The 72089-nt window shown below is 33.9% G+C and overlaps 1 protein-coding gene, 2 long non-coding RNA genes and 3 pseudogenes across 8 annotated transcripts; 4 read left to right on the top strand and 2 right to left on the bottom strand.

Annotated features, from left to right (window-relative positions):
- The first annotated feature begins 3759 nt into the window (after positions 1 to 3759).
- On the top strand, positions 3760 to 8560 carry LOC115989880 (zinc finger BED domain-containing protein RICESLEEPER 2-like). Its single transcript, XM_031113755.1, has 6 exons — positions 3760 to 3787; positions 5105 to 5197; positions 5411 to 5483; positions 6449 to 6455; positions 6558 to 8482; positions 8554 to 8560. The coding sequence occupies exons 1-6, from the start codon at positions 3760 to 3762 to the stop codon at positions 8558 to 8560; spliced, it is 2133 nt and encodes a 710-aa protein (XP_030969615.1).
- Positions 8561 to 13656: 5096 nt separating this feature from the next.
- On the bottom strand, positions 13657 to 20166 carry LOC115989615. Of its 6 annotated transcripts, none has more exons than XR_004092018.1 (4): positions 19910 to 20166; positions 17720 to 18430; positions 15108 to 17250; positions 13657 to 14046 (listed from the first exon to the last, which is right to left on the bottom strand). It is a non-coding gene; the product is annotated as an uncharacterized LOC115989615 (long non-coding RNA). The 6 variants fall into 6 exon arrangements; XR_004092017.1 differs by lacking the exon at positions 19910 to 20166 and having other exon boundaries at positions 15108 to 15520; positions 15610 to 17250; positions 17720 to 19091; XR_004092020.1 differs by lacking the exon at positions 19910 to 20166 and having other exon boundaries at positions 15108 to 15185; positions 15610 to 17250; positions 17720 to 19091.
- A 10377-nt stretch (positions 20167 to 30543) lies between these two features.
- Positions 30544 to 32080, top strand: LOC115989617. Its single transcript, XR_004092021.1, has 3 exons — positions 30544 to 30747; positions 31254 to 31722; positions 32007 to 32080. It is a non-coding gene; the product is annotated as an uncharacterized LOC115989617 (long non-coding RNA).
- Positions 32081 to 33348: 1268 nt separating this feature from the next.
- Positions 33349 to 34616, top strand: LOC115989878 (annotated as a pseudogene).
- Positions 34617 to 45002: 10386 nt separating this feature from the next.
- LOC115989614 lies at positions 45003 to 46366 on the top strand (annotated as a pseudogene).
- Positions 46367 to 54950: 8584 nt separating this feature from the next.
- On the bottom strand, positions 54951 to 59938 carry LOC115989877 (annotated as a pseudogene).
- Positions 59939 to 72089: the final 12151 nt, after the last annotated feature.

Raw genomic sequence — 72089 nt, 5'->3', positions numbered from 1 at the left:
TGTTGAAGAATTAATACACAAAAAAAAAAAAAAAAAAAAAATCAAGTGTTGTTATATCTTACTAATATAATTTTATCATGAATTTTAGCTAATCCTATGACTTAAGGAGTTTTACATATTTTGACAAAAATAATAAATTAAAATAAAATATAAAAATAACCATAGCACCACTGCAATTGACAAATTCGGTCACATACTAGTGTATTGGTCTGACTCAACTAAATTGATAATTAAGTTCAGGATAATGATGCTAGGTAGCAACCTGTTCATGGTTTGGCTTCTTCATATGTAACTCCGTAAATAAATAACACAAGTTACTGAGCATGCAATGTATGTAGTTTACTATTCTTAACATAATTACATTCACAATATAGTTTTGGAAGCAAAGTGAAGACTAGCATTTCTTGAGAGCTAATTGTTTGACTAGGTCTTGTAGAGATTGCTCTCGCCTAATGTTGTCAACCCACCTCACTTTGAGTTGGATTTGCTCGATACTTTGCTTCAAACTCATGGTAAAAGAATTACTTAATGAGAAAAGGAGAACAAGAATGAGAGTGATCAGCCAAAGAGAGAAAAGATAAGTGAAAATGAGTGGTGGGAATGGGTGGGGTAGGTGGGGTAGTTGGGAGGCACGTGTGGTCCCAAAAAATCTGACTTCCCTTCTTTTTTTCTTTTTTTTTTTTCCAAAAAGCTGGGACGTTACATGTAAGCAGTACGAGTTGTGCTCATAGCAACTCCTTCCTGGACTAATTCAAGAAAATACGGAGCAATTGATGAATAAGTAGCTGCATCAAAAGATTCTTTCCCTAGCCAAAACTTTGTCACCTTCATTTGATTCAAGGTGAGGCTGCCTGCTATGTCAGTATAAATGGTGGTGGCAAAGCCCATTGTCTCAAAAGCAGAAAGCTTCCGCACCTTTGCTTGATCAACCATCATTTTTTTCATGGAATAAATGTGTGTGCGCTTCACAGCCAAAGAAAACCCTTTTGGAATCACAAGTTCAACTATAGTAGTTGCAGTAGCTAAAATTCGCCTAGCTTTCACCATGACAAAAAACTTTTTCTTGTTGCCACGAAACTCTTCAATTACACATTCATCTTCTGTATTCCCTGTGAAGTATCGAACCAACAAGACTACAAGAGCTACGAAAGCAATTGCCAAACCAACCCTACGAATTGATGAAGTTAGCTTGTTGAGCCGAACTTGTAAAGGTGTTTGTTCATTGGTATCATGACTGATTGAGCTCCTCATCTCGCCCCATGCTGTGCTCTTCCCAACCGAAGTGACAAGCATTTTAGCATAGCCATCAACCACCTTAGCACCAGAAAACAAAAATAGATGATGGCAATTTACTTCTGCATGATCATTTTCGTCCTGTGTGATACTGGATTCCTCCACTTTTAAAGAGTGCCCTTCTAAGAATAGACCATCTACTAGAACTTGATCTCCAATCTTTAAGCAAACGACATCTCCAACAACGAGTTCAAAGATTGAGACCTTTTGATGCAGCCTAGCTCTCATAACTTTAATTTGGGTATTGTTGCTGAGTTTCGATAACTTATGGAATTGTCTGCTTTGCCAAAAGTTACTTATGGCAGAAATCACAACAACAAGAAATAAAGCAGCAAGTATGCAGGGGCGGAGCCACATAGTGGCGGGGGGGGGGGGGGGGGGTGCAAATTTTTTTTTTTTTTTTTTCCATTAGAGTAGTTAGAAAAAAAAATCGGCCCCCAATATTGGACAACCGGCCCCCCCATGGCCCACTCTCAACTATTCTCCTAAGCCCAGCTCAAATATTCTCCCAAGCTCGGTTTTATTTTTAGGCCTTATCACCTTATATACTCCAAATAAAACAAGCTGGCCCGCTCAAGTCCAAACACAAAAAACAAAACTTCACTTTCTCTTCATCTCAAAAAATTCACCCACTAAAAATCCACCCATTGACCCACAGAATCTCTTTCTTTACTTCTTATTCTTTTGTTTTGTCTTCTTTGATACACTTTCATTTCCACTGGTACCGTTGCCTACCTACCAGCCTCCAAAACTCCAGTCCTCTTTACTCACAGTTCGAAAAAAAAAAAAAAAAAAAAAATCATGACCAATTTTTTCTTTCTTCGTCAGCTTTAGTTTTGGAACTTGGTGACTGATGAGTTTTCTTCTCTTTCTTAAGCATTAGACATTTATCTCTTTTTAGTGTCTTTTTTTTTATTTTCTCAACTATCTACACCTAAGTATTCACATGCTCTTTATATTTTCATAGATTTTTAGAGAAATACATGATTGAAGGCATGGGGAGATTGTTTGTGATGAGTCTTGAAGGGAAGATCTAAAGTTGGAGGTAGTCAGGCAGAGGCAGTAGGCATTACCACACAGGTGACCTATCTTTGCACTTTGTGAAGACAAAGTTTCTAAGGTAAAATTATTTTGATTTATTACCTATTTTTGATTAGTTAGATATCATATGGCTGTGGATGTGGCTATGAGTGTTGTTAAATTGTTTGGTTTATGTTGTGTACCAATACTTGTGTGTTTAATTTTTGTTTTTGTTTAAGGGCTTATTATTAATTAAAGTCGTATTAAAAATGGATTGTATGTTTAAATTATAGTGAAAATTTTGTTTTTTCTTGAGTATGAATAACATCCATATAACTAAGTAAAAATTTCTAATTAAAATTTTATTTTGTAAACTTCTTTTCAGGTTAATTTTTGAGTCATATTCTTAAAGCTAAAAGAATTATGAGCAAACGAAAGACAATTGATGCATTCTTTAAGAAAAAAGATGTTAGCAATTCAAAAATTAGGACACCTGTGACTGTAGAAACAAATGTTGATACTTCAATGCCTGATGAACACCCTGACCCCTCCAAATGTTCAAGAATTCAATTTGAAGAGATAGATCGTGATCCAAGATCACATAAACAAATATATGAATTCCCTATCAACAAACAAGATGAAATCCAACGAGCTTATCTCAAAAAAGGTTCATATCAACCTAAAAATATAGACTATCCATACAACGATGATACTCATCGTCGTCGATTTCAACCTTCATGGTTTGAATCGGCCCCTCCATGTAAAAATTCCTGGCTACGCCCCTGCAAGTATGCTTTCATCTTGATACCATCTTGCTCGTGTTTCATCGTGCATCATGTCACACGCAAGACATAATACAACACCAAGTAAGCTGATGATAATGGTAAGATCCTTGAACTCTTTTACTACAAAGTGGAAGAAGCTCTTTCTTTGTGGTCTTTTATACGTGTTTGAGCCAAAAGACTCACATCGGCGAGTGATGTCTTCAACATTGCCATGAATCCCAAATTCAACATTGGTTTCAAGTGTGGATGCTACTCCATCAACCCCTCCAAAATTTTGGAGCTTGTCAACATTTTTCTTTTTCACAAGCTCGGTGAGACTTGTTTGATCAATTTTGAACCCATTGTCTGCTGGTTTTATATCCAAAATGATGGAAGATAAATTCTGTGAAACCTTAGCTGTTTTCTTATCGAGTGAAGAATCTTTGAAAAATGATAGGAGGGCTCTAGAACAATAGATGGAAACAAAAGCCGAGCGCCATCTCTTGTTAGCTGCACTAGGGGTGTTGGGTACATGACATAAAGACTTGTTGCACTCTATGTTTTCTTGGATAATGGTAGACATAGTTTGGAAAGTACAAGAGGATCGAAAGTAATAGAAGTAGAAATTAGATAATCTTTAATAAAGCATGGAAGAAAGTGTAGGAAAAAAAGGCTTTTAGAAATGAGAAATGAAGCGAAGGAGAATGAAGGTTTGGTGTACTTTTAATGCTAAATGGATAAATTACTCATAAGAATTGGACTCGTGACTTGGAATAAATTGGAGCCTCACCACTTATATATATATATATATATATGAAGTGTCTGACCGTCTCTTTTTAGTTTTTATTGATAAATTATAATAAGAGTTTGTTTGACATTAGCTTATAAGATCAGCTTTTAGTAGGGGTGTCCAAGGACCCGCATAAACCGACCCGCCCGCCTGAAACCGCCCGAACCGAAGGTCCACGGGCGGCTCCGAATCCAGCTACGGTCGGTCACGGATTGGGAAGAAAACAACCCGAATAGGTCGGTTCGGATCCGGGTTTCAAAATATTTCACCCGGAAAACCCGAACCGACCGAATTATTTATAATAATAATAAAAAAAAAAAAAGTAGATTTGACATTTGCTCAGTCTTCCAGTCTCCAGAACAGCCCACTTGCCCAGCCCGAGACTCAAAGCTCACACCTTCCCAACATAAACATCAGCCGTTCATCACAAAATAAAATTTAAAATGAATGGTCCTGATGAGAGTAAGACAGACCATGATATGACCGGTTCAGTGGCACAATAATCTATTTTAAACCAACGGCTATAATCTAAGATGAAAAGGAAATCCAACGGTGAGAATTAAATGGGAAGATCTGATATCTCTCAAGTCTCAACTAGTCTCAATAGTCTCTTCAGCCTCCACTCTTCTCTTCAGTTTTCGCTTCATAGACAGACACCCCTAAGGCCGCCCCTAATGGACATGGCTTCCCATTCACGCCTCCCCCATCCCTTTTCACTCTTCCTCATCTCTTCAGTCTTCATTTCTTCAGTCTCAGACTCTCTGGTCTTTACTTTCTCTCTCAAACTCTCTCAAACTCTCACAATCTCACACTCTATAAAATCTAAACCCTTTCCCCAAATCCGAAGTTCCAAACTACTGTTTCTCCAAAATCCTAATCCAGATTCTAAAGAACAAACCCTAGCCGCCTCGGCCTCCAATGCCGTTACCCAGTCCCCTCTCCGCCTCCAACGCCTAGCGCCACCGCCGCTGTCCACTCCTCTCTCCATAGCTACCGCCGGAGTCATCCCGTGTACTCTTCACTGAGTCAGTAAGGTAATTTTTTTTGTTTCTCGTCTTTCTTTTATGTTAATCTCGTTGGTTTCATTTGTGATGGAAGTCAAATGTTCAAATCAAATAAACCCAAAGATTCATACTATGAAACCCTAACTAAAAAAAACTTAGAAACCCTAACTACTTAACTTTTGTTCTGTGTTCTTTTCTTTAATCAATTTTGATCCTGTTTTAATTTTATACAGGATTGAAAGCTGACTCCCAAGTATCATTATCTGCCCTCAAGTATGAGCTTGCCATACACCCACGGTTTCCTCATCCCGTGTACTCTTCACTGAGTCAGTAAGGTAATTTTTCTTTGTTTCTCATCTTTCTTTTATGTTAATCTCGTTGGTTTCATTTGTGATGGAAATCAAATGTTCAAATCAAATAAACCCAAAGATTCATACTATGAAACCCTAACTAAAAAAAACTTAGAAACCCTAACTATTTAACTTTTGTTCTGTGTTCTTTTCTTTAATCAATTTTGATCCTGTTTTAATTTTATACAGGATTGAAAGCTGATTCCAAGTATCATTATCTGCCCTCAAGTTTGAAACCCATACACCCACGGTTTTCTTCAAGGTATGGTTTTTGCATTCCTTTGTATTTGGTTAAAAAAAAAAATGTAGTGACTGACTGACTGGTGATTGTTCATTTGTTTGATATTTCTTTTTACAAAAGGGGCAGAGTAATTTAAATGATAAATAGAATGTTGAAAGGGAAACTATTGAATGTAACTCATTAGAGTTGTTTTTAAAGTTTTAGAACATTTACCTTGCTTTGTATGAGAAGATTGTTATGATGTGATTAGTAGAATGTTGAAAGGGAAATTATTGAATTTAATTCATGAGAGTTGCACTAATGTGGCTTGCAGATGCTTTTGATTTTGCTTTTCTATTAGTTTGTAGCTTTGTATGTTCTGTATTGCCCAATTTAGACAATGTTTATTTAACATTTTGGTTATAGCATCTTATGTTAGTTTTAGTTTACCTTGCTTTGTATGAGAAGATTGTTATGATGTGATTAGTAGAATGTTGAAAGGGAAACTACTGAATTTAGTTCATGAGAGTTGCATTAATGTGGCTTGCAGATGCTTTTGTTTTTGCTTTTCTATTAGTTTGTAGCTTTGTATGTTCTGTATTGCCCAAATTAGACAAGGTTTATTTAACATTTTGGTCATAGCATCTTATGGAAGTTTTAGTCTACCTTGCTTTGTTTTTAACACATTTAACACCTAGAAGTTGATTATATGAGAAGATTGTTATGATGTGAACAAAGTTTATTTAACATTTTGGTTATAGCATCTTATAGAAGTTTTAGTTTGCTTTGTTTTGTTTTTAACACATTTAACACAAGTTTTAGAACATTTACCTTGCTTTGTATGAGAAGATTGTTATGATGTGATTAGTATGATCATGCAATTTGTCACTGCTAAGAAGAGATCTGTGATCTTGCATGTCCCTAATTAATTTACTTCATTGAGTTATCTGTGATCTTTCTTTCTAATAATCTCTTTTGATTATGTTTATTAAAATGTTTGCTTCCAGGATACTGGTTTTCCTTTTTGGTGTGTGTGCTTATTATTTATTAATATTATTAAAGCTATTAATTATACTTGTTACTCTAGTTTGCTAATATGTATTTTTGTTTTTTTAGGTCATGGAAACCAACACTGATGAACCCTTCGTCCAAACACCAGCTGCTACAGAAGATGATATTCCCACCCAAGTTGAGGATTCTGCTGCTACCCAAGCTGCTTCCCAAGCTGAAGCAGCTGCTGCTTCTGAGTTGCCCCCAGTTCTACCATGCCAAGTGAGTATGACAGCTCCTGTTAGTGGTAGTTGTAGTGGTAGGAAAAAGTCTGTTGTTTGGGGTCACTTTGAAAAAGTAAAGATAGGTGAGGGTGATACTAGTAAGACTAAGGCTATCTGTAATTATTGTCAAAAATCTTATAATGCTGATAGTAAGAGTTGTGGTACCAGTAATTTGTTAGCTCATGTGCCAATATGTCCCAAGAACCCTAATAGAGAAGATGTAGTTAAAGGGCAGAAAACATTAGCTTTTGTACCCAAAAAGGATGGAGAAGACGGATTCCACCTTGTGTCAACATCCTTTTCTGTTGAGGCTTGTAGAAAGGCATTGGCCGAAATGGTTATAATTGATGAGTTGCCTTTTAGGTATGTCGAGGGGTATGGGTTTAAGAAATTTGTTAGTACCTTGCAACCTAAGCTTAGATTAAAGGATATCCCATCTCGTCAAACTGTAGCTAGGGATGTGATTGGCATTTATAATAGTGAGAGAGAGAAGCTAAGGAAATCCTTGAAGGGTTGTAGGTTGTGTCTCACTACGGACACATGGACTTCTATTCAAAATTTAAATTATATGTGTCTAACTTGTCACTTTATTGATGATGCTTGGAAACTGCATAAGAGAATTCTAAATTTTTGTCAAGTTGAAGACCACAAGGGAGAGACTATAGGTAGAAAGATTGAGATGTCGTTGCGTGAGTGGGGTATTGATGGGATATTTACCTTGACAGTAGATAATGCTAGCTCAAATTTAACAACAATTAAATTTTTGCAAAGGGTGACTAAAGATTGGAATGGGGCAGTTTTAGGAAATGAGTACATGCACATGAGGTGTTGTGCCCATATCCTAAATCTCATTGTGGGGGAGGGTTTAAAAGAGATAGATGCATCTGTTGCTAAGGTGCGTGAAGCTGTGAGGTATGTGAAGTCCTCACCCAATAGAAGTCAAACTTTTAAGAGTTTTATGGAGAGGTTAGGTATGGAGTCCAAGAGTCTTCTCAGTTTAGATGTACCTACTAGGTGGAACTCGACCTATATCATGTTAGAAACTGCTGAAAAATTTGAGAAAGTGTTTCTCCGAATGGATTTTGAAGATGATGGTTATTCGTCGTACTTTAGGACCAAGGAAGATAGTGGTGGTTTGGGGTCTCCATGTATGATTGATTTCCAAAATTGTAGGGTGTTTGTGACTTTCTTAAGGCTGTTTTATAATGCAACAAAGAAATTTTCTGGTTCATTGTATGTTACTTCAAATGCCTTCTATGATGAGATCTTTGTTTTTCAGGAGAGTATTTCCAATTTAGTTAAATCCCAAAACACTCTCTTGAAAAGCACAGCCACAAACATGCAAACTAAGTTTGAGAAGTATTGGGGGGAAGGGGAGAAAATTAATCCTCTTTTGTATGTGGCTGTGGTTTTTGATCCACGAAAAAAATTGAGGTTTTTGAAGTTTTCATTTTCTGAAATTTATGGGAATGCAGTTGCAGAAGTGATGGTTGATAAGGTGAAAGACCTTTTGTTTAAGTTGTATAATTTTTACACTTGTATTCATTCACCAAATGTGCAAGATCAAAGTGGGAGTGAGAGGACAGAATTGGAAACTGATGCTAGTGATCCATATGTTATGGTTCACTCGCGATATGAGCGTTTTTTGCAAGTTGAGCAATCTGTAGGTTGTAGTAATGAGCTTGAGAGGTATTTGGCTGAAAACTATGATGGTAGAAAGGATGCAAATTTTGAGATATTGGAGTGGTGGAGGGACAATTGTAATAGGTACCAAGTGTTGTCTAAAGTAGTTAAGGATGTGCTGGCTGTGCCAGTTTCCACTGTTGCATCTGAGTCAGCATTTAGCACTGGAGGTAGAATTGTTGATCCATTTCGAAGTGCATTATCTCCTCTCATGGTTCAAAGCCTTGTATGTTCACAAAATTGGCTTCAAGCCACAGTTCCAATTTCTCATCGCCAGTCAAGGGATGATGTTGAGGCATTGGAGGAGGAGTTACTTGACTTAGGTAATATGCTTAAATTCTGAAACTTAGTGTATTAATTTTATTGAATGTCTCATGTATTCAAGCAAAATTTAATCTATTGTGTTTATTTCCTATTATTTTCTAGTTTTAAATCAACAACCAGCAAATACCAGCTCAAGCAAGGGTTCCACTTCAGGCAAACGACCCTTGATTAGCATTGATGATTAATCAGTGACTTGGTATGATTCTGCCTTTATAGCCCCTTACTATTATATACTTGTTTTCTTTACTAGTTGGTCTTGTACTTGGCACTAATGTATTATTTGTTGAATATTTTTTTGTCTATTGTAGGAGGATGGTAATTTATTTTGTAAAGAAGGCAGCATTTTGGAAATATTTTGGAAGCTTTTTGGACATATTGCTTTTCTAACTTGTAACAATACTCAACTGTCAATACTTATAGAAAAGAAATCTTAGTTCATAGGTTTTCTTTTCTATTAGTTATAGACTTATAAACTATAGAGTAGTCATTCAATGCTTTGGAAAAGCTATTTTTTGGAAATACCTATGGTATTTGATTGTTGTAATTAATTATATAGCTTGGAACTTTGTATAACTAGCAAGCTTTCTGCCTTATGGGTTACTGCCCAAAAAACTTGCAGTGACTGCCTTTATGTTACTAAGTATATATATCTGTTGGAATATTGCATTATAGGATTATTTGTTGTGATTTATTTTATTGCTGGAAAATTGGAAATATTATTTGTTGTGGACCTTGTGGTTTGCAGGATATATGGGTGTTGAGCAGTTTACTGCCTAGGAGTTTATTGTGTTGTTTAGCAGATTATATATTATTTTGTGTGTTTATTTTTTGTTCTTAATGTGGGAAAGATTATGTATTGGGATTGATAGGTGCTTCTTGTTCCAGATCATAAGTGACTAAAAAATAAGAGACTTTTAGGTGTGTTGTGTTGATCACAGGTGATAAAAAGAATAAAGCTTTATTTGGGCCTTTTGATTTGTCCTGATTGATGGCCCAATAGGTCTAGTTTTGTTAAGCTGGAAGCTCTATTTAAAAATAAATTAAGTAAAAAGGCCCTAAAAAATGTATTTTCTGTAATTTTAACTCTGTCAAAAAGTCCGGCCCAATCTGAGGCCCAAACTCGTGAAACCAATGACTCCGACCCGAACAACCCGATTACCCGATATGTCGGATCCGACCCGATATTCGGTCGAATACGGATCCCAAATTCTGGAAACCGAATCAACCGGGTCGAGTTCGGTTTGGGCCCAAAACCAACCCGGCCCGACCCGTGGACACCCCTAGCTTTTAGTTTTTTACTTTTTCTACTTTTATGTACAGTTTTTTAAAACTTCACTTTTTTCTGTATTTTATCTTTTTTTAAAAAAATTTTAAGATACAAGTATACTTTAGCATATTCTCAGCAAAAAAATTTCGGAAAAAAGTTAAATAATCTAATTCCAAATGAACCCAAGCGGATCAGCCTAAGGTGAACTCGTTCCTTTTAGAAACATTTTGGGTAGGTTTATGAAAATATAAAGCTTAAAGTCTCACATTTAAATAATGTGTTCGATCCAATGATAAAACTATGGGTGTGAAGTTCCTGGCGGCTGAAGCTGTAAAGGGAAAGGAAAAAAAAAAAAAAAAAAAAAAAAAGTGGCATTCGTGTAAGTTGTTGTGGTAGTTGTGTATGACTATATAAAACTACAAAGAAACTACATCAGGTGAGAAATGAAGGCAACAGTGTAGTGTGGAAGGAAGAACAGCCGCAAAGAGATTCATCCATTACGCGCATATGCATGTTTCATGCAACCTCTTTTGAAACTTTATAAAAAAATTTTGACCTACTTTGCCATTTATAGAAAAAAGAAAAGATTCTTTTTTTCATCTGGTATTACTATTTATATTATAATACATTGTATATGTCAACTATCAAGGCATATTATTATTTAATTTATCTAAAATTTATTAATTTGTATTCTTTTATGTTTTCTAAAACTCCTATTATATTTTAATCGGTAATATTTAACTTATTTAATTAAAATATTGATTTAAAATGTTTTAAAATGTGGGTTTTTGTTAACTTGGTAGATTAGGTTTTTTATCATCAAATAAGAGGTTTCAATAAAGTCTCTTATCATTGAATAAAAGGTCTAGATACATCTAATCTACACACACACACAAATGTATTTTGGAGTACTAATAAAAAACACTTATTATGGAGTGATCACTATAAATTTCAAATCCTATTATATCTATAAAAAAATTTTTTTTGAAGGATATTGATTGTGATTAATACAATTTAAAAGATAATTACACATGACTGGATAAAATAATTTATATCTTGGATTATATAAAATATATATTCAAGAAAATAATATATATATATAAAACTAAACCTCTTTTTTTTTTTTTTGTAAAAGTTAATAATTTACACCTAATATAATTTACAAATTATTTATTTATTTTTCAAACAAATAAAAAGGATAAACTTTAGAGATAAGCAGTAAATATAATTGCTTTTTTGAACGTATAGGGAAAAAAAATCCTAAATTTTTGTAATTCTTTTTTTGATTCAAAATAAAATTTGTTATTTGACATTTATGACCTTATTTTTAAATGAAGTTACCCTTTATTAATGAGCGTATTTTTGAACCATATAAAAGAAAACAATAGTTTGATGAGATCGATGAAAAGGTCAAACTAGTTAAGAAGGTCATGATTAAAGGAGATGAAATATTAAACAAAATGAAATTTGATAAATAAATAAATAAAAGATCTGAAATAATGTTGATGAAATGGTGCAATAAAAGTATTGTAAAATTTATAACAATGTTTCTATTATTATATCTAGTATAAATATTATGATAAAGAAGATTCAAGATCAAAATTTATACATTTTTGTATGTAGGCATTTGAGTGAATAGCATTTTGTTGGTTGTCTACGTGTGGATGAAGTTGAGGATTAGGTTAGGAAAGATCAGTGCAAAGTAATGAAGAATGTGGCATGTCCGACGGACTTCTATGATATCATTGTTGGGAATGTTCTTCAAAAAGGGTAAAAAATGTAAGAACGGCCCAAATCTCCCCTTAATTCTTTACAAGTGATTATTTGTTAAAAGTCAAGTCCAAAATTCTAGATGTATGATGAACAAAGTCTAATTGGTATCACCAATATAGCATAAATTTTGTCGAGTGGTATAACTACCTTTGTGGGTATCATTATCCCACTATTAAAGACTTATTGGAAAAAAAAAAATTTAATTTAAAAGAATTCTAATACAGACGCAATTATTTATTTATTTATTTTAAAATCTAATTGCTTCTATAATGGCCAAAATGGCCACATACCATTATTTGACAAAATATGTAGTGTTTACCCGCTTTGGAACTCGGGTACAAACTCGAGTTTGGCACGTTACTCAAGTTTCTAGAACTTGAGTTCTATAAAAAAAAAAAATGGCACTTGGTACTCGAGTTAATTTCATAAACTTGAGTTCCTTGTACAAAAAGCTCCACAAACTTAAAATTTCATGTTTACACAGTTTTATTAGCATGCAAACCAACATTGACTGACTTTGTGATGCTATCTCTCTATCCCATGTCCAGCACCATTGCCAGCTTTATTTAATAATTTCCCTTTCCAATACCTTAGACAAAAGAGTGCAAAACAACATTGACTAACTTTGTGATGTCATCCCTCTGCTCCATGTCTAGCACCACTGCCAGCTTTATTTGAATAAGAATTTTATTAATATGTGCCCTAAAAGCATATAATAGAACTATTTTTAGAAAAAATTTTATCGAGAATTGAAAAAGTTTTGACAGCTTTTTCAATTTTCGATAAAATTTTTCTAAAAACGGATTTGTTAATGTAGGCTCTAAGGGCATACATTAACCGGACTCTTTGAATAATTTTCCTTTCCAATACAAAAGAGTTAGAAAGGCATGCAAAGTACACTGATGTAATGTGTGATAAGAGATTTTTTTTTTTTTTTTTTTTTTTTTTTAAGGTAAATAATGTGTGGCCGTATGAGTGCTGTGGGGAATCGTGTTTTTCTTATATGTACTCGAGTTTTTGAAACTTGAGTTCCATTTTAGACTTGAGTTTCACAAAATTGAATTCTAAAAAAAGGGTAAATTACTAAATATTTCTCAAACAATAGTAAAACAGTACATATTTTTTCAAATAGTAGTATTTGACCATTTTGACTCTCCCAAAATAATAGAGGAAAAATGAAGAAAGTTGTTGCAAATGTGCAAGTGATGCGACAATAGTTTTTTTTTTTTTAGGCCAAGTGCTGCCACAATTCTTGAAAGAAAAAAAGTTGAATAAAAAAAATATATATAATATCTAATTTTGCACTGTCCCACAAATTTGAAGTCCTATAATTAAAAGACTTGTTTTTATTCTACTAGGGCCGATCTCAAATTTTCAATAAATTTTAAAAGCTTAAATTGTCTCACATAATAACAAGTGAAATAGCTAATTTAGTATACGTTCAGGATTTGGCATAGCCAATTTTGTAAAAATCATTGCCATATCACTAAAATACTTTTTTTTTTTTTTAATTTACTTCTCTAGAAGGAATTTCATTATCTAATAATTAAAACACTTCTTAAAAAATTTTACTTCTCTAAAAAAAATGCAAACAAGTTCAGGCACCACTACAATTCTTACAAAAAAATAATGTTGAAGAATTAACACACACACACACACAATCAAGTTTTGTTTATCTTACTAATATAATTTTATCATGAACATATTTTGACAAAAATAATAAATTAAAATAAAATATAAAATTAACGATAGCACCACTACAATTGACATTTTCGGTTACATACTAGTGTATTTGTTATAGAAAGATACATGGATGTATGATATTACAATTGTCAGACTGTTTACTCTCATGCTGTGGTCTTTGGCATTTTTTTTTTTTAAGAAAATGTACAGGACCACGTATTTCTGTTTGGACTTCAGCAGTATTTTTGTGTGTTAGGTTTGGCATAATAGAGAAAGCAGTAATGGAATTGGTCATAGTTAGCATGTGAGATACGTCACAACGGAGAAGTAATGATGCTAGGTAGCAACCTGTTCATGGTTTATTATTCTTAACATAATTACATTCACAATATAGTTTTGGAAGCAAAGGGAACACTAGCATTTCTTGAGAGCTAATTGTTTGACTAGGTCGTATAGAGATTGCTCTTGCCTTTTGTTGTCAACCCACCTCGCTTTGAGTCGGATTTGCTCGGTACTTTGCTTCAAACTCATGGTAAATGAAGGATGCATACGGCTGGCAAAAAAATGCTTCTATCTCATCGGCCTTTTCATTACTGCAGAACTGCCAGATGACAAAATTCAAGGAGTGAGCAATCTGTTTTTAGTATCACTAATGGATATAGCTTTAGCCCATATCATAATCTGGCATGGCTTTATATTAAGTAAATCAGGTGCATGATCTTCTATAAATGAGTACATATATTCACATGAATATTGTTTTGGCGATAATTAATCAATTTCATCATTCAATTGGGCACTAATGTCAAAATGCAACACTTGTGATTATTGCAAAATCACTTTCAAGAGATGACTGACTTTTTTCACATAATTGAGAAATTTGAGGGAGATTCTGTTGTCTATGCTGAATTTATTAATAATAATACAACCGAACTTGTAAAGTTAGTTTCTTAAGTAAGGAAATTACCCTTGAGTAGTGAACTAGTTTAAAAATAATAATTTTAATTTTTCTTGCTACATTGAAATCACATTGTAAAGTTATCACTACACAATTTATTCAAAACACTGATGGTGAATTTGGTTTGTGCCTTGCTGATTAAATCAGGGTAAGAGAGGAAAACAAGCAACAAGGTGGCTGACCAATAACGCTTGAAATTTCCAACTTTAACGTATCCAAAGTACTATTTGATGAGGCCAAACTACATTTATTGATAAAGATTTGTTGGACATAATAAGCTCAAATTGCATGGAATATCTTTGAACTAGCCAACCAATGCATCATAGCAAACTGCATATATGGTAAATAAAGATTCAAGATACACACATGTACCATTGCTATTTAAAAAGGCTGAATTAGTTACCAGAGTGAGAATCTTAGTAATGCAATAGTGGGTTAACATTGCTCCATATTTGGCAAAGATCAAGTCCCAATTGTCTTGCATTTATCACCAAATAAATAAGTCTCCACAAATTTTAATTCAAGAGGAAACTTCAAGATCAGTAGATGACATTCAAAGTAAATAGTTGCCTCTTAACTCCCAATCATAATACTTTCCAGACTATATACACAATTGGACATACTCCCAATTATTTTCTGAATCCCAAAATATTGGTAATAGTCAAAAGTAAAACTCATCACGAAGATGTTGACCAGGAAGTGCATACCTTCAAGCATCTCCATGCTACCTCACGGCCTTCTCAACTTGTCAAGAAAAGCACGTAAATAATATATTGATCTTGAACCTGAAAGGATATTTATATGAATAACAATTAGATCCGCAAGAAAGATGAGGCCATTAAAAACCGTGATTTAATTGGCACAACCAATACCTCATCAAACAACATAAAATTTAAAACCATGAGCAATATATTTGGGTTTGGACAAGATGCAAAAAAACCTTTACAAGGATGAAAGAATGACATTAAATTTAAGTAGCTTTCACCCAAAAAGTGACAGGATACTATTTCCAATGTTACTAAATCTTAACAATATCTGCTTCTCTATTGAGCTTCAGTAAGGACTCAAATCCATTCCTATTTGTCGTACTAGCATTTAACATTACAACAATGAAAGCAGCCTGCAGAGCATACACCACTGTTGAATATAGAACTCGAAAATGCCCCTACTGATAAGGAAGTGATTTAAAAGTACAGGCAAAACTTTTACCTTTCTAGTGTCCATGGACTGGAGATAAGTATTTCTATCATTCTCAACAGTGCATTTAAATGAGTCTCTCCAGCTATTGGTTCCCAACCCAATTTTCCGCACAAAGGAAAAAAAAAAAAAAAAAAAGATATTCAAGTTTATGAAGAAGCCTACTTCACTATATAACTAAACCTAGTACATATATGACAGTAATTTGAACATAATGCCGAGAAGGCCGCAAAACATTATAAATATGAAGATATTAATTTGGAGAGATAGGTATTCATATATTTTCCAACCATATATACAATTATAAATTTAAAGTAAATAGTTGCTTCTCAACTCCCAATCATAATATTTTCCAGATTATATACACAATTAGACATGCTACCAATTAGATGTTGAGCAGGAGCTGCATACCTTCAACCATCTCCATGCTACCTCACGACCTTCTGAACTTATCATGAATAGCACGATAATACTATCTTGATAAAGATAAACAACTTGACCTCTAAACCTTTAAGAAATGCATGTTTGCTTATTACTTAATAATAATACCTGTTCAAATTCCAAAATATTATCTTTGGATTTTACAGAGATAACTGGAAATCCCTTTTTTTTTTTTTTTTTTTTTACCAAGCATCCATCATTGAATTGAGTTCACCAGAGTTCTCTGAAAGGACGCCCCATAAATCATCTGTCCTTGAATTCTTTCCAGCATATCTTTTTATGTGCTAACTTAAGGATTTCTGGTTCAAATAAGAAGTCACAGAGTTATATATGTAATTTAGTCAAAGTTAATTTTCTATCCACTTGTTACACAGCGAAATTTTGATCACGTTCAAGAAGTGCAAATTACTACAGGAATATAATTCAGACCTTTCCCTTCAGTCAGTTTCATAAATTTGTGTGCAGAACATGTTGACAAAAGAAAAATGTTCATGGTAGCATTTTTGTTACCAAGAATATTTTCCATGAAAAAGTGATATTAAGGTCTACTGCATTGAGAAATTATACATTGTACACATTAGTGACCACGATTATTAGTGGAATAAGTGATCAAAGAAAGCTTCCAATTTGACAAATATAAGTGACACGGCACATAGATATGGATTCTAAAAGAAGAACAGACACTGGAGCAAGAGTCTCTGCCCAAGAAAATACCTAGAAGGTGTTACATGGCAAAAGCATCCTACACACTGAGTCAAACCCCAATCCACTCTAAATTTTTGAGCCCATGTGGTATCAATATATATTCTTAGTCCATTGAATAATTGAAGACTATAATGGCATTGTTAACATATATGATAAGAAATAAACATAAATTACATAATAGCCTTGACAATTATAAAGTGCCAAACCTGCTTAATGGATAAGAGAGCCATTAAAGCTTTATAAAACAAATGACATTAACTAAGAAATGCCAAGCATTAATTTGGTATATATTTTCCAAGAAATGAGAAGGTTTTACCATAAAAAAACAGAATCAATATTTGGTGCTCCATATAAAAATAACCCAACTATAAGTCAAGAACATGAACCATCCCTCCTGAAATGTGCCATACCAAGATAACCCTGCAACATTCGAGTGACAGAAGATCCCTTTTTGTAGCTGATAGAATCAAATAATTCCCCTATTGAACAAGCCCGGGGTTCCTCGACCTGCAAATATGCCAAATATCATGTGATGGACAGAGTTGAATTACACGTCAAAGTTATGTTTTATATAGAAATTTCCTCACAATTTTTTCTCAATTGAATTCATAATTGAGACGGGCTTATAATATAGTAAAATTAGTGCTTCAATATTTGGAGTTGGATTATTGGATATTTCCCTGCACTGTCACCTCCCTCCTACTAGGTAGTGGTCCATACACTCTGACAACAGATGCATATGCATGTGAACACACAAACACGCACACACTAAGTTGACTGTGTCAATACATTTACTTTGATGATGTTCATTGCAGTTCTTGAAAATCCAGTAAAACATGCCATTTTAGGAAGTAGTTTGCAAATTAAAAAGATTGTTGATTTTATCACTACATTCACTTCCTTACCTCAATAAAATAAAAACATGCTTAAATGATGTAGTATTTGCAACTTTTAACACAACCATTCACTTCCTTACCTCAATAGGATGCAATTGTTCCAGTGCATCCATACGCAGGCCATCATTTGTTTTTAGAAGAAATAGAGTCCATATATTCCACTAAGGAAACATGCTGTTGCCTGTCAGTGGCCATATAACTTACCTGGAAATTTAAGATCAAATACAGATTCAAACAAGAAAATGAATGTATTGCAATAGCCAGCAAGTGGAAGCAGTTATGTGAGATGACTCAATTTTACCCATGTTGCAAATCCCTCATTAAGCCATAAATGACTCCACCATTCCATTGCTACCAGATTGCCAAGCCATAGATGGGCTAATTCATGTGATACAGCAATTGTGAGCTGACAAAACCAGAATATGATTTAAAGAATTATTCAACTATTTAAGAAGCCAACAAGGGAGCCATCCCTACTACACCAAAATAGCAAGCCATTATAAGGAACAGTGGGGAAGGCAAAAGAAGCCAATTCAAATCCTTCAGGGGCCGGGCACGACACCAGAGACTCACTCCATTTACTTGTGTCGGATGAGAATATGTACACCTTGAATTCCGTTGGCATGCCCTCAAATTCAGGAATGAGCATCACTCTAAAACTAAGTTGAAGCTGCTGATGATGATGATGAAGAAGAATGTCACAGGAGTTACATAAGAACCCAATCCGAGGCCGACGCCTTACTACTGATGCGGTGTATTGATCTGGAAGTGGAGGAAGGGCAGTCCATTGCCTAGTAATTGGATTAATGACATAGTAAAAAAAGGGAGTATTATGATCACTAACAACTGCAGATTCAGAGCATAAGAACAAGTCATGACACGAAGCTTGAATATTGAACTCATTGTGGCGTTGTTCTTGATACATTGGTGGAATGTAAGGCAGAGATTTAAAATAAGGTTCCTCCTCCAATGGCAAGAGGAGATGTCCATTCCTTGTTTGCCAATTAGTGCACTGGAGTAGCAAGGTAAAGGGCCAAAAAAAGTTATACTGATAGTTGGTGGGGGTAATAGTCGGTGGTTTAGTCGGTGGCTTTGGCTATATTTACTGATGACAATCTCTTAAAAGAAATTGTAATCTTTAGAATTCTTTTATTTTAGTAAAGCAGTCGCAGGCAGAAGAGAGAGAAATCCTATCCTATCCTCCGATTGATTTAATGATGGAGATGAGAAAAGTAAAAAAACATCATAGAAGGAGTAGTAGTAGTGTAATCTCATACTACGAGAATTCGGATGTCCACAAGCGAAGAAAGAGGATGAGGACGAGGACAAGGACGGCCACGGCTATTGATGATCTCCCAATAGATCTAGTGTTAGAAATATTGCATCCGCTGGATCTGAAATCCGCAACGCGATGCAAGTCTGTGTCAAAGGAATGGTGCTCTGTTATGATCACTAACAACTGCAGATTCAGAGCATAAGAACAAGTCATGACACGAAGCTTGAATATTGAACTCATTGTGGCGTTGTTCTTGATACATTGGTGGAATGTAAGGCAGAGATTTAAAATAAGGTTCCTCCTCCAATGGCAAGAGGAGATGTCCATTCTTTGTTCGCCAATTAGTGCACTGGAGTAGCAAGGTAAAGGGCCAATGATCCACTATTGGCCGACTGTTGTTGTAGTTAACAAAGCATCTAGCGAAAAAAGGATCAGTGATAACAGAGCACCATTCCTTTGACATAGACTTGCATCGTGTCGCGGATTTCAGATCCAGCCGATGCAATATTTCTAACACTAGATCTATTGGGATATCATCAATAGCCGTGGCCATCCTCGTCCTCGTCCTCATCCTCTTTCTTCGCTTGTGGGCATCCGAATTCTCGTAGTATGAGATTACACTACTACTACTCCTTCTATGATGTTTTTTTACTTTTCTCATCTCCATCATTAAATCAATCGGAGGATAGGATAGGATTTCTCTCTCTTCTGCCTGCGCCTGCTTTACTAAAATAAAAGAATTCTAAAGATTACAATTTCTTTTAAGAGATTGTCATCAGTATATATAGCCAAAGCCTTCGACTAAACCACCGACTATTACCCCACCGACTATCAGTATAATTTTTTTTGGGAGTTCTAGCTTCGTTCTAATTAACAAAAAAAAAAAAGTTCATTCAATTCAGGTTACAAGCAAATGAGAATATTTGAAATGAAATTAAACAACAACAAACTATAAATATATATATATATATATATATATATATACTAATATTACCTGGTGGATGACGAGGAAACCTTCACCGCCTCAATGAGTGACCAGAGAGAACTCGTTATATATCGCTCAATTGACGAGTAAAATTCGCCCACTGCGGGGAGGATCAAGAGTGGAAGAATGACAGACTAAGAATAAACAGAGGGATTTCAAACCCTAATAGCTTCTCACGAGGGCGGATCTTCAACGGAAATTGGATAAAACGCGGGCGTACCAAAATGCCCCCTTCCATTTTCCTTAAACCGCTGCGGGGAGTTTTTTTTTTTTTAATTCAAAACTAACGTTCTATGTTTTATTAGAATTAACTCTCTATTCTTTTCTTTCTTTCTTTTTTTCTTTTTTTTTTTTTGGTCCATTTCTTATGGACTTCATTTCAGTTTTTACAGTATATTTTAAGTTTATTCATCAACTTTTATTAAATATTGTAGTTAATTATCCAACTTTTTTTTCAAAACTTTAAATTTTAAATTTTAATTAATAATTGAAAAACATTTTCCAATTTATTTTTAAAAAATTTAACAGTAGAAGCTAACACATTGGCAATATCAAAAGCTCAATTCCCATTGGGAACATCAAAACCTAATTCTCATTGGCAATATCAAAAACTCAACTTATGTTGGCACTATTAAAAGCCGAAGCTAACTACTTGACACTAATTATCGAAAGCCCAAGGTTATCAATACTTGACAAAATACTATACCATAATTATTTCACTTGAAAGTCCAATAATGAACAGTACTTTAGATTCTTAAACCTATAATATTACAAGCTCATGGAATTTATGAATTATCTACTCTCAAAACCCATGGCGATCATCTTATAAAAGCCCATGGAAAGATATGATTATTAGACCCATGACATTTATTTATTTTATATTATAAACTCATGTTCACTATCTATCTTACATCACAACATTCATAATATTTATTACCAAAACTTATGGTAATTATTCATCCTACATGTCCATTTTGATTATCTATAGAGAAACTCATGAGAACATCACATTATTCCATTATAGTGATTGTTATCATATTTAAAACCCATGATTAATATTATTCTCAAGAAAAATATTGGAGGTCATTATTTAAAAAGTCTCAAAGAAAATATCATTTACAAAGTAATCCATAGCAAAAACTATGAGAAACTATACAAGTTGTTATTTAAAGCCCATGGGAATTAATACCCAAAATCTATCATAAATATTTATTAAAGCTTATGGATTCATTTTATTTCTACTAACAACTAAAGCCCATGAGAAGTAAAAAACCCATGGCAAAGCATGCCCATTTTGTAGGCCCAAGAATCTCATGGAGTAGGGAACAAGCCCAAGCAAAGAAAGGGCCATGTGGCCTAACTAAAGGTACTAAAATGGAGCAATTCCAGCCCAAAAAGGTCCCCACAAGGGGCTTGAAAGTGGGCAACCAGCCCTTATTCATCCCTACCCAAAAAACAACTAGAGACTCCTACAAGAGAACCAAGCCTTTGAGGATGAACTAGGGGCTGTCCTATCAGTTTTCTATTACCCTTTGCCTGACGTGAACAGTGCCCAAGGGTTGTCACATCAGCTGCAATCTAAAAAATGATGGAACTCCATCATCTTCCCCAAGACTGCACCTCCAGCGAAAGGGGAGCTAAAACCAAATTATTCAAACTCCAACAAATTGATACTAAAAATGTTAAAAACGTTCAAGACGTGATTTATGTGTCAAGCCCATGAATTCTAAAGGGGAAAAATTGGGAACATATGATTTAGAGGGCATAAAGGGATCTCTAGCAGAACCCCCTGAAGTGGACTAAGAATTTGACACCTAGCTTGTGTGTTGAATCTTACTTCTTGGGGACCAAATCTCAGTTGCAGCATTAGGATTCGCTCTTGATACACGCCTTAATCACATTCATTAAGCTCAGCCCCAAAAAATGTGGCATTTAATGCAAAGCACTCTAAAATCCCATCATTACCCAAAGAAGCAAGGCAGCCAAAGTAAATCTTCTTCTTCTGACCAAAAATCTTAGGAAGCTTAGCCTTGATTCATCACCTCTGATTAGTCATACGTTTTTTGATTCTTGTCAATTAATGCTTCTCTAAAGCCCCATTATAAAAACATACACACCTTAGCTCACAAGAGGGGGGAACCACTCCCTCTGAAACTCTTGATCTATTTGCCATTTTACTAGTGGTTTAACTCTCTTCAAGCTCACTACTCATCCCCTTTAGCCCACACTCATCTAACCTCAGATATTCTTTTCTCCCCTTCAGGCCACACTCTCCTTTAAAACTCTTGGTTTGTTTACTACTTTGTTGGTGGTTTAGCTTTCCTCAAGCTCACCACTCATCATCTTTAGCCCACACTCATCTAATCTCAGATACTCTTTTCCTCTTTTCACACAATCACAGCCCATAAATGTCTTTCAACTAGTCATAAACAGCCCACCACTCACAAAAAAGTCTTAATCTTAGTATTAATCCCATCTCACTCTCTCAAAATAACCCACATTCACCTCATTCATGCCTTATAAATACACCCTCATCAAAAATCTTAGTTTAATACTTGTTGCACTGAGCTGGGATCTCTCTCTCCCTTCATTCCATCCTATTTTTTCTCTTTTATTTGTAACTATGAAGCCTTTAATCCTTGTTTAGTATTATTATAATAAAGGTCATAATGTTTTGGAAACTATGGAAGTTTTCCCTTATGTTGACTTAATAATAATAAGGAAAAAATATGATTTTTTACCATGTAAACACACTTACTAACTTGAAATTACCCTACCGCTGGAGATAATACCATACAACTAGAGGACTGATTTGAACTATCGGACTAGGACCATTAATGTACTAATTAAGTATTGTAACGTGTTTTTCAATGGGCTTTTGTTGCTGTTTTGTCATGTGCAGCCTTTGTTTCTTGCTTGGATAGGCTTTGTCATCACACCGAAAGCCTTTGGGTACCATCTCAAGAGCCCATAATCGAGTTTCGGCTTGGCTTCCCAACATCTTAGATAGAGGCATCAATTTCCCCCTCGATAAGTTTCAAAAGTGTTTCAATTTAGGCCTTCCACTAACTTTTGTTAATACTCTACCGTTAAGTGCATTTTTTTTCTTCTTTAGTTTTTTATATTAAAAAATGCAAAAAACTAATTTAAATTAAAAAAAAAAATTAAGAAATCCCATAACACACCACAAACCTAGCGCACAAACAACAAAAAATTTCTTTACATTGATCACGAGATTCACAACACACAAACAACAAAAAATTTCTTTGCTTGTTTTATATGGAGACCATTGCTTTCCTTTATTATGCAGTCTTCATTTTTTTTTTTTTTTTGTTCATAAAATGTTTAACAATGGAATAACCATTCAAGTCTGTAGGAGGCACTTGTTTCTTTTATATTTGGTTGCATCTGATAGAGTAGTATCTACACAACCAAAAATGGCGGACCTAAAATTTTAATATACAAATTCAGAACAAAGCACAGCAAACAACTATCTAACATCAACCATCAGTAACATATACAATTTACAAATTCCCTACCCACAAACACTGATTATTTATTCAACAATGAAACAATGTTTCTTGGTTTTTCTTTTTTTGTGGTTCATTTGGTTTTTACAAACAAAATCAGAAATAAGAAAAGATTTGACTAAAAACTAAACTTGAAAACCCAAATCAGATCAGAGAAAGAAAGAATCCAAGGACACCTATATTGGATTGGAGAGAAAGAATCCAACGACACAGACCAAATCGGAGAGGGAGCTTAACCGGGTTGTTCACCAAATCCAAAAGACTTTGAAACCAACCAAACACCATAGCCCAGCCGTGGGTTGGAACTCCAATGAAGGTTCGATGAGAAAACATAGAGAGAGGAAGACTGGTTTATTCGAATCGAGTTAAGAGAAAAACAACCCCCGCCAATCAAGGATAGTCTTCAGTGACCGATGAGGAGCAGAGACCGGTTGACCTTGGTGGTTGGCCATGAATGAATCTTGGAGAGGAGCTCCTTGGGTCCAACCTAGAGAGAGTGGCTAGGGGAACAAAGTTGTTTACTGAGCCCAGTCTATTCTTCTTCTTTTTTTTTTTTCTTTTTTTTTTTTAATTCAAATTAGTTTTCTGCAATTTTTTAATATAAAAAACTAAAGAAGAAGAAAAAAAAAAAAAACACTTAACGATAGAGCATTAACAGAAGTTAGTGGAAGGCCTAAATTGAAACACTTTTGAAACTTAAAAGATTGAATTGACCGAAACTAAAGTTAGAGGACTGAAATGATAAAAGGTGAAACTTAGAAGGTCAGTTTTGCTCTTTTTGTTTCTTATTTATGGATCCAAATTATGTACCTCCTATTTTAAACATGGATTGTATTGCTGTAGTGACTCCTCGACTTATTCATAGTAGTACTATTATCAATGATTAATATGCTCCTTATTTACCAAAATAAATAATAAAAAAATTGGGTGCCTCCACCCAAGATCTCACATTTAAACACATTTATGAGAACTCATACAAATTCTAGGGACACAAATCTTATCCACATTGCAGATGCCAGCCACCTCTTACTTGCCAATGCTTATTTATTTAACAACTTTTTTGTAAGAACCTATAAGTATTTTTGAAATATGTAAAAAAGATTGAAAACAAAAGAAGAGAAAACCATACATTACCTTCTTTTATGAATTCTCCACACTAAATGTGCCATAATTGCATGAAAAAACATCTTGCAATATCATTTTTATATCATAGGATGCTAAAAACAACATTCAAAGACATGATGATTTATTTAGAAAATGATTTCTTCCCATTCAAATTCTCTAATTTCTTTCAATTTTTATTCATACGTGACTGACTTGAGATATGGATAAAAAGTAAAACCTAAAATAAATTAAACACACAAAATCAACTAATGCTACACTCACAATTGACTAGAACTTGGAGGGGATTTCACCTTGATCCATGACATATGAAAGCTGGAGTGGAAAAAAAAAAAAGAAGGTGATGTAACCTGCTAGACTTTTTTACATGCATTGGGATTTAAGAACTACTTGAAATAAAAAATTTAGCACTAACCCTTATGTTTTTCTTTGAATCATCACTCTTAACGATACTTACTAGTTATGCCGTTCATGTGCACAGTAAACTCACTTGTATTCCCTTTGCCTTTTGCAATCCATTTAGGGGAACATTACCAGCAACAAAAAAATTCAAAATAAATGATTGGCACATCTTTGTGCATGGTTTGGGTGTCATTATCGATGTTGTAGCTCAGCTCAACACTAATAATTTCACCGATATTTTCAATGTTCAAGTGCTTCACAAAATTTTGCAAAAATAAAATAAAACTTTGAATATTATCAACTTTGAATATTATTCAATCCCATGGATGAGAAAAAATAAAGAAAGGTAAAATATTCCAACATTTTCAAGTTTAGATAAGGATATTACGGTTTCTTATATGGATGTTTCTTTCATCTATATATATATATATAAAACCGAAGTCTCTGCTGGCACCACAAATTTCCACGTCAGCATAATATTTAAAAAATAAAAAATAAAAATAAAAACATTATAACACCTCAAAACCCTAGCAACCTTACCCCTCTCTCAAGTTAAGAAATATAAAGCCACAGTTTCTGCAAACTCTCTCTCTCCAAATGTAAATATCAAATTCAACCCCTTTAATTTCTCTTTATATTTTTGAGGCTTCTATAGAGTTATAGTGAGTTATGCTGATTTTGTTTTTTTTTTTTTGTGTGTGTATAGATGGTCATAATACTCCGGTATTCTAAGAAAAGTTTGTGTTTTCGTTAATTGAAAGCCTTAGAGAGATAAGTGTTGCAGTTTGGAACAGCAATACAAAAGACGATTTCATTGGCAGCGGAAAGTAATTACTTTGTCTCATATTTTTGTTTTTTGAATTGATTTTGTGTGCTTTTTAGACCCTTTTGGATCAATTTTGTTAATTGGGTGTTTTTTTTTTTTTTTTGATAGGGTCCAATTGGGGAAGGTTCTTTCAAAGGGTTACGACGACCGCACTTGGTATCTGTATACTACTAGTGGGGGGTAAGTGCTATAAATTACTAACCCTTTTAAGTGTATAATCTGTTTCTAAAATTATCTATAATATTTTGTCCTCCGAAAATTTTATCTCTTTAATTTTATTATATTGTGTTTCTTAAGCTATAGACAGATTTTCTTTGTTTCTTATTTTCAATAATAAATCATTTTATTGCAATACCGGTAATTGTTTGAGAAATTCAATATGTTCATATTTCTATAGAATAGAGAATAGTAGAAGCCAATTTTATTACAACTACTTAAATTGAGTTAACTTAATTCCGTACAATTACAAAATATAGCATGAAAGATAATGGAATTAATTGTTGTAATTTTTATTTTCTTTCCATGTTTTGAATTTCCATGTTTTTATTGTTGATGAGAAATTAAGGCTCAGTTGCACAATATGTGTAAATTCTTCAGAAGACTACTTTAAATAGTAAGTCAATGTATCTCTTACATTTGGGTATTAGTTAGAATTATTTTCAAATGATTGTACCAATAAAAGTGAATGTGTATAAATTTTGTTTAACTATCCCGTGCATCGCACGGGTTAGCGACTAGTATTTTATATAACCAAAGAATGAATTGAATTAAAGATATCCCAAAGGAGAAAGGGTGGCAATCCAATCCCATCCAATCATATGGAAAATCATAAAAATATATAAATAATAATAATAATAATAATAATAATATATGGTAGCATTAGTTGTAGCATGAAATGAGGAAAATGAGGATGAGCAAGCAATTTTTGTGGGGCCCAAAAATATGAACTGGCAGAATTGAGAATCCAACGGTAAAGTAGTGGCTTCTGAGTTCGCAAACAGGTATTAGCCATTAGATTAATGTTTTAGAGCGCGCTTTTCTTCTTTTTTTTTTTTTCCTCTCTCTCTCTCTCTCTCTCTCATATTTGGTTTGTGCTTTGATTAAAAAACGGAGAGAGTTAGTTAAAACAAGGAACGTGGGAAAGTCAACACACAAAAAAAAAGAAAAAAAAAAAAGAAGAAGCAAGCCAAAAAACGAGATTATTATACAAACACTCTCTCTCTCTCTCTCTCTCTCTCTCTCTCTCTCACCTTCTACTCTCTTAAACCCTAGCACCAGAGATTCCGATATTGAGAGATCAGAAGTATTTCACTTCTTCTCCACGGACAAGAACTCGTTCAGTACTTGTTGCCCACTGCTTCTCTCTCCTCTGCTCTGCCTGTAAGTTCACTTCAACTTTTTTTTTTTTTTTTTTTGCTATTCCAATTTTCTTATTTCGAATTTGTTTGTATTAGGAAATTTTTATTCTTTGTTTGGTTTCTGGGAAAATAGAGGACAAAAGAGAGGAACGAAATATTGAAATTAGGTTTTTGGTGGTCAGAATTTTTGTCTGATTTCCTTTAGGAAGCCCGACCTTGTAGAATTTTTTTTTTTTTTTTTAAATGGTATTAACATTATTGAATTTGGTTGTCCGAAGATATAGATACTGAATGTAGCTACTTATTGTTGTCTGAATTATTTGTGTTTAGTTCTGATGATTATTTCTTGAGTCATTTAAGTTGGGAAAAGTGGAATGGTGAGTGATGTGGGTACGCGAGCGGGCCTATTTTTTGTTTTTTGGTTAGTAAGAATAAGCTTATTGAATAGAGACTGCTTCATGAGGAAAAAAAAAAAAAAAAAAACACGAAGCAGCCTAAAAAATTACAACTTGAAAAATATCTACGAATGAGTTGACTCTGTGAAAGATTGAACATAATTTCCATATATGAAACCCGAAGCAAAAGACCACTCATAAAGAGAACTAATGAAGGAAGCTAGCAATGGAGTTGCGTGTGCCTTTTGATGTAAATAGGTAATGGTAAGTGGTGTATGTGCGCATTATGGCAAAATCGAGAATGTTGGGACAACCCTTAGGAGGGATGATCTGGTGAAAGTGAATTTCTAGAAAAAAGAGGGGGGAGAGGGAGGGGGAGGGGGGGTTAGATTGATATCAGGTAGGATTTACATATTTTCCTTTTTTTTTTTTTTTTGAAATGTGGATTTATCTTTTACTGGAACCCGTTATTCATTAGAAAGGTGCAGGATTGGGAATTCGAAGACATGTATTAGTTAATGGCTGTCCTATATACTATAAAGTTAAAGTGCGGGGAGGGAGACAATTTATAATGGATCCCTTTGAGGACACAAGGTTTCGAAGTGAGGAGTTATTATATAAGGCTCTGAGAGGAGGTTGGTAAGCTTATGTTCCATCAATTGTGTGTCATTAGGTGAGACCTTCACTACATGTGACCTTAGGGTTAATCATATTGGATTGGTGCTTTATGTGCAAAAGATAGGGAGAGAGTGTGTCCTGGGAATTGATATTTGGCATGTCTTGGGTAATGCCTTCTTTTGTGTTGGAATCTTTATCTTGTTGGAAAGGATGTTTTGGTAAGAGAAGCAATGGGGAGATTTGGAACGCTGTTTCCCCGTGTATAATCTAATGTATTTTGAGAGAAAGAAATGTCTGCTGCTTTGAAGGGAAAGAGAAGCATACCATGAAGTTGAAGTATTTAGTTTAGAAGCCGTTATCTTGTTGGAAAGGACGTTTTGGTAAGAGAAACAATGGAGAGATTTGGAACGCTGTTTCCCCGTGTATAAGCTAATGTCTTTCGAGAGAGAGAAATATTTGGTGCTTTGAAGGGAAAGAGAAGCATGCCTTGAAGTTGAAGTATTTAGTCTGGAAGACTTTGTATGACTGGACTTCGACTTGTTAGGCTTATTCCACTGTTGACTTTCTATAGTTCTTGGACCTTGAATTTTCATTAACATCTTTCATATAAATTTTTAATTATTTTTTTAACTGGGCTTTCCACTTGTATACCTGCCATTAACTAGGGTTGCACTCCTTTATTTTTTTTAAATGGATTTTATCACTTATCAAAAGGGTGTGTCTGAACTTTAAAGTAAGCATAACTAATATCTCTATTGATAGAGATGCCAATGAACTCATTTGACTATGATCAGTGGACTTTCTCAAAAAAAAAAAAAAAAAAAAAAAGACTATGATCAGTGGAATAAATAATAAGATTAAACAAAGAGAGCTAATGTTACATTAGCCATAAGAGAATTTTTTTTTTTTTTTAATTATTTTTTTTTCACTTCATAATCAATGTTGGTAAAAGCGTTGAGTGCACTTAAGCTCATAGGCCTCTTGGAGCTTAGGAGCAAAGTACAAGTGCACCCTTGATTGAAGTGAACTGCACATATTTCAAAAATAATATATAATAACCTCTGATACAAAGATAAATAACATGTAATAGAAAAAGTTAATAAACTCAAAATATTAATATATTTTGCCTATTAGCTAAAATGGTGCAATTGCACAAACTTTCGTTAGTTCAAATTTTACGTAAGTTATTTCAATTTCTTAAATTTTTATGTAGTAAATTTGAAAACAATTATCAATGGACAAATATGATAATAATCTATTCTTAGAAATCTTATACGTAATTCCCTTTTCTTTGACATTTTTTACCTATCAAAAAAAAAAAAAAAAAAAATTATACGTAACATTTTATATAGTTCTCGTGTTTTATAAAAATACATAACTGTGATATGTTCAATAGACAAAAACAAGCACAAGAATAGTAAATTATCCTCTTTTTTTTTGTGTTTTTTGATATGTTAACAAAAAAGTTGGTTGTTTAATATAACACCTTAAGAATAGTGTTTGTATAATAAATCACTAGTCCTTGTCTTTTCCTTCAAGATCGAGTAGGTAATTTTAATGTTTCATATATTTTTTTAGCAAAAATTAAAAAAGCACACCCTTTTGAATATTAGCAAAAATAAAACTTTGAATGTTCAAGTGCTTTAAATTTAGACGACTATAATAAACGAAGGCAAAGTCAAATAGCTGAAATGAATTCTGGTGAAACTTAAAGAGTAGGTTTTGCATTTTAACTTCTTTTTTTTTTTAATTACATAATCATCCATGTGTTACTATTTACTATCTTTTATTTTTTATTTTTTTTAAGTTACTACCTTCTCAAAAAGAAAAAAAAAATTATGTAAAATATAAACACCAAAATAATATTTTAATCTTTTTATTTGGGTAAAATATTATTTTGGTTCTTAAATTAAAGAAAAATTTTGCTTTCCGTTCTTAAAAAAATTATCCCTAAATTTTGTAAAAAGATTTTTTTCTTCAATAATTTAGAGTAAAAAAAAAAGAAAAAAAAATTTTTTTTTAATAGTTTAGAGATATATATATTTTTTAAAAAGTTTAAACACAAAAATTGAAACATTTTCAAGAATTTAAGGATAAAAAATAATTTTTTAGTAAAATTTAAGGATATATATATTAACTTTTACAAAAATGTGATACTATATATCCATATAAAAAAATGTGATACTATAAATTGACAAAAATTAAACCATAGGATTAATTTGGTTGCTTGTTGGCCCATAAAGGCCCATAATGCCATTCATTTATATTCAACGTTTTGAACTTTTGTTTCATAAAAAAAAAGAAAAAAAAAAGACAAAGAGTTTTGGACTTTTGGGCTTCTAGGCTCTAGCCTTCTTCCTCATCAAACTCAAACAAAAACGACCGCGTATCATTCCATCCATCTCACCCCCCAAATCTGAACCCAAAATTAATTTGTGCTCACTTCTCAACCGTTGGATCTCATCTCTTGCCCACCTTATATATAACACACTTCCCCCAAAACACAAAAACCTAACCCTAATCTCTCACACTGTGTGCTGCCTTTATTCGTGTGCAAGCACTTGATGCAGTCCCACAAAGAGGATTTATATTTGAGGTTGGTAAACATATACTAAATCAAATTTATTGAATGAAACTGATTTGATTGGCCGTTGTTGTATAAATGTGACAGATGAAACTCCTTTAATGCATCAGCTATAGGCAACTGCTTAATGGTCACTTTTATTATCATGTTGAACCAGATGTTTCAATCCTGCTAGGCATGTTTCATTCATTGGACTAACTGTCTAGTTCTAGGTTCGTGTCTAACATATGGTCATATACACTTCTTTGAAGGTACACTAAAACAACAAAGATGGAGTCATAGCTATGAGAAGTCATCAACAAATTGGTATATACTAAAACAAGTTGTAAACTACAAAATAGTTTGAGAATATGTAGTTGATCCATTTCAAAGACAATGCTAGAGCAGTGAAATGATTTTCTTGTCCATGATAAACAACCCCTTATTGATTTATTTGAACCATGTTATTTTCTTCTTCATTTTCTTGAAAACTGGGTCATCAATATGTAGTTGATCCATTTCTGCTTTTTGTGACGTAGGTGGTCAATGGAGATGAGAAGATTTCAGATTGGCAAGGGTGTATGGCTAGATTGATGGAGAAAGCTGGACAGCAGCTTCAATAATAACACCCAAACCATGCTAAAAAATGTGCCAATCATTTATGTTTACTTGTTTTTCTTTGTTGTTGGTGATGTTCTCATGAAATGTTTTGCAAGAGAAAAGGGCATTACAAGTGAGTTTGTTTTACACATGAATTGCATAACCATTAACCAGTAATGATTCAGAAAACATTAGTGTTAGTGCTAAATTTCTGATCTCAAGCAGTTGCCAAAGCCCGACACAGATAATCTAGTAGGCTACATCAACTTTTTTCCACTCCTGTTTTGATATGTCATGCATAATCGTCTTTTAATGTCTCTATTAGCGGCATATGACATCTTAGAAATGTTATTGCAAGATGTTTTCTCATGTAATTAAGGCATATGTAGCGTGGAGAATTCACAGAAGGTGTATTGGGTCACATTAGTGTATGATTTTCTTCTTCTTCTATTAGTGTGGAGATTTCAACAGTAGTTTTTTTTAAAAAACCAACATAACAACTTTTATTATAAAAATAAAAAAATAAAAAATAAAAAGCCAACTTAAGTACATTGGAAATATACTATAGTGGCAAAATATCAAAAGCCCAAATTACAATGATCAAATAAAAGAGGAAGGGAGAAAGAAGAACAAGATGGCAAAACTAGACTCTATACAAGGAGAGTCGGGAGGAAAAAAGACATTCACAGAAGGTGTATTGGGTCACATTAGTGTATGATTTTCTTCTTCTTCTATTAGTGTGGAGATTTCAACAGTAGTTTTTTTTTAAAAACCAACATAACAACTTTTATTATAAAAATAAAAAATAAAAAATAAAAAGCCAACTTAAGTACATTGGAAATATACTATAGTGGCAAAATATCAAAAGCCCAAATTACAATGATCAAATAAAAGAGGAAGGGAAAAAGAAGAACAAGATGGCAAAACTAGACTCTATACAAGGAGAGTCGGGAGGAAAAAAGACTTAATCTCAAGAATAGACTGCTCACAGTTCTCAAAGCATCTAGCATTCCATTTCCATCATTTACACTGTTACAAATAATGTGGCATAAACGTGAGACCAATTGGGTGGAGGCACCCACATTGACACAAACTCTTTTTACTCTCCTAAATCCTAATAATCAACAATATAAAAGGAAACAGTAATATAAGGAAAAAAAATGTTGGTGTATGGAACAATCTTTACATTCCTAGCTGTCTAATTCTCCACTTCATGTGGAAAGCAAGTATTTTAAATCACACATTTCCCATTTTTATCACAAACTCATGCGATTCCCCAGATCTATGTTATTGTCTTTTTCTTTTTTCTTTTCCAAATAAGATAGTGTCTTCTTTATTAGTTTTGTCCCACATTGCTAAAGTACAACAAATACTTGTAATACACTATAGTAGCTGGTTAAACATATAATAATTGAAAGAGATGCTATTGCTAAGAGGCCATTTGTCGAAAATGCAAGTAGCAATTTTTTTTGTTTGCATAATTCGATAGTTGGGGAGAGAGATTTGAACCTTAAACTTCTTTGTTAGAAATACTACGAGGTGCCAATTGAGTTATAAGACTATCAACAAAATGCTAGTAGCAAATTAAAAGCAAATTCTCTCTTCACATGAGATCCAATTTGTTCAACTTCAGAGAGTACATTAATCAAAGCACGTTCAATTAATTATCTAATAATCCAATTAAACTTTTTATTGTTGTATTACAATGTTGGTCAGCCATATTGCTAGCAAGCAAGCATTCCATTTTACATTGTTTCATAGGTCCAAGGATCAACATACATAAAGTCTCAACCAAAAATAGAATATATATATATAAATATATATATATATATATAGTCAATTTCAAATATGGAAAATGTCAAGAACTTTTCTATTTCCATAATGAGTTGTTATTTTTCATTGGCTATTTTTCAAAGAACTCGAGTTCCTGGAACTCGAGTTATATGGCAAAGTTCACAGACTCGCACAAAGTTCACTACAAAATAGCACACCACCACACCACAATTCTCTAAACAAAAAAGTGTACTCACAACCATGGCCTCTACAGCCACCCCTTAAACCCTCAAAGCTCGCCTAAACAAAGCTAATGAAGAACCCCTCTACGGTCTCTTCCTCCTTAGCCTCTCTCCCACCCTAGCTAAAATCGCAGGCCATGCGGGCTATGACTTCGTCGTCGTCGACATGGAACACGGCCATGGTGGCATCTCCGAAGCTCTCCCTGAGAGTTCTGCAGCATGGGCCAAGAACGCACTCGACTTAGGCCCACAAGGCCTCATGTTCCAAATGATTGACGACCCAGAGTTGGCCAAGAAAGCCGTCTCCTATTGTCGGTACCCACCAAATGGAGTCCGTGGAGCGGCCCACCCGATTGTGAGAGCCTCCAAGTACGGTATCGATGAAGAGTATATAAAATTATTATAAACTAGCGTGAGAAAGAGTTGTTGATTATGTGCCAGGTTGGTTTTTTCTTTCTTTTTTTGGCTAAATAAACATTAAAAAAAAAAAAAAATACCATTTGAGAAAATAACAACATTTAGAAATTATTGTAAGATCTAGTAACTAGTTTTTCTTCGTTGAATTCGTCTCTTGAAATCTGATTTCAAAATTTTATATATATATATATATATATATAATCTAAACTTAAGTAAACTTATCTCATAAGAAAATGAGATAATGAACACTCATCTTTTGCATATACGATACAAATCTTTTAGTGAAGTTTAATTCATGTTTTTGTGGAACTCCTCTCTTGTCTTTTTAAGGAAAAATTATGCAATACTTCAACATATAATTGCGTCATACTCCATTTGGAACCAATTATTATGTGGAAAGAAAGTTATATAATTAGGACTTGATGAGTCCATTAATGCACCCAAGATTTGCCCATAAAATTACTCATTTTCAAGAGAATAGTTATATTTCCAAAATACCTTTTAAACAATCCTAATTAAGCAAAATAAAATTTTTAAATAATACTATTATTAACCAAAATTAGTTTGCAAGTTGAGTCCATGGAAGCTGTGAAGAATGTTAAGGATATAGCAGCTGTTGAAGGGGTTGACTGTGTTTTGTTCGTTTGACTTATGATGGTCGTTGGATTTGAGTGTCAACATGGGTGGTTAAGGGAGCCAGTGAACAACAAAGTGAAGGAGGTGATGAGGGTGGCTGAGAAGGCAGTGTTGGATTCCGAGAGTAAAACCTACTTGGCTGGGCTTGCAATCTCAAGTTCGTTGTTGAATAAATCTAGAAACACAATGACATACCAAATTTCACAACTTATTAAATTGTGCAACTATGATTAATGGACATTTTTCATTCACTACTAACTTATGTGACCAATTGCTTTTCATTAACTACCTCACTAAGATAGTATTGACCATTAACTACCTCACTATGATTAAATAAGAGTTATGATAGTATTGACCATTGATAGAAATGGTGTAAATATTCAATAAAACCCATAAAATAAAAGGTTTTTATCAATATCTTACCGTTGAAGAAAGAAAGTGGTCCATCAACACGAATAAGGTAGTCTTGTATATTATTTTGCTTGATTGGAACCATTTTTCTTTACTTATATGTCTTTCTCCCCTCATTTCAGATGTTACGAAGTAGCATTATAAACTAGTATACTTTTGATCGCCTTAATTAAGCTTCTCGTGCTTTATATTGGCATGCATTTTTCACTCGAAGTGTGTTCATTTCTTTATTATAGTCCTGTAAAAATGCTTTCCTATTAGCCGAATAATTTGAATAAAAGACTTTATTTATTTATTTCACTCGAAATGTGTTCAAGCCGCTCCTTTTATTAAAAGGAATCGCCATGCGACTAGTGGTTCATGAATTTGTACTAGAATAGGTTAGCGGAAGCCATAAAGCTAGAATAGGAAGCAACCAACAAATTAAAGAAATTTCTTAATAAGCGACCCAACCGACATATTTTCAATGAGCGTGAAGATCAAGACTTGTTTTGTCTAGTCAAACGATGTCATATCGATGAAGTTTATGTCCATTCGGTAAATAACTCAGATGATTTATTGAAATGCAAATTGGATGACTTTTTTTCTTTTTTCTTTTTTTTTGAGAATCATGCAAATTGGAGGACTAGCATCTTATATTGTTTCGGGTAAAGTATAATGTATCTCATTTGGTTTGATCGTTTCACAATTTACTTGACAAGACTTTCATTTGCATCCCTAGCCTTAAGAGCACTCATATTAGCGGCTATATAATAAAAAATTGTGTAGAATTTATATAATTTTGCCTAAAAAAGACACATGTTAGTCGGTGTATAATTATGTAAATTACAAGTTTATTATAGTTTCTGTGTAAATTTACACTAGTACTATTCATTTTGCATTTAGCTTTTTATTTATTTATTTTTACATATTTTGTTGATGAAAGAAGATAATGGATAGTGATCGTTGTATATAAAAATAGAGAAACAATTTAAAAAATCAAGAAAATTAGATATTTTAATGAAATTCGTGTAAAATAGATAATTTGATGTGAGTTTTTTTGAAAAATGAGTATGTAAAATAAAAAATAATAGGTTTTTATACTAAAAATAGACAAAAATTTGTGTACGAGCCAATACGAATGCTATATATAGTTGAACTTAGACATTGTTTGTTTTAATGAAAAACCTTATGAAAAAATAGTTTTCCATATTTTTCTATGTTTTGTAATTTCTAAAACAATTGGTGAAAGAAAAACTATCACTTAACTTCCCTTATTTAGCTTGGAATAAAATATAGTTGTTTTTTTCTAAAATTTTCTAGAAAAAAACTCTATCTCACATGAATCTAAAGAAGGAAAACAATGTTATCTCACGTAAAGCTAAATACAAAAAGTTATAAATAGTTTTCCAACTTATTTTAAAGTTACTACCAAACATTGAAAAATGAGACAGTGTTTAGGGCATAAAGGTATGTAGCATATGGTGATATATATCGAGTGTAATATTTAATTTTTGTTGTCATCTAAAATTTTTTTGCAATTTTGTTTCTTCAAAACTCTATATTAACGTAGACTTCAAGAAGTTTAGGGTATTTGATTTTTACTTGTATTCCTTTTAGGAGGAGTGTATATATATATATATACACACACACAGTTATTAGGTTTATTTTTCATTCTCCAACCTATTGTACAATTTTTTGGTTTAGTCTTCCATTCTTCTATCTACAACACCTACAAAGGTATGTATTTGTATACTATGATTTTTGTATATTATTATAATCAAATTGAATAGGTTTTTGTTTAATTACTATAACATGTTTTACTTCTCAATTCTCATTATATCTCAATGCTAATGAAGTTATTTACTTCACAATTCTCATCATATCTTAATGCAAACTTATTGCCAAGGTTTTAACTTCTAGTTCTTTTAATTAAAAAAAAATCTTGAAGTTTTTGTGTGTGTGAAGTTATTTACTTCACAATTCTCATCATATCTTAATGCAAACTTATTGCCAAGGTTTTAACTTCTAGTTTTTTTAATTTAAAAAAAATCTTGAAGAGTGTGTGTGTGTGTGTGTGTGTGTGTACTCTCTTTTTTCTTTTGTAGGGTGAAACTCACCCGAGTTTTGGTGTCTCCTCCCCATCTTTCAAAAAAAAAAAAATTAATTCTCATGTGTTTTTAATTTAAAAAAAAATCTTGAAGAGTGTGTGTGTGTGTGTGTGTGTGTGCTCTCTTTTTTCTTTTGTAGGGTGAAACTCACCCGAGTTTTGGTGTCTCCTCCCCATCTTTCAAAAAAAAAAAAAAAAAAAAAAAATTCTCATGTAAGTTTCTCTACTTTGATTTGTTAAAGTTTAGTAATTCGGATTGTTCTTGATTATTGAATTGAGTTTATCACTTAAATATGCTTTCAATTATTATTTTTGGATTGTTTATAATTATTAATTGAATTCAAGGTTTTTGTATTTATATATGCAATGGTGATTACTTGAGCTTAAAAGCTTAATATATATTATGCAAACTCTCTTAATACTTTTTTAGGCATCTCATGTTATATTAGTTACATAGTTTTTTCTCAGGAAAAAAAATAAAAGAAAAGAAAAAGAGCTACATAGTTATCAATCTTCTTCCATTACTAGACTTATATTTGATTTATATATATATATATATATATATATAAACCTTAATCTTACACAATATGCATGCATTATATAACCCAACGTAAAAGATTACTTTATTTTTATTATTTAATTTTATTTAAACTAATAAAAAATTTTATTTAGTTTACACATGATTCTTGATTAAGCTGTGTATCGCACGAGTATAATACTAATCTACAAATATTTTTAAGTTATACATGTATGACATCTACAAATAATACATGTATGATATCTACATTTTTAACTTTTTATTAAAACAAATGCACACAATATCACATCTACAATATATTGCAATAATAATAGTAAATTGTATGACATCTACAAATATTTTTAAGTTATACATGTATGACATCTACATTTTTTACTTTTTTTTATAAAATGTGCACAATATCACATCTACAAATATTGCAATAATAGTAACTTTTTCTTTTTACTATGCATGTATGACAGACGAAAATGGGTAATTACCCATTAAAAACAAACTATATAGTTAGTAGAGCCGGTTTACAAACTATATGCATTTTTAGCAACTCGAGCCTCAAAGGCTCGATTTTGGGCCCTAAATCGAGCCTCTAAGGCTCGATTTTCATGGGTTGTTCGCATCTGATGTGGCACTTTTTTCACGTGGCATCTAATATGAAAATCGAGTTTCTAAGACTCGATTTACATTTAAAAAGAAAACAAAAAAAAAAACCACAAGGGCAGCAGGAAAAGAAAACCACGCCAACGTGTTCATCAGAGAAGAAAGAAAAAGAAAAAAAAAAAAAAAAAAAAAAAAAAAAACCCAGAGAAGAATGTGTTCATCAAAGAAAAAAAAAAAAAAAAACCCAGAAACAGTTGCGACCTTCTGGTGCGGTGTCGCCGGCCTGGATCTGGCGCGGCCTGGGTCGGCTTGAGCTGATCTCCATTCTTCTTCTTCTCTTTTTTTTTTTTTTTTTTCTTTCTTTCTGCGTTTTTTTCCGCTATTTCTGCATTTTGGTTCATTAATATTTAATTTTTGGGTTAGAAATCGAGTCTCTAAGACTCGATTTCCATGTAGACGCCACCTGGAAAAAGTACCACATCAAAGGCAAACAACCCATGAAAATCGAGCCTTAGAGGCTCGATTTAGGGGCCCAAAATCGAGCCTTTAAGGCTCGAGTTGCTAAAAATGCATATAGTTTGTAAACCGGCCCTACTAACTATATAGTTTGTTTGTTATGGGTAATTACCCATTTTCGCCAGGTATGACATCTACAAATAATAGCAACTTGTATGACATCTCCAACTAATTATTTTTAAGTTACTATTATGCCCACAATATCACATCTACAAATATTGCAATAAGATTTGTGAAATAATAGTCTATTGCTTCTTCATTTCGGACATGTATGAAACTCTCCAACCTATTGCAATAGAAGATTTAAGAATTAGAAATATTTGTTGCAATAACTTAAAATCATAAAAATTATTGCAATAATTTGATATCAATTAATTTTGCAATCTACTACAAAGAAAATTTTAAAGTGATATTTTATTGCAATGACGATATCATTGTAATAATTTGATATCAATTATTTTACAATCTATTGCAATGACAAACATGAAGCTAAGATATCATTGCAATAATTTGATATCAATCATTTTACAACATATTGTATGATCATCAGACTTGCATCGCGTTGCGGATTTCAGATCCAGTCGATGCAATATTTCTAACACTAGATCTATTGGGAGATCATTAGTGGCCGTCCTCTTTCTTCGCTTGTGGACATTCGAATTCTCGTAGTATGAGATTACACTACTACTCCTTCTATGATGTTTTTTTACTTTTCTGATCTCCATCGTTGTGGATATCCGAATTCTCTGCTCTTACATGTATATATAGCCAAAGCCACTGACTATTACCACCGACGAATCTGTGTTGGTTACCAACTATGAATATATATATATATATATATATTTTTTTTTTTTTTTTTGGAGTCCTAGATTCGTTTTAATTAACCAAAAAAAAAAAAAAAAACGTTCATTCAGGTTACAAGCAAATGAGAATATTTGAAATGGGAGAATTCTAGAGAGAGAGAGAGAGAGGAAATACTTATTGATCTGAGCAATGGCGCCATCGAAGAAGATAATGGAGGTGTAGTAGATTTCAAATGCTCCTGCAACCCACCCAACAGCGATGCTCCTCCCATTCTCTCTCTCTCTCTCTCTGTCTCAAAATTCGAAGAATTAGGGTTTCAAATTTCAATTCGGAGACTTAGATATTTTTTTGTCAGTGAGTGAAGAGGTTGATGGAGCAGTGTTGCCTCAACTGGTGGAGGAGGAGATTGAAATTACTATATTGTCCTTGGGCTTTTCACTATTTTATGGTTTTGGTATAATAAAGTAGGTTCGATTTGTTTTTTGCTGTTTTTTTGGGTGGGCTTCTTTTGGCCGTTTGGGGTTGTCTTTTTTGGCATGTTCATAATTAGTATATGGTAGGGCCCATTTTGTGAAGTGGGCCCATTTTAACTTAAAGGTTAAAGCCACTGCTTTTTTCTTTGTTTTCTTTTAAAGAATCAAGTCATTGCCTTTTGTTTTGGGGGGATGCCCTTCTCTACTCTTTCTATCTATGTATATCGTGTAATAAGGAGAACGCTAGATCCACAAACTCTTTTACAAACTGTTGATATGGTGGGTTATTATTAGTAAGTAAAAAATGTGATTTAATGGAAGGTCCTAATGAAAACCAGTAAGAATTAGTCACATCAACAATTTTGTAAAAATGTTGTAAAATAGCTTTATGCCTATAGCATTGCTTGTGTAACAATAACCCACAAAATGGTGTAGGCAGAAGAGAAAGAGAACTTATTGTTGACAGTATATTGTATAGCTCTATTTGAGAGAGAGAGAGAGAGAGAGAGAGAGAGAGAGAGAGAGAGAGAGAGAGAGAGAGAGAGAGAGAGAGAGAGAGAGAGAGAGAGAGAGAGAGAGAGAGAGAGAGAGAGAGAGAGAGAGAGGTTTTTGATTTTTGAAAATCTTGTGTGTGGCTTTTCCGAACATGGATCTTCAACAGAAATTGGATGAAATGTCAGGCTTATGAAAATACCCCCTTCCATTTTCCATAAACCTCTATAAAAAATAAAAAATACCACTAGATTAGGCTTTTTTTAAAGGCTAAAAAAGATGAGTATTTCTTTTTCTTTTCTTTTTTCTTTTTTAAGTTAAAATTCAAAACTGACATTCTATGTTTTATTAGAATTAATTTCAATTCTCTAATTTTGTTTTTTTGTCCATTTCATATGGACTTCATTTCAATTTTTTTATAGTTTAAGTTTATTCAATTGAAGCCTCTCCATCAAATTTTATTAAATGTTGTAGTTAATTATTTAATTTTTTTTTCAAAATTTTAAATTAAAAATTTTATTTAATAATTGAAAAACATTTTCCAATTTATTTTTTAAAAACTTAACCGAAGTTGACGTAGATGACTTAATTGAATAAACTTGAAATTTAGAGAACTAAAATAAACGAAGGCAAAGTCAAATAGCTGAAATGAATTCTAGTGAAACTTAAAGAGTAGGATTTGCATTTTAATTTTTTTTTTTAATTACATAATCATCCATGTGTTACTATTTACTATCTTTTTTGATAGAGAAGCGGAAATAATCCATCTCCAGATCGTCCAAATGGATCGTCCAGAGCCTACAGCGTAGGTTGATTCAAGAGTTTATCCAGAAGAAGGAGAAACGTCCATGAATAATAGCACCACTCCATAAGTTAAGTCTCCCATGGACGACATGATCGTCCATTAGGTTCGTCCATGAGCAATCGTTAGATATCCTTGGACGACTAAACCGTCCTACACCAGACGGACGAAAGCTCAACACTTAGACTTTTGACTAAACCCGCAACTATCTCAACAAACCCTTCGAATAAGTTAACTTCCATTAGCAGTTACAGTTTTATATCCGTTGAGGTAGTTAACTCCGGAGTTGTTGGTTTCCACAAATCCTGGGGAGGTTATTGGACAAATAAACGTCCCAGGCTCCCTATATAAGGGACCGGTCTGAACCCGACAGCGGTAAGATTTTCTCTCAGACAATTTTCCAAAATACTTGGAACTCCCTTCTCTACAAGACTAACTTCTCCATCGAAAGGGGTTCAACCAGTCTTCTCCGGTCTCCTCTTTGATTGTGTTTTGTTCCTTGCAGGCCTTCAACCGTTTCGATAGCCCACCGAAGCTAGGCCATCCACCTTACTGATTCGGAGCAATATCATTTTTGATATTAAAAAAAAAAATACTACCTTCTCAAAAAGAAAAAAGAAAAAAAAAAAACTTCAATAATTACCAAAGTATTATTTATGAAAAAAATAATACAGTAAATTATTACTAATGTGTAATGTGTTTAGATGAGGGAAGCATGGGTAATAGGTGGGAAGGATTTAATGAATCCTTACTTTACTCATTAAATCCTAATAAAGTTGTGCATTTTATGTTTCTCTAACATTACTCATGTTAGAAAACATTTTCAATAATTTAAAAAAAATATGTATGGCTTCTGTCCAGTGCCATGCTAAAAAACAATTGGCATATTTATAAAAAGTGAAACATTTTAATATTTTAACAGCAATTTTTATATTTAACGAAAGAAAGTGAAATATTTTCAATAGTTTAAAAAAAAATTCAAGAATTTAAAAATGAAAAACAAACTTTTTGTAAAATATAAAGACCAAAATAATATTTTAATAATTTTATTTGGGTAAAATATTATTTTGGTTCTTAAATTAAAGAAAATTTTGCCTTCCGTTCTTAAATTTTTTTTAAAAAATTATCCCTAAATTTTGTAAATTTTTTTTCTTCAATAATTTAGAGTAAAAAAAAAAAAGAAATAATAATAATTTTTTAATAGTTTAGAGATAATTTTTTTTTTTTAAGTTTAAAAAAAAATTGAAACATTTTCAAGAATTTAAGGATAAAAAATAATTTTTTAGTGAAAAAAAAATATATATATATATATATATATACATATATATTAAATTTTACAAAAATGTGATACTATAAATTGACAAAAATTAAACCATAGGATTAATTTGGTTGCTTGTTGGCCCATAAAGGCCCATAATGCCATTCGTTTATATTCAACGTTTTGGACTTTGTTTCATCAAAAAAAAAAAAAAGTTTTGGACTTTTGGGCTTCTAGGCTCTAGCCTTCTTCCTCATCAAACTTAGACAAAAACGACAGCCTATCATTCCATCGATCTCACCCCCCAAATTTGAACCCAACATTAATCTGTGCTCACTTCTCAGCCATTTGATCTCATCTCTTGCCCACCTTATATATAACATACTTCCCCCAAAACACAAAACCCTAATCCTTATTTCTCACACTGTGTGCTCACCAGCGATTCCATCAGAGAAAGAAGAAGAAAAGCACTAAGAAGACTCAACCATGGGTAAAATAAAATATCAACCTCTCTCTAAATTTCTCATGTTTTATACATGAGTAATGTTAGGGTTTCAGTTTTTTAATCATTATGATGATGGTGACACTAATGAGATGATAGGTTTGTCCCACTCGGGTTTGAATTTTGAATCTGGTAAATTACCCAATCCACCGAATTTCAAAATTTTACAGTTTAAACAGGAACGCACAAAGCTCAATGGTCATTTCTTAAGATGCAATATTGACTAACCCTATTAAGTAGTATTATATTTGGAAATAAAATATGAATTTACCAATTGAATTGAAAATAACTTATTAATTTTCCAATAAAAATCAAAGCAAACCCCAGATAAGATGTACACACACAAAAATACTAATTAGTTAATTACTTAAAAAATCACAAAGATGGACATAAGCTTAATTTCATAGTGTTCTTTTTCAATTAGGGGGATTCCTTTCCACCTCACATGAATTTGCAAATTAATTCAAAAAGGAAAAGTCTAAATGAAATGTGCCAGATTAGGAAGTTGGTGCCCATAACAATACTCAATTCTAAATCAATAGAAATCTCGTCATTAATGACCCAACTTATTTGAGAAAATATTTAATCACTTATTAAAAACTTTCCCAATAGGAATGCCAACTTAAATTTGAAACTTAATTCTAATGGAAATATTTTATCTACAGTCACCTCATTATTAGTATTATTATTATTTTGAGAAGAAAGACAATGAATTTCATTAATGAAGGCTAGTAAAATCAGCCTGTAATATAGTTACCTCATTAAAGTCTCTGTAATTTCCAAATTGAATTTTAAGATTCAAAAAATTGCTATTCACACAAATTCCTATGTACAAACATTTATAAATTCCCATCCTGAATCTTCTTATCGTATTATAAATTATAATTACCAAATATGCAAATAATTTTCAAATCAATAAAAAATATTAAATTTGTGAATAGATTTATAAATAAATTTTTATTTTGAAAAATGTTATTCATCTAGACCAACTTTCACGTGGAATTGTTTTCTAGGGTCTGTTTAGATATAGCTTATTTTGCTGAAAACTGAAAACACTATAACAAAATAATTTTTAAATGTGTAAATAGTACCGTGGGACCCATTTTTAATATTTTTTTATGAATAAAGTGGTTGTGGGTCCCGTGAACAGTGCACAATGTCTCCTGCACAGTGGAATCTGCGTGCATGAATAGTGCGGGTTATTGTTCATAAGCCTAAATGCACTATTCACGCAACTCAGGAAAACATAAATCCAAATGCTCACCTAAGTAGAGGCAACTTTACAAGCCACGCATAGTTTAAATTGAATTCAAAATCACCCCACCCTTTTTTTAGGGGTAAAATCAAGAGTATTATAAAATACACTAATAGTACAATAAATGTTTATTCTCTTTTCTCATATAATAGTGTGCATCACCAATTAAATGTATAGTGGGATTCCCTTCTCAAAAAAAAAAAAAAAAAATTATAGTGGGATTCACTATTCATGTAAAAGGAAAGATTATACATTTTTTTGTACTCTTGAGTATTCTATAATTTTCCCTTATATTACATATCCAAAGAGGCATAAAACAACAATAAGCAAGTATTTAGTAGGAGGTTTATTAAAAGTTCCCAAAAAAAATTGTGTTGCAATATAGTATTTTTCTTAGCAAGCATATTAGCTAGTTGGTTTTCATGAAAGAAATGCTTAATCTTCACGGTGGGGAATTTGCCTCATCAAGTTCCTATCATCCTTAAAAATGCTTACTCAAATGGTTGGGTTAACTTTACTCTACTCCCTCCCTCCTCCTTCAATCTAAATAGACTATAAAAGTGGGCCAAAAACCCACACCTCCACCACATTAGCATCAATATGTCTTTCTAATTGAATTCATATCCTGTCTAGTTGCAAGCGTTATCACTTATGAGTCCTTAATTCTCATACCGATGCTTATTAAAAAGAAAGAAGAAAAAAAAGAAAAAAAAAAGAAAGGGAATTTGGGCTGAGCCCTTTAAATTATAGCAATATGAAATTCTCTTTCTTGAGAGGCCCAATCCAAATGACAATTTTGTTCAAATTTCAAAATCGTCTGCCTCTCTGTCCCGCTAAATATAACCAGCCTCTCTCTCTCTCTCTCTCTCACACGCACAAACACACAGTGAGCGCAAGTGTTTGGTTCTCTGAGCTCTCCAATGGCGTCTTCTCAGAAACTCACAGAGTACAAGCGCAGGCACCTCGAGAACATTCGCCGCAATGAAGAAATGATGGCTGCCCTTAGAATCCACTCCAAAGCTACTCAGCTCTTTTCCACCTCTTCAAAGCGCCAAAGGTCTCTCTCTCTCTCAATTTCGCTTTCCATGAAAATACTTTCTTTGTAATAATTCATCCAAAAAACCAAAACCTATCATTATTTTCGTTTAGAAAAGAAAACCCATCTCTCTCTCTCTCTCTCTCTCTCTCTCTCTCTCTCTCTCTCTTTTTATTTTTATTTTTTATTTTAAAGAGTTGAAGCCAAATCGAACAATTTGAGTCTGGAGGAAGAGAAACCCGAAACCCAAACCCGGAGGTCGTTGCGTACTCAGGGAATGAGACCAGAATTCTCAGACCCCAATCTCAATATAATGTCCCTTGCACACTTGGGGCTTATTAGTATGAGTGATGCTTATAGTGGAGCCGGGTTCGGTAAAGAACTAATCGAAAGAATTTCAAGCATTTCTAAAGAAACCCCATGAGGAATTTGGTGATGGTAGTTCCATAAAGGGTGTGTGTGAAAGTGGGAGTGGTTTGGAATTGGGTTCTTTGAGTTGGAAACCGGAGTATATTAGGCAATTTATGCCGGTGAAGAATAGGGGCATAACGAATTTGAGGTTTTTGCCTTGTAGCAATGTGACAACGACATTGGGAATGTTGGGTTTTGGGATTTATTTGTATCGCCCGCATCTTTATGCCATTTCAGGAATTTCAATGCGTCAACATTCCTTTTTAAAGGTAATGATTTGGTTTGATTGAAAGATTGGACACGCTGAGTTTTGTAAATTCATATAATGTCAGCTGATTCATAATTGTTGAATTTAAGTGCAGATTTTCACCAGTTGTTCTCAACTTATCCGATTGATGGATGCTGAGAAGGAGGTATTTGAGCTCATGCATTCAAATCATGATTCTATATATTCTCTATCTCAACGATCAGATGATGTCATTTGCTTATATTTTGGCGAGGGTTGGGAAATGCTCAACCCAATGGAATCTGCATGAAATGATGATTAACTCCATAGACTTTAATTCAGAAAACTATAACATCATGGCTACTAGTTCCTCTAATGGAACCGCCTGCATATGGGATTTGAGAAGTATTAATGTAGATCAACCCAAACCTCTGAAGGAAGTTAGTCACAATAGGGTTGTGCAGTCTGCTTACTTCTCACCCTCAAGCTCCCTTGCAATGACAAGGTATGTAGTGTTGTATTAAACCTTTGATTTTCAGATTGAATATCTTAAGGCCTGTTAGAAATTGATTGCACTTCAGAGATTATAATCTATGCTTCTTTATATAATTTTACCTTACAAACTACTTGCTGAAAAAGCTAGATTTCAAGACTTCAAGTTGATCCCTTTATTTTATAGTTGTTGTGAGATTATAGAGATTTCTAGCTACTAATTAGTTTCCTGTTTTTGGGTATATTTACATTCAAATTCTTGTTTTTTTTTTTTTTTTTTTCCCCTAATTGCAAATTCTAGCCACTAATTAATTTATGTTAGTTATCTTGTTTAGAGTTAGGGTATGGAATCTAATGTGGGTCTAGTTTGATAAGATCTATATATGACCTGAATTCTAGGAATTAATTTTCAATTGTCTTCATGTAGCGTGGACAACACGTTTGTATAGTGACTGGAGTTAATTTTGAGCACATTTCAATGATTGAGCTTGATAATTAGATAAACTCACGGATTGCTTTTTTCAGGTCAAATGCTAATATGTCTTTCTTTTGTTGAACCATTATCTTGATGTTCTATGGCAAATATGACAATCATTTGCTACAGAAGTTTGTTACTGTTCCTTAATAACAACCTTTTGCTGGTCTCTAAATTTTGCTTGAGCACTTAATTACTGAAGAAATTGCTGCCATCTTGTCATCAAAATAAAAATAATAGTGTTTAAATTGTTTTATTTTTTCCTTTAGAAATGGTTCTGAAACCAAAAAACGAATCTCTTGAATGATATTAGACCTTGGATATTAATTTTGAAACCAACTCAAACAAAAAACAATAAAATTTACAGTGGTCTAACCAAGAACCCGGACCCCTGAACAATTAGTTCTTTCCACCAGTTAACACTGAGCAAGGGATAGCCCTGAGATTGCAGAGGATTCTGTTCTGCAGTCTTTAAACCTCCTGCAGCAACCAAGTCTAGATTTCACATCCCACTTGATTGCTTGAATTATGCTCTCCTCAAGCTTGATGAGACCATTAAACATTCTCATTTCTTTGCAGTCATATGTGATATACAGCAGATGCTCTTGATCACAGGTTTGAGACCCTTCCCCTTCAAAACCTAGACACCCCATTGTTGGATTTTAGACCAACACTGCCTTCTCAATCTAATCATACATAACATCTCAATCTAATGCCACTTTCATAGGAAAAGAGCACTCTAAATTCAAGCGACCCCTGCTTTCTCTAGACTCTATGAAATACACCCAAGATGTCACCTTGATACCAAACAATTTAAGTCTGTCATGGGTAGTCTATCTATTTCTAAGAGCCAACCACGAGATGAATGAATGGCTTGCGGTAGTAGAAGAATGCCAGACCATCCTCCAATCAACAACTGGATGCTTTGATCTGATAGCTTCCCAGGTTTTTGTACAATTGAAGATACCAGATTTAGTAACAGTCCAGTCCATTCTACAGAACCCCTCTCTTCCAGGTTTATCAACAACTGGATGCTTTGATTTCTTCATATGTAACTCCTTAAATAAATAACACAAGTTGCTGAGCATGCAATGTATGTAGTTTATTATTCTTAGGATAATTACATTCACAATATAGTTTTGGAAGCAAGGTGAAGACTAGCATTTCTTGAAAGCTAATTGTTTGACTAGGTCTTGTAGAGATTGCTCTCGCCTTTTGTTGTCAACCCACCTTGCTTTGAGTCGGATTTGCTCCATAGTTTGCTTCAAACTCATGGTAAAAGAAGGATGCATAGGGCTGGCAAAAAAATGCTTCTATCTCATCGGCCTTTTCATAGAACTGCCAGATTACAAAATTCGAGTGAGAAATCTGTTTTTAGTATCACTAATGGATATAGCTTTAGCCTATATCATAATCTGGCATGGCTTTATATTAAGTAAATCAGGTGCATGATCTTCTATAAATGAGTACATATATTCATATGAATATTGTTTTGGCAATAATTAATCAATTTCATCATTCAATTGAGCACTAATGTCAAAATGCAACTGTTTTACTTGTGATTATTACAAAATCACTTTCAAGAGATGACTGACTTTTTTCACATAATTGAGAAATTTGAGGGTGATTCGGTTGTTTATGCTGAATTTATTAATAATAATACAACCGAACTTGTAAAGGTAGTTTCTTAAGTAAGGAAGTTACCTTGAGTAGTGAAATATTTTAAAAATAATAATTTTAATTTTAAGCAAGAGTGTATGGCTAGATTGATGGAGAAAACTGGACAACAGCTTCAATAATAACACCCAAACCATGCTAAAAAATGTGCCAATCATTTATGTTTATTTGTTTTTCTTTGTTGTTTCTGATGTTCTCATGAAATGTTTTGCAAGAGAACAGAGCATTACAAGTGAGTTTATTTTACACATGAACTGCATAACCATTAACCAGTAATGATTCAGAGAACATAAGTGTTAGGGTCCATTTGGATACAACTTATTTTGCTAAAAACTGAAAACACTGTAGCAAAATAATTTTTAAATGTGTGAAAAATTATTGTTCACTCTTTTTTTTACTGTTCATATGCCTTGGTGCACTGTTCATGTCCCATGAACAGTGCACCAGGCGCTAATCTTTATTAAAAAAAAAAAAGAGAAAACGCGCAAACGTGGACGTAGAAACATGGATCCAAACTCCACCTTAGTGCTAAATTTCTAATCTCAAGTAGTTGCCAAAGCTCGATACAGATAACCTAGTAGGCTACACCAACTTTTTTTCCACTCCTATTTTGATATGTCATGCATAATCGTCTTTTAATGTCTCTATTAGCGGCATATGACATCTTAGAAATGTTATTGCAAGGTGTTTACTCATGCAATTAAGGCATATGTAGTGTGGAGAACTCACAAAAAGTGTATTGGATCACATTAATGTATGATTTTCTTCTTCTATTTTGTGTGGAGGTTTCAACAGTAGTTTTTTATATATATATATATTTTTAAGCAACATAACAACTTTTATTAAAAAAAGAAAAGAAAAAAAAAAAAGCCAACTTAAGTACATTGGAAATGTACTATAGTGGCAAAACATCAAAAGCCCAAATTACAATGATCAAATAAAAGAGGAAGGGAAAAAGAAGAAGAAGACGGCAAAACCAGACTCCATACAAGGAGAGTAGGGTGGAAAAAAGACTTAGGGGTTGTTTGGATTTTGGTGTTTCTATCATCTATCACTCTATTTTCATCACTTATCACTCAAAAATGGTGGGACCCACACAAAGAAAGGCTGTTTGGATTTGTTTTCAAGTTTTGTTTTCATTACTCAATTCTCTAATTTTTGTGTAATGAGTTAGTAAAATTGAAAACAAGTTTTGAGTGTTTTTGAGTTATGGAAATTGAGTTATAATGGCATTTTTGTAAATACACACATTGATGGACCCACGGTCAGAGCACTTCTTAGGTCCAGTCACAACTTTTGACAAACTGAACTGTTTTTTTTTTTTTTTTTAAATGTCTTGGAATGGGTCCAGCTGCAACTTTTGACTTTTAAGTTTTAAAAATGAGTCCCACATTTTTAAGTTTTTGAAGTTGAAAAACATGTTTGAGACTTTGAGTTAGGTGCCAAACCGGTTTCGAAGATATTTGGGAATTATTGAGTGATAGGAAATGAGTTATAGATTAATGAGTGATGATATTTGAGGAGTGACCATTTTTTTTTTCACCCAAATCTCTAGCATTATGTTTCGGTCATATACACCATAACAAACAATGTAGCATAAACGTGAGACCAATTGGGTGGAGGCATCCACATTGACACAAACTCTTTTTACTCTCCTAAATCCTAATAATCAACAATATGCAAGGAAACAATATGGTTTTAAAACTCGGATCGGACTGCACGGTCCGACCGAGTTAACCGGAAACCGTCCATCAAAACGGTTCTTTTAACTCTAAAAACCGGCATATGTAGAAAAGTCAGTAAACTGTGTGAACCGTAGTTGAATCTCCTGGGTTTGAAAACCGTGGACGGTTCTCGCGGGTTCAGTTCAGAGCTTCTCTTTCTTCCTTTTTTGGGTACTTACAGGCTTAGCTTTTATTGAATCTTCATTCTACAACCTCAGACCTTCAGATTGCACCACCATTTCTTCTTATTCTTCTTCTCACTCTCACTCGCTCTCTCTATCATGGTTTTCGTTGACTATTGTTTCTGCATTTTTCTCTCTGTGTTTTTTCTGATAGTTCTTTTTGTATTTTTCTCTCTCCCTGCGTTTTGCTTTTGCCTTTGCACTCTAGAGTCTTCTGGTCTACTGACTCTACTCTGCATGATGGACACCTTGCTTTCCTATCACCCACTAAATACTTGCTGTCAACCACTCTCTTTTGTCCGGCTACCCTTCTAGCTTTTGTTTTTGTTTATTTTTTATTTTAAAAATTTTCATAAATGGTTGACTAGTCAAATGGGCTTGGGCATGACAAATTATTAGATAGTTGTCGAGGACGTTTTCGTGACAAGGGTCGAAAATGCGAAAATGGCCCAAATCTCCCCTTGGGTTCTTTAGAAGTATTTATTTGTGAAGAATCAAACCCAAAATTCCAAATGTATAATGAACAAAAGGCTAATAGTGTTTTGACAAGAGAGAATCAAAATGCTAATAACAAAAGTGTAAAAAAAGTGTAAAAACATAACAGGTCTGAAATTTCGACCCATAGTCATCGAGAAGAGGAAAATGAGGTTATGAGGAAGAGAGGGAAGGCTCCCTTGTACCCATATTTTCACCCCTAAGGTTCAGAATTGTGAGAATGTTTCCTAGCTCAGTGGGTTTTTGCTTTCAAGTTTCAGCTCTATGAAGAAAACGTGGTTCAACAGGTCTGAAACTTAGACCCACAGTCACCAAGAAAAGGAAATTGAGAGAGGTCATGAGGAAGAGAGGGAAGGTTTCCCAATACCCATATTTCCACCCCTAAGGTTCGGAATTGTGAGATTGTTGACTGGCTAAATGAGCTTTTGCTCTGAAGTTTCAGGTCTCTAGGTAGAACGTGGTTGGTTGATTTTGAATCTGATTGGGGCCTTTTGTATTGAACTTGGGGTGTTTTAAGTGACTGGTTTTTGGTTAATAGAAGAGGCTTTGAACCCCAAGGTCTTAATCAAGGAGGTTATGGTCAGATTTACTTTAATTGGGTAAGAGAGTTGGCTTGCTTTTTACATGATTTTGGAAATAAAGTGGCTGACTCCATTAGCTATTCTTTGCTTGTCATTTGTAGGCTTTTGACAGTTGCATTTGGCTACAATAGGCTAGCTAATTAGTTTAAGGTCAGCTGTGTTTTTTGGGTGGAAAAGAAAATATGGTAGCAAAATTAGGTTAAGGCAAAAACTTTGGGCCATAGTCACCCAGAGCATAAAAGCTCTTCTAAGGTGAAAATTTTGGGTACAAGACCTCCTCCATGAGCCTGAGGTACTACCAGCGTCCCTTATCCACTTGGTAGCACGCATGGGCTGGGCTTATGCAAAAGGTTCGAAAGGAACCAACTCATACCCTCTAAACCACATTTTCTCAATTTTTCCATAAGTTGCATGGGCTTGAGCCATGCTTAAAAGAATAAAATATAATATAATACATGAATTGAGCCCACAAGGAAGTCGGGCTTGTACGAAATGTGTCGCGAAAATGGGTATCAACAATAGTCAAATGGGCTTGGGCATGACAAATTATTAGATAGTCCAATGGGCTTGGTAATGATTTAAGATAATTTAGACACAAGCTCCTATAAAAAGAGTATAATATTAACCCCTAACAAAAATTATTTATGTTTGCTTAGAATTTAATACTTCTTATTTTCCTTATGAAAGTTATATATATATATATATATATATATATATGAAAGATAAATCTTTATATTTATTTGAACTATTATACTCAATTTTTCTATTTTTTACTAATTTAATATGTTTATTTATATTTTAAATAATTATTAAATTAATTATGACGTTATTACGGTTCGACCCCGGTTAAACCTCGATCCAACCTCATAAACCTTGAACCTCTCTCTTTTACGATTCATTGAACAGTCCGGATTTCAAAACCATGAGTAATATAGGAAAAAAATATTGGTATATGGAACAATCTTTACATTCCTGGCTCTCTGATTCTCCACTTCATGTGGAAAGCAAGTCTTTTAAAACAAACCTTTTCCATTTTTATCACAAGCTCTTGCGATTCCCCAGATTTATGTTACTGTCTTTTTCTTTTTTCTTTTCCGAATAAAATAGTGTCTTCTTTATTAGTTTTGTCCCACATTGCTAAAGTACAACAAATATTTGAAATACACTATAGTAGCTGGTTAAACATATAATAATTGAAAGAGATGCTATTGCTATGAGGCCATCTGTCGAAAATGCAAGTAGCAATTTTTTTTGTTTGGGTAATTTGATTGTTGGAGAGAGAGATTTGAACCCTTTAACATTTTTATTAGAAAAGCTACGTGGTGTCAATTGAGTTATAAGACTTTCGACAAAATGCGAGTAGCAAATTAAAAGCAATTTTTCTCTTCACATGAGATCCAATTTGTTCAACTTCAGAGAGTACATTAACCAAAGCACGTTCAATTAATTATCTAATAATCCAATTAAACTTTTTCTTCCTGTATTACAATGTTGGTCAGCCATATTGCTAGCAAGCAAGCATATCATTTTGCATTGTTTCATTGGTCCAGGGATCAACGTACATAAAGTCTCAACCAAAAATAGAATATATATATATATATATATATATATAGTCAATTTTAAGAGTAGAGTTTCCCCTTAGATTTTTTAAGAAGAAAAGTCAAATATATTTTTAGAAGTAAGTTCTGAGAAAGCCAGTATGTGTAGCCTTTTTTGGCCATTTGACTTGGATTAGTACATGGGAGCATGTAACTCTACCAACTAGAAAGTGGTTAAATCCAACCAGAATGAATTTCTCTTTAATCTATTCTGTGTGACTTTACCCACTTGGCAAGTTTAGTTTATGGAGTAATACCCAGGTCAAATTCTGAACCACTAAATTTTTTTTTTTTTTTTTTGGGGTAGGGGGTGTTGGGTAAGAGGGGGTTCCATAACTTCTCTCTAAGTTTAAATTTGGAAAATGTCAAGAACTTTTCTACTTCCATAATTAGCTGTTATTTTTATTTTTCCAGGTTTTCCTTGTCATCTAACTAATCTATTTAGTATTTAGTAACTGTCTTGTGAGGTTATCCTTGATGAAAATTTAATTCAAAAAAATAATGTAAAAATAATTAAGATTGGACAATGTAGTTCTAAAGTGAATCATTAGTCATAACTCGTAACAATTCTTCCTCGGAAAAACAAAAATTAAGTAAAGAATCCTAGTCAACATTTCTAGTCACTCTACCTAACAAAAACAGTTTCTCGTCAGTTTGCAAGACATTAAACTGCATAAACTACAAGATAACATTAGTCATGTTTCACTAACTGGCAACACACTAACATCAAATATGAAAACTGTAATGCTGAAAGAAACTGAAGTTCCTAGCCTAATGTCCACATATAAACCTGGCCCGAATTTGTGGCTCCTGCAATCATGCCAACATTGTAAGGGTGTGCATCAAACCGGCTTGGAACTGCTGACATATGTGGACTTTGTAGAGTAAATATTTTTCCTTTTTGTAGGGTAAATAGTTTTGGAAGCAAAGTGAAGACTAGCATTTCTTGAGAGCTAATTGTTTGACTAGGTCGTGTAGAGATTGCTCTCGCCTTTTGTTGTCAACCCACCTCGCTTTGAGTCGGATTTGCTCGGTACTTTGCTTCAAACTCATGGTAAATGAAGGGTGCATACGGCTGGCAAAAAAATGCTTCTATCTCATCGACCTTTTCATTACTGCAGAACAGCCAGATGACAAAATTCAAGGAGTGAACAATCTGTTTTTAGTATCACTAATGGATATAGCTTTAGCCCATATCATAATCTGGCAAGAACCGCTACTTTGGAGACCAATTATTTTACATCCATGTTTTTTCTAAAACTTTGATATTGTCAAATGTGATTGTTTACTTACTACTTTTTCTCCATCACTTACAATTTGAAGGAATTTTTTCAATCTATTACATGGCAATTTATAAGACTATCTACGTGTATTAAATCACATGATTTATTAATTATTTAAACATATCACATTACTATTAAGTAGGTCAATGACTTGATTATGTGTATTATGACTAGAGGATGGCTACACGCCTACACGCAATGTCATTCGAGACATCAATAGAAGATTGGTATCTAGAGGATGGCATATGTGAAAAAGTTGCTACCAATAGTGGCGATTGGTGTGACCTAAGGATGGCAACAACAAAGACCATAGGAGAATGACACCTCGAGCTGAAAAACATCGGCAAAAGAAAGCATCATAGTGATTGGAATATGTCACATAAGATAGTGTTGTGGTGATGTGCACGAACAAGTTAGCAATCTTTTAGGAACCAGACAAAAACCTAACTCTAATACTATGTTAAATCCAAGAATATGTTACATAATTGAATGAACAACATGATAACCTATCAATGTATAGAACAATAGTACAATGGAAAGTACAATGAGCCCAACTATGGGCTTCAGCTTGATGTTGAAATAGTAAAAGTGAGTTCAACCACGGACTTTTCTTCAATCCAAACGAACTATGTTAGGGGGAGTCCTTATATCTCTTTAATTTTTTAGGTAGCTAAGAAATGGCTTTTGTGGAACAGGTATCCTCTTGACAATCCAACCAACTAGCCAAGACACTATTGCCATTCCAATACATGCAGCCCATTGCCACCAATTCAAACTTTCTGTATCTTCAATCCACTTCAAATATTCTACCATGACCACCTGAAGGACTATGGTTATGGCAATGATACTCAAAAACAACTTGTTGCTATGGATCCCTTTGCAGATGTTCTCCTCCATGAGCTTTCTTCCATTGAGTTGATTGAAGACTTGGCAAAGGACGAAAGTATTGAAGATCAAGGTATCCCTCACCTTCTTACACACATTGAATATTAATCGTCCTTTGAATTTTAAGGTTAAGATGACCACAATCTGATATAAAGCTTGGGCTAAGAGGTTTCTCCACATATTGTTGGTAATAAGTGGCTTAGTCCAACCCATTGGCAGCTTTTCCATCAATGTCTTTGTAGGTTGCTCAATTGCAAGAGCTAAAGCAACCAAGTTATGCGTAATTAGGTTCACCCATAATAACTGGACCCTGTTAATGGTCCTTTGTTAACAAAAATGATTGCCACAAAGTTAACAATAATAGCAACAACATTCACAGTGAGTTGAAACTGAATAAACTTCTGGATGTTTTTGTGGACACATCTTCCCCACCTTAAAACTTTGGCCACAGAAGCAAAGTTATCATCCAAAATGATGATATCCGAGCTCAACCTCGCCACCTCTGTGCCATGAATTCCCATAGAAAGTCCTATATCAGCTTCTTTCAATGCTGGTGTATCATTTATGCCACCTCCAATGACTGCAACTATATGACCTTTTTGTTTCAAGCATTCCACCATTAGACTTTTGTCCGTGGGGGATGCTTTAGCCATGACACAAATTTTATCAACTTTTTCCATTCTCTCCTCTGGTGTTTAGTTTCTGAATTCCATGCCTTCAATAACTACTCCATTGACCATATCCTGACCTAGTCTAAGTATCCCACATTCAGTGGCAATAGCTCTTGCTGTGAAAACATTGTCTCCAGTTATCATTTTGACATTTACACCTGCATATTGGCAATCTTCCACGGCATTCCTCACCCCTGGACAACATGGGTCCTTAAGCCCCACCAACCCTAATAGTGTCAAACCTTCTTCTTCTATATTTTTATCTTTTGTATCATATTCTTGATCTTCTTCTGAGAGTTGCTTATGTGCAAAAGCAACACATTGGAGGCTACTAGCTTCCATACCCTGAATAATTTTCTCAAATTTCATCCTTTCATGATCATCTAGCTCTTTCATAACTCCAGAAGAATCATAGTATCTTGGACACATTTTCAGTATTATTTCTGCAGCTCCTTTCCAATGTACATGGATTGTGCTGTCTCCCATTCTCCTTAGAAGAACCCCACTTCGTTTCATGTGTGAATTGAATGCTTCAATAGAAAGAATTTTACAATTGTGCATCAATTGCTCCATTTCCATGTTTAACTCTAGAATAGCCCATGAAAGAATGGCTTTTTCTGTTGGATTGCTTAAGAACTCAATTTCAAATCTTGAGGTAGGCCTGTAAGCAGTACCAATTGTGTTCATAGCAACTCCTTCCTGGACGAATTCAAGAAAATACGGAGCAATTGATGAATAAGCAGCTGCTTCAAAAGATTCTTTCCCTAGCCAAAACTTTGTCACCTTCATTTGATTCAAGGTGAGACTGCCTGCTATGTCAGTACAAATGGTGGTGGCAAAGCCCATGGTCTCAAAGGCAGAAAGCTTCCGTACCATTGCCTGATCAATCATCATTTTTTTCAAGGCATAAACGTGTGTACGCTTCACAGCCAAAGAAAACCCTTTTGGAATCACAAGTTCAACTATAGTAGTTGCAGTAGCTAAAATTCGCATAGCTTTCACCATGACATAAAACTTTTTCTTGCTACCATGAAATTCTTCAATTACACATTCATCTGCTGTATTCCCTGTGAAGTATCGAACCAACAAGACTACAAGAGCTAGGAGAGCAATTGCCAAACCAACCTTACGAATTGATGAAGTTAGCTTGTTGAGCCGAATTTGTAAAGGTGTTTGTAATTCATTGGTGTCATGAATGATTGAGCTCATCACCTCGCCCCATGTTGTGTTCTTCCCAACCGAAGTGACAAGCATTCGAGCATAGCCATCAACCACCTTAGTACCACAAAACAAAAATGGATGATGGCAATTTACTTCTACATGATCACTTTCGTCCTGTGTGATACTGGATTCCTCCACTTTTAAAGAGTGCCCTTCTAAGAATAGACCATCTGCTGGAACTTGATCTCCAATCTTTAAGCAAACAACATCTCCAACGACAAGTTCTAAGATTGAGACCTTTTGATGCAGCCTAGCTCTCACAACTTTAATTTGGATATTGTTGCAGAGTTCGGATAACTTCTGGAATTGTCTGTTTTGCCAAAAGTTACTTATGGCAGAAATCACAACAAGAAATAAAGCAGCAATTAGGCTTTCATCTTCATTCCTTCTTGCTAGTGTTTCATTGTCCATCATGTCAAACGCAAGACATGATACAACACTAAGTAAGCTTATGATAATGGTAAGATCCTTGAACTCTTTTACTACAAAGTGGAAGAAACTCTTCCTTTGTGGTCTTTTATACGAGTTTGAGCCAAAAGACTCACGTCGGAGAGTAATGTCTTCAACATTGCCAGGAATCCCAAATTCAACATTGGTTTCAAGTATGGATGCTACTCCTTCAACCCCTCCAATATTTTGGAGCTTGTCAGTATTTTTCTCTTTCACAAGCTCGGTGAGACTTGTTTGATCAATTTTGAACCTATTGTCTGCTGGTTTTATATCCAAAATGATGGAAGATGAATTTTGTGAAACCTTAGCTGTTTTCTTATTGAGTGGAGAATCTTTGAAAAATGATAGGAGGGCTCTAGAACAATAGATGGAAACAAAAGATGAGCGCCATCTCTTTTTAGCTGCACTAGGGGTGTTAGGTACATGACATAAAGACTTGTTGCACTCTATGTTTTCTTGGATAATTAATGGTAGACATGGTTTGGAAAGTACAAGAGGATCGAAAGTAATAGAAGTAGAAATTAGATAATCTTTAAGAAAGCATGGAAGAAAGTGTAGGAAAAAAAGGCTTTTAGGAATGATAAATGAAGCGAAGGAGAACGAAGGTTTGGTGTACTTGTAATGCTAAATGAATAGATTAGTCATAAGAATTGGACTTGCAACTTGGAATAAATTGGAGCCTCACCACTTATATATACATATGAAATGTCTGACTGTCTTTTTATCTTAAGTATTGATAATATTATAATAAAAACCTGTTTGATATCAGCTTATAAGCACAACTTTTAATCTTTAGTTTTTATGTATAACTTTTTAAAATCTTACTTTTTCTTGCATTTTCTCAGTTTTTCAAGAAATTTCAAGGAACAAGTACACTTTAAAACATTTTCAACAAAACATTTTCAAACGAATCCTAAGCAGATTAGTCTAAGTATCTGTCTGGATCCATGTTTTGGGTTCATGTTTGCATTTTCTGCTTTTTTTTTTTTTTTTTTAGCGCGTATGAACAGTAACATCACATTAATATCACATGGATTTACTGTGTAGGAGACAAAGTGCACTGTTCACGAGTCCCACGGCACTATTAATTCACACATTTAAAAATTATTTTGCTACAGTATTTTTAATTTTCAACAAAATAAGTTGTATTCAGATAAACCTTAAAGGTAAGCGTGGTTATTTTATATATATATATATATATATATATATAAAAGATGATCATTAAGGAGTCAGAAGACTAGAAAAACATTAGGAACGTAGAAGACCCTCCAAGCCGTAAAGGAAAAAAGAAAGGTAGCATTCGCATTCTGTTTAAGTCCCTTTTTGGCACTTCGTGTAATGCAAGAGAAATGAGTTGTTGACGTAGTTGTATATATATATGCCAATTGAGCTTACGCAAGCAACAGTTGTATATAACTATATATACCTGATGTAGTTGCTACGCAAGCAACTACAGCAGGTGAGAGATGAAGGCAACAGTGTAGTGTGGAAGGAAGAACGTTCATCCTTCAATTACACGCATATTCATGTTTCATGCAACCTTTATTGAATACAATGATTAAAGATATGTCCCACAATGAAAGTTAATAAAAATATTTGACCTAGCGCGCATTTAGATTGGATGTTTTGCCCAGTCTTGTGTTCTGCGTTTTGTTTGTGGGTCTTATAGATATTATTTATGAACCCACAAAAGTCATTCAAATACAGAAACTTAATGAAATTTGAGTCCCACGGTATTATATAAATATTTAAAAATTATTTTGTTATAATATTTTCAGTAATAAATTTTCAACAAATAAATGATATCTAAACACATTCCTACTTTGCCATTTATAGAAAAAAGAAAAAAAATTTTCATTTGGTATTATTATTAGGCGAAAATATCATTTTGGTCCCTATATTTTGGTGTAACAGTCAATTTAGTCCCTACATTTTGGTAACAGTCAATTTAGTCCCTGTTATTTTTCCCTTGCAATCAATTTGGTCCCTACCGTTAATTCACTAACAGAAAATACATGCGTGACAAACGTTTTGCATTGTTGGCGCACATATGACTAAAATAATAATATAAAATCAAATAATTAACTATTAAAAAAATTCATGTATGCATTTTTATTAAAAAAAAAATCCACATCAAACAAAAAATTCTGAAAAAATTAATTGAAAGAAACAAATAAAGGAAATGATTTTTTTTTAATCCACAATTTCTTTTATTTTCTTTTTCTATTCTTCTTAATCTGCTTCGACGCAATGGGCGCTTTCTTCGAGTTGTTGTTTTCCGTCACTGGCGTAACTCTCCCAGGTGGCACTGCTAGATTCGCCGCCAGCTTCACCGGCTCCATAACTGCTATCTCCACCGTGTGCCTCTTCTTCGCCGCCGAAAACTTCTTCTACTTGGCCGTCCCGCTCCACCATGACATGGTGCTCCGGATGGTCAGCACGGTCAGCGACTGGTCAACGGTCAAACATGCCCTCAACCTGGGCTGCGGCCGCGGAATCCTCTTAACGCCGTGGCAACGCAGCTGAAGAAAGAAGGGAGTTCGGGTCGGGTCGTCGGGTTGGACCGAAACAAAACGATGACGTTGAAGACGCTACGCACCACGAAGATTGAGGGAGTAGGAAAGTATGTGACGAGCAAAGAAGGCGACGTCTGGAGCTTGCCGTTTGGCGATAACTACTTCGACGTGGTGGTATCGGGAGTGTTCATGCACACGGTGGGGAAGGAGTACGGGAAGAGGACGGTGGAGGCGGCGGCGGAAAGAACCAAAGGACGGTGCGGGAACAATTTCTTTTATTTTTCTATTGTGGATTTAAAAAAAAAAAAAAATATTTTCTTTATTTGTTTCTTTCAATTAATTTTTTCAGAATTTTTTGTTTGACGTGGAAGATTCTTTATTTGTTTCTTTTTTATTAAAATGCATACATGGATTTTTTTAATATTTAATTATTTGATTTTATATTATTATTTTAGCCACATGTGCACCAACAATGTAAAACGTTTGCCACGTATGCATTTTCTGTTAGTGAATTAACGGCAGAGACCAAATTGATTGCAAGGAAAAAATAACATGGACCAAATTGATCACTACCAAAATGTAAGGACCAAATTGACTGTTACACCAAAATGTAGAGACCAAAATGGTGTTTTCGCCTTATTATTATTATTATTATTATTATACATTGTATATGTCAAGGCATATTATTATTTAATTTATCTAAAATTTATTAATGTGTATTCTTTTATGTTTTCTAAAACTCCTATTATATTTTAATCGGTAATATTTAATTTATTTATTTAAAATGTGGGTTTTTGTTAACTTGGTAGATCAAGATTTTTATCATCAAATGAGGGGCTTGAATAGTCTCTTATCATTGAATAAAAGGCCTAGATACATCTAATCTACAAAAAAAGTATTTTGTATCAAATGATACCATATTATTCGTATCAAAATCCAATAAACGAGAGACATGTGTGCAAAAATAATTACCCACTAACACATGTTTTACAATTGTTAGTGGATTAGTTATTTTTTGTTGACATATCTCACACTTATTGGATTTTGATACCGCTGACATAATATCATTTGATACCAAATACCTTCTCCTGATCTACACACACATAAAAATGTATTTTGGAGCAATAATAAAAAGTAATTATTATGGAGTGATCACTATAAATTTCAAATCCTATTATATCTATAAAAAAATTGTTTGAAACTTTGAAGGATATTGATTGAGATTAATACAATTTAAAAGATAATTACACATGACTAGATAAAATAATTTATATATCTTGGATTTCATAAAATATATATTCGAGAAAACAATATATATATATATATATATATAAATTAATTAATTATGTTAAAAACACAGTTTAAGAGTATATATTATATATATACTAGTCTCATCACACGCCTCTCGCGCGTGTGATGAGGCTTTTTTTCAGAGCCAAAAAAATAAATAAAATAAATAAAACCCTTTTTTTTTTTTTTTTGAAAATCTAATATATAAGTGGATAAAGCAATTTGAAAATCAACAGGGGAGTGGCCCTATTTTTTAGGCAATGTTTTAGTAGGAGTTAGAGTTGGATTTTTACCAGATTGTCCTTTAGTTTTATCTCTACTTAAACATAGAGATGTAGGGGCATTTTCGAACCATGAAAATGTGGAATCCCAACAGGGGAAGCCCCTTAAATAGTAGTATAGACATGTATTATTTGGTGGTTTTAAAATATATTCTTAAATTTAACTTGGCCCCTCTTGAGATATATATAGAGGCTCCGTTAGTAGGGTTATGAATTAATTTGAAAAGTCATGACATCCTAAAATTACTAATTCAAATGAAGAGTTATAGCTCTTTATTGTATACAAGACTCATCACACGCATTTTGCGTGTGCAATAATACTCTTTTTTATTTTTTTGTTTTTTTGGTTTAGTGTTATACTAATATTTAAAAGTGATATATAAATAACCATGTGTATTTTTTTTTTTTTTTGGTAAATAAAGAGGTAAGGTAATGTGGAATAATATTTAAAAATGAGATAGAGAATTGTAAGAATTTGAAACCCAATTGGAAATTTGAATTTATTGATTAGGATAAAAATTGGGATAAGTAAAAAAAAATTTAAGATTTAAACAAAAGAAAGATGATATATGTTATTGTGGATGGATGGGGGATTTGTGATAACTGTATAGAATTTGGATAACAAAAATTGTGGAATGTTTTAAAGAATTTAAAATAAAATAAAAAAAACCATAGAAATTTCGAGATAAGAATGAATAGTTTTTACATGAGGTAGTGTGTTTTTTTTTTTTTTTTTAAGAAGTAATTTTGTATTTTTTTTTAATAAAAATAATTTGTATTTGAACACAAATAGATAACAAATACAGATAGGAATCAAACATTTAGGCAACGTTTGGTTTAATGTAAAATGTTTTCCAAGTGTAAAATATTTTCAGGTGTTTGGTGGCGTTTTAAAAAATACTTTGAAAAATATTTTTAAGTGTTTGGTTGTACTCTTGAAAATACTATGGAAAACACATTTTCTACTTGATGCTCACATTTTCTAATCTTCCAAACAAATATATAATATCAAACCAAACAAAAATATTCATCAAATCCGGTCAAATTGAGAGAAGAAGGAAGAGAGAGAGGCTAGTGGGTTCGATCTAACGGCGACGGCGACGAGAAAATGGGTTCGATCTGGGTTCGACGGCGACGAGGGTCATGGTGGGTTCGATCACGATGGGTGGGTCTAAAGGATGCAACGGCAACGAGATCGGTGGGTGGGTCTGATATCGGCGACGAGATCGGTGGGTGGGTCTGATTCCGGCGACGAGATCGGTTGTCTTCTTCACTTTCCCTTCTAGCTCTCTGTGTGTCTTCGGGTGTGTGCTTGAGATCTCTCTCACTCTCTCTCTTCAGGTGTGTTTTCCAGAAATGCTTTGAAGGTAAAATCAAAGCGTAAATGATTTTACGCTTCAAAGTGGCTTTTTTCCAGTCAAAGTGTATTTGATTTTCCATTGACCGTATTTTCCGTAGCTGCCAAACAAACACAAGGGTGTAAAATGATTTCCTGAAAGTGTTTTCAAGCGAAACAAATACAGCCTTAAATACAAATGGGTGGTGAGAATAATGGTTTTTTTTCCCCCATTTTATATGTGAGATAATATTACTCTTTTAACATTTTTTGGAAGAAGTAATTTTGTATTTTTTTTATAAAGATAATTGAAGTATTTGAATTCAAATAGATAATATATACAAATAAGAATCATATATTTGAATACAAGTATGTGGTGAGAATAAAGGGTTTTTTTTTTTTTTTTCCCCTTTTATACATGAGATAGTATTACCGTTTTAACATTTTTTACTTTTTCGTAACAAAAAAAAATTAAACTAAAGGGCATGTTATTTCAAAATTTGTATGAGAATATTTTGGTATACCAAAAATTAAAGACGACGAAACAGGGGAATCATCTTATTAATAATATAGATAAATCAAGATGTTGGAATTGCATTTTCATAATAGATGTAACTGTGTAAGCTTTCATATGATTGGTAACATGTATTTGAAGTTTAAAACTGCCCTTTTTTAGTTCATAATAAAAAAAAAATAAATAAAATAAATAAAAAACCTGCCCTTTTTTAAAGTATAACTTTTTAAAATCTTTTTTTAAATTATAGATCTTTTTAAAGTAATTTTTTTTTTAATCTGAAAAAATAAATTGTTCTAAATAACCACTAAGTTGCGTTGTTCTATTGGTGCCCTTTTCCTGTTTTTTTGTTTTTATTATTATTATTATGTCTTTATGTTGGTTCGCAACTTGTCTCTTTTTGGATTTGGACTAGAATTTATGTCATGAAGCACAAACATAGGATGATATCTAAAAAATCATGAAGCATGCATTTGGACAAAAAAGCGCGTCAGTCTTTAAGTCTTAAGTCTTAAGTCTTAAGTCTTGACACTAAAAACAAAGGATGGTATCTAAGAAATCAAAGGAATTGACAATTAATGTCGTCAATGAGAAGAAAATATAACAAGACAAAGATTTGAAACCCCACCAAAATTCTCATAATTCAAAACTGATATGTGAACTCTCTATCGCTGTTGGCAACTCAGAAATTGACATCAAAGTATCAAACAGAACAGGCAAACAGACAAAAGTCCAAACACGTTCAACCCATTAATTAACTTCTGCTTTCACTCATGCTGAGGCTCCTCGCCTCTCTATTTCAGATGTCCAAACTTTATCTCTCCCGGTTCTGGACGATGAAATTAAAAATGCCCTCTGGTCTCTTAAACCCTTCAAATCCCCCGGGCCTGATGGCATCCATGCTGGTTTCTACCAGAGATTTTGGCTGCTTGTCAAGGATTCTGTAACAAATGAGATTAAGAAAGTTTTTAGGGAGAGGAAAGTTCCTGCCTATCTGAACCAGACTCATATCGCCCTTATCCCAAAGATTAAAGGTCCTGAAACCATCGGAAACTACCGCCCTATATCCCTCTGTAACTCAGTTTATAAGATCCTCTCCAAAATTATTGTCACAAGGATTAGACCGCACTTGGACAAGCTGGTGTCTCCTTTTCAAACAGCCTTCGTTCCTGGGCGTAAGGGCATTGATAATGCCATTATTGCACAGGAGATTATTCATAATGTTGGAAGGAAAAGTGGGAAAGTGGGGAACATGGTCATCAAAATTGACCTTGAGAAAGCTTATGATAAACTCGAATGGTCTTTTATTCGGGATGTTCTCCATGCAGCAAACTTCCCCTTAGAGATGATTCAGTTGATTATGAGCTATGTCTCATCATCCACAGCTTCCATCTTAGTCAATGGTGGAGCCCTTGATCCTTTTCTTCCCTCAAGAGGAATCCGTCAAGGTGATCCTCTATCTCCTTATCTTTTCATCCTTTGCATGGAAGTTTTAGGCAGAATTATTGAGGAAAAATGCTCTCAAAAGACTTGGACCCCTCTCAAAGCCTCTTCTAGTGGTCCAACCTTTTCTCACTTGTTTTTTGTTGATGATTTGCTTCTTTTTGCAAGAGCTAATGAGGAAAATTGTGGTAGTGTGAGAGAGGCTATTGAGGAATTTTGTTCGCTGTCTGGGCAGAGAGTTAATTTTTCTAAATCCAAAGTTTTCTTCTCCCCCAATGTTAACCAGGAGCAGAGAGGTCGTCTTAGCAATATCCTTGGGTTTCGCTCCACTTCTAATCTTGGCAGTTATTTGGGGTTTCCCCTCAGACATGCGGGATCTTCGAACCAAGATCTGAATTTTGTTTTGAGCCGTGTTGAGCAGAAGCTAGCTGGGTGGAAGTCTAACCTTTTGTCCTTTGCTGGTCGCCAGGTTCTTATCCAAGCTTCCATTAGCTCGATCCCTTCTTATATTATGCAATCTATTCTTCTCCCTTCTAGAATTCTTGACAAATTGGATAAATATAGCCGGAATTTCCTTTGGGGCTCCTCGGACTCAAAGAGGAAAATGCACTGGGTGGGGTGGGATAAAGTCACTAAATCTAAAGCTGAAGGTGGCCTTGGTCTTCAAACGGCAAAGGGTAGAAATATGGCCTATCTCTCCAAGTTAAACTGGAGATTTCATGAGGAGAGTGATGCTCTTTGGTCCCAAGTCCTAAGAAAGAAATATTTATCTCGTAGAAGACTCTCCTCTAGTAATGTGAACTCCCTTCCTAGCTCTCGTACCTGGAAGGCTCTTTATAAAGGCAGCGATATTTTCAAGGAAGGTACTAGATGGAGTTTGGGTCGAGACAGTAACATTAGCTTCTGGTTTGACAGGTGGACCTCTGAAGGTCCGATAAGGGGTCTTATCCATGGTCCTCTCACTAGGGAAGAGGAGGAACTGAGAGTTGGAGATATAGCTTCGGAATTTGGATGGAATTGGTGCAAAATTTCTATGGAGCTGCCTGCAAAGACTTATATGGAAATCAAGGCCATGCCTCATTCTCGTGTTTCAGAAGAGAAGGATAAACTCATATGGGCTGCTACCTCTAATGGGGAATTTAATCTTGCTAGTGCTTATAAGATTGCTTCAAATCAGGTGGATTTTGTCCCTGCTTTTAATGGTTGTTGGATTTGGAAATTAAACATTCTGCCTAAAATCCAGACTTTCATCTGGATGTGCTTACACAGAAGTATTGCAACTCGGGAATGTCTTGCCAAAAGGGGTATTCCGATTAACTCTTCCTGCCCCCTCTGCCACCAATCTTCAGAATCAATCCTTCATCTTCTTCGGGATTGCCCTGCAATTTCTACTGTTTGGCATAATCTAAATCCTCTTGGCCTTGCTTCTACCTTCTTCTTTCAAGACTTACAAACTTGGCTTGAATCCAACTGCAGAACCGGGTCTAAGGTCTGCTCCTTCTCTATTCCGTGGCATATTCTTTTTTCTTTTGGTATTTGGTCTATTTGGAATCACCGAAACAAGGTTATCTTCCAAAACCGTACTCCCTCTTCTTCCCTGCATCAGGAAGTCATCCAAAGGGCTATGGAATTTTTCTTTTGTGCCCAAGGTAGCAGCCTTCATAAGCCGAAGTTGACCAAGTTGATTAGATGGGAAAGACCCTATAGGGGTTGGTATAAGTTGACCACGGACGGTTTTGCAGTTGGGAATCCTGGGGTTGCTGGGGGAGGCGGCGTGCTTAGGGATGATGCAGGTGTGTGGGTTAAAGGTTTTGCCAGACAAATTGGTCTTACTACCAGCTTTTTAGCAGAACTTTGGGCTCTTAGGGATGGCCTTGTCATGTGTTCAGAGCTGCATATTAATGCTCTAGAAATAGACTTGGATGCCAAAGTCATCGCTGATCTGATGAATGACTCAGGGTCTTCCTCTGCTTCCAATTCCGCTATAGTGGCTGATTGCAGGCTTTTGATCTCCCGTTTTCCTCAAGTCAAAGTGAAGCACTGCTATCGAGAATCAAACTCAGTTGCAGATGCTCTTGCCCGTCAAGGATCCAAGCTTGCCTCTGATTTTTTGTATTTCTCTTCCCCTCCCCCCTGGTTGTTTAACTGTTATGTTTCAGACCTCTATGGTCTCTTTCATTCCAGGCTTTGTCCTGGCCCAGTTGTTTCTGCTTCTCTTTTTTAGTTTAATGCATTCTCCAGTTTACCAAAAAAAAAAAAAAAAAAAAACTTCTGCTTGGTTGGAATGATTTTATGGTGGATGGAAGATAAACGAGAGAAAAAAAAAATGATGTTTTTGGTTATTTGGTTGAGGGTGAAAAAGATGAAAGATTTTAGTGGGGTCCACAAGTTCTCCCTCCTCCTCTAAAACACAATCTCTCCAAATCAGAGAGAAAATAAGGATGAAAAGTGGGAAAAAAAAATTTTGGACAAAATTGCCCACATTTTCTTTTTACTTTTTTTTTTTTTTTTTTGGCTACCTCAACCTGGCCGTAAATGTGGCTTACCTACCTGCCCAATAAAAATTGCCCACATTTTTCTTCGTTGGTTGTTTGCCTTTTTTTTTTTTTTTTTAATTGAGCATTATTTTTAATAAGGAAATATGAGTAAATTTATACAAACTTCATTTTCTATCCTCCCATTTCTCTTTTCAACCAAACAAAATTTTGTTCATCCCTTCACTTTTCCATCCTTCCAACCAAACACAAATGAAGGAAATTAAAATCTTTTCTATTCTACCAATTTTCCATCCTCCCAACCAAATGGACCCTTAAGGTCTTTTTAGTGCAGCTAACCCTTTATGATTAGTTATTCAATTGTCTATGAGTTCCAGTTAACTCAACTAGTAAAGTCTTTGATGGATGAATACGAGATCTAGGGTTCTATCATCGCCTACACCAACAACCGATTGGTGTTTTGATTTGATAATAAAGAGCATTATCAAGAGCGGATGTCATAGATTGAAACATTCTAAAAAAAAATTTATTCAATTGTCCTTAATTATTTGTCTATTTTTATTTTTATGTTACTCAGAGTTGGAGAAGCCTTAACTCTTAAGAAATGGAAGAAGAAGAAAAATAATAATAATAATTACTCTTAAGTAAGTTTCCTTTATTCTCTCTCCAAAAAAGAAAAAGAAAAAAAAGAAGTAATTAAGTTTCCTTTATTCTACTATTTGGACTATTTTCCACAAATGCTAGGGCGAAAATAGTCAAATACCACGTTTTGGCAAAATTTGTGTCAAACTAGCACTATTTCGGAAATATTTAGCAATCTACCACTTTTTTAGTACTCAAGTTTCACAAAATCAAGTTCTAAATAGTACTCGAGTTCAGTGAACTCGAGTTCCTAGGACCTGGAACTCGTGTAATTAAAAAATTAATATGGTAATCGATATTACGGAAATCGAGTACTTCTTTATAATACTCGAGCTTAACAAAGTCGAGTACTTTTTTTTTTTTTTCCTTTTTCTACTTTTTGTTTCGTACAAAACTTTTACTTATTTCATCTTCAATTGCTTATGATCGTTGTGTCCACCAAACTAAGTACAGTGTCTGGACTTGAAAAAGTTCATGTGCAAATAACTAGAGTTGCAGTTAGCTAAGCACAAAGTAACTGGAGTTGTTTGATCACTCACTCACGCAGTTCTTCAAGACTGCACTTAGTCCTCCCTTTCTCTAGGACTTCACTTCTTACTTACTAGCCGAATGGCCTCTCCTTTTATTTCTTCATATTTTCCTTCTTTTCTTCTTTTCACACTCTTGACATCAAATCACAATAAATGCAACTCACTTGCCTTGACTTTGCTTTAGCCACTTTCTTTTTCCTTCATCTCCCCCTTAGGCTGAATAGCCTTAATGCATCAGCCCCTTTCTTTTCTTCTTTTTCTCCTTAGTGTGTCCAACACACCTAAGTCACTGCCCAAGAAGAAAATAGGCTAACTTTTGTGGCTTGTCCAACTACCTCTTTAATGAGGTGTTTTATCAAGTGTGGGCTGGACCCACGGTGCTATGATGCACCCAACATGGTGGACACAATGATCACAAGTAGTTGAAGATGAAATAAGTAAAAGTTTTGTACAAAACAAAAAGTAGAATTAAAAAAAAAAAAAAAAAAAGGGTACTCAACTTTGTTAAGCTCAAGTACTATAAAGAAGTACTCGATTTCTGCAATATTGAGTACCACATTATTTTTTTAATCCATTAAATTCCAGGTTAGCAGTGTCACGCTAGCGACTCACTTAGGAACTCGAGTTCACTGAACTTGAGTACTATTTAGAACTCAATTTTGTGAAATTCAAGTACTAAAAAAGTGGTAGATTGCTAAATATTTTTGAAACAGTACTAGTTTGCCACAAATTTTACCAAAACGTCGTATTTAGCTATTTTCACCCAAATGCTAGGGTTAAGATTCTTAAGAATGCGTTAAAAAAAGAGTAAGCTTCCTATATAAAAGAGCAATGTCCAAACTCATGCAATAGTTCCTATTAATTGAAAGATATAATTATTTGAAACTATAAAAAAAAAAAATAAAAAAAAAATGCATAAAAATGAAATTTAAGAAATTGATAATTGGATGAGATCGATGAAAAGGTCAAACTAGTTAAGAAGGTAACGATTGAAGGAGATGAAATGTTAAACAAAATGAAATTTGATAAATAAATAAATAAAAGATCTGAAATAATGTTGATGACATGGTGCAATAAAAGTATTGTAAAATTTATAACAATGCTTCTATTATTATATCTAGTATAAATAATATGATTAAGAAGATTTAAGATCAAAATTTATACATTTTTGTATGTAGGAATTTGAGTGAATAGCATTTTGTTGATTCAAGATCAGTGCACAGGAATGAAGAATGTGGCATGTCCAACGGACTTCTATGATATCATCGTTGGGAATGTTTTGTGTCAAGGGCCAAAAATGCAAGAATAGCCCAAATCTCCCCTTAATTCTTTATAAGTGATTATTTGTCAAAAGTCAAGTCCAAAATTCTAGATGTATGATGAACAAAGTCTAATGGTGCATCCAAGTGTGGGTTAATCCCACATTGGAAAATGAGTATGAGTTAAAGAGGTTTAAAGTCTGTACTGTGTATCCAAGTGTTAGGCCCATTTGATTATATACTACTGTAAGTTTCTTTAAAAAACCTTCTCCCCTCTCCCCGTGTGTGTGTTAAAAATACTTAGAATTCTAAAAAAAAAAAAAAAAAAAGTCTAATGGTGCATCACAAGAGAAAAATCAAATTAAATGCCAATAATTGGTATCACTAATATAGCATAAATGTTGATGACATGGTGCAATAAAAGTGATATCACTAATAAGAAATTGCTACCAGAATAATATATAAAAATGTTGTAAAAAAGTTTGTGAGTATAGTATTACGCTTAAAAGAATCAATAATATTGTTTAAGGGAAATAAAATGCAATTTTAGAAAACAAAATTGTTAAAATTAGTACACATATACATAAATTTTTTTTTTTTTTTTTTAATATCTCCGTCCCTGCTTGTAATGAAAGAGAAATGGTGGAGTTGACCTCGGGTCAATTATTAAGCTTACCTTATCAAAGAGACTAGTGTGGAAGGAATTAGAACAGCGGCAAAGAGACTTACCAATTACACGTGATTCAAACGCAGACATATGCATGTATGTCCACATATGCATTGAAAGTTTAGAATTAAAAATTTTATGGTTATATATAAACCACAAAGTAGAACAAATACTAACAAATAAAATAATTGAAAGAATTTATGAACTTGTGACTATTGAACAGGCCAATGTGTGGCTTTTGATCAACATCAAAAGATGTCTATTGAAGCGGAAGTAGGTACCTAGAAAGTTAGGGTACACCGATGCATGATTTTATTATTTCCATCAGAAGAAAAAATATTATGATTTTTATGGTCAAAAGTTTGAGACATAATCTACTTTGCCATTTATAGACAATTTTTTTTTTTCATCTAGTATGTTATTGTTATTGTGGGGCCCAAGAATTTGTGGTCTTGGCCCATTTTTACATTGGGGCCCAAGGCCCGAGCCGAGGAGGGGTATAGCCAAGGACGTGTAATAAAAGTCCAAGTAGTCTTGAGACATAACCGAGGATAATTATGTCCTCGGCATATCCGAGGTCCCCCTGAAAGAAAGGGCAAGAACGGTATAGGAACAGTTTTGGAAAAAACCTAAAATATCTGCGTCGATAGAGAAAGGACCGCTGGACAGTATGGCGACCAAGGACAAAGGGAAAGCTGCCATTACTGCCATTGAATACTCTGCACCTGACAGAACCATACTCTTCAGCTTTTACAACCACCCCCAACCACTTTGGGTATGGGCTGATGGGACAAGTATCAGTCCTGGAAAGTCGAACCTACACGTGGACGCTGGATGAGGGGTAAAGGCTAGTATAAAAGGAAAAGTAAGCAATCCAGAAAGTGGGGGGAGAAAAAAGGCCAAGAACCAGAGCCTCCCAGACCGCCTCAAGAAGAAAGACTTCTCGAGCGAACACGTTTTAATTCTGTATAAACACCATGACTAACCACTATCTGGTGACGAAGGCCTAACCTTTCAAACCCACGCTCTACAAATGATATTGTTTAGGTCTTTTCACGTGCGAACCCAATATCATTTTGAGTCGTTACAAATTGAGTCCTTACAATTGGCGCTGTCTGTGGGAAAGGCTTGTGTGTTGGCACAGGCGGTGGGTTGAGACAGTCCCTCCGTCATTTCCAACAGCCGGTTGTAGTGTTCTAGAGTAAAGTTCCACTAGGGGCTACGTTTCTTCACTAGGGGCTACGCTTCGAAGCGTCAGTAGCACGGATGGTTCTAGGGGCTTGGCCGAAGAGCTAATCCCCCTAAACCAATGATCCACGCCATAGTCGAGGGTTAATTCCCCCAACTACTTAAAAAATCAAGTTTTGAACAGAATTAAGGTATTGCATGGTCCTCGAACTCAAACCTATGGGGAAACCAACTACTTAAAAAGTTAAGTTTTGGACTGAACCAAGGTATTGCATGGTCCTCAGACTCAAACCTGTGGGGAAACCAACTACTTAAAAAATCAAGTTTTGGACAGAACCAAGGTATTGCATGGTCCTCGGACTCAAACCTATGGGGAAACTAACTACTTAAAAAGCTAAGTTTTTG

The sequence above is a fragment of the Quercus lobata genome, chromosome 5 (assembly GCF_001633185.2).
Source record: "Quercus lobata isolate SW786 chromosome 5, ValleyOak3.0 Primary Assembly, whole genome shotgun sequence".
Taxonomy (NCBI): Eukaryota; Viridiplantae; Streptophyta; class Magnoliopsida; order Fagales; family Fagaceae; genus Quercus; species Quercus lobata.
This window is presented reverse-complemented; position numbering and strand designations above follow the sequence as displayed.

Coding starts and splice junctions, on each gene's coding strand:
- LOC115989880 (XM_031113755.1), top strand. CDS start 3,760: ATGAGAAATGAAGCGAAGGAGAATGAAG. Junction 3,788..5,104: donor TGAAGCGAAGGAGAATGAAG/GTTTGGTGTACT, acceptor AATTTTATACAG/GATTGAAAGCTGACTCCCAA. Junction 5,198..5,410: donor TCCCGTGTACTCTTCACTGA/GTCAGTAAGGTA, acceptor AATTTTATACAG/GATTGAAAGCTGATTCCAAG.